Here is a 72089-nt window from a genome sequence, read left to right as displayed (position 1 = left end):
GCTCTACAAAGTAGCTGAAATGGAAGTTCAAAAGTGAGATTAAATTAACTATAGAAAATGAAGGAATTTATCCTTTTTGAATTCACCCCAGTTTGAGACAGTTACATTTCAACTTCTTCATAAATGTCGTTATGAACATGAACTTTCATGACATTTAATTTCATATCATCCATATTTTATGTATTATTATACAACTTCCATTTTTAGCAATGTTCCTATGAGTAGCCCCAGTGACCCTGTTTATCCTGTGGCATCTGGCCTCTGTGTTACCGTTGATTAGAATAGAGGTGAATATAATCCCAGCCTGTGACAGCCACTTTCTCTCCCCCAAGTCTGTGGAACTGAGATTTTGATATTCTAGTTAGTCTATATTAAATCCCTTAATTTGGAAGGCATGTTAACACAGGAGCTGTGGGGCAGCCACCTTCTCCCTTGCCCAAACACACAAATCAGTTAGTAGAAAGAGAGCAAACCAACAGTGAAACAGATGTTCAGAATGCAGCTAAAGTCGCTTCACTGAATAAATTATGCTGTCCTAGGAGGCAGAGCCCTAGATTAGATCAGTAATGATGAATAGATTTCAACAAAACAAATCTGACATTTCAACTTTTCTTTTTTTTTTTTTTTTTTTTTTGAGGCGGAGTCTCACTGTGTCTCCCAGGCTGGAGTGCAGTGGCGCGATCTCGGCTCACTGCAAGCTCCGCCCCCCGGGTTCACGCCATTCTCCCGCCTCAGCCTCCCAAGTAGCTGGGACTACAGGCGCCCGCTACCGCGCCCGGCTAGTTTTTTGTATTTTTAGTAGAGACGGGGTTTCACCATGTTAGCCAGGATAGTCTCGATCTCCTGACCTTGTGATCCACCCGCCTCGGCCTCCCAAAGTGCTGGGATTACAGGCTTGAGCCACCGCGCCCGGCCTTCAACTTTTCTTTGATACTGTTCTTGGTTTTTTTGTTTGTTTGTTTGTTTTGGAGATAGAGCCTTGCTCTATCCCACAGGTGGGAATGCAGTGACGCGATCTCAGCTCACTGCAACCTCCATCTCCTGGGTTCAAGTGATTCCCCTGCCTCAGCCTCCCAAGTAGCTGGGATTACAGGCATGCACCACTAAGCCTGGCTACTTTTTGTATTTTAGTAGAGATAGGGTTTCACCATGTTGGCTACGCTGGTCTTGATCTCCTGACCTCAGGTGATCCACCTGCCTCAGCCTCCCAAAGTGCTGGGATTACAGTTGTGAGCCACTGCGCCCGGTCAGTTGTTTTTTAATCTTTGGGAGAAACATTTAAATTTGAAGCTAAAAGATCTTTCTCCCTTTCTCTCTTGCTCTTCTCTCCCTTTCTCCCTTCTTTTTCTTATCTTTCCTCCCTCCCTCCTTCCTCTTTTTTCCCTTTTTGTTTTTCCTTTACTCCACATTTTTTTTTTTCGAGACAAGGTCTTGCTCTGTTGCCCGGGCTGTAGTACAGTGGCACAATCACAGCTCACTGCAGCTTCAAACTCCCAGCCTCAGGCCATCCTCCTGCCTCTGCCTCCTGAGTAGTGGGAACTATAGGCGCACAAAACCACACTCAGCTAATTTTTGTAGAGATGGGGTTTTGCCATGTTGCCCAGGCTGGTTTCAAACTCCTGAGCTCAAGCAATCTGCCTACCTAGGCCTCCCAAAGTGCTGGGATTACAGGCATGAGCCACTGCGCCTGGCCTTCTCCACATTTACTAACATCCTCTGGGCATTGTTCTGCCCTGGCTTCCTCACCAGGACAGAGGCAACTATAACAAGATTAGTTCCACTATCACACTGGAGGCAAAAACCTGACACCAGTTTTAAAAAGCAAACAAAGCCTACATTTTAGAGAAACAGAAGAACCCTCTAGCACACATATAAGCCCTTCTTTCTGTACATGAAGTTCAGTTATTCCAGCCTTCCCCTCAATACATAGGCATTTATTATTTTCTCAAAAGGAGGTAATCCAAAGTCCCTCCTAGCAGCAATGTCACAAGGTCATGAGACCACTATTTTTCCAGTTCAGTATCTCAAAAAAATTAACTCTCCCTTTACTTGGGTCTTAATCTGGTCCAACTTTGAGATCTCATGATACTGCAACCTTAGACCAAATAAGAAATGTAATTCCTATCAACCATCTGTTATATACCACAATGGAGAGCAAATACAACTACAATGAAAACTTCCATTTAGAACATGGAAAAGGGGGAAGAAACCACAGGACATGTACCATCTGTTGCTGGACAGAATTAATAAAGCAAAGCAGAGAACCACAGCATCTCATGGGCATCATTTGGTTGACATTGCAACAGTGAGAGCTCTATTGCCAACAAATCTAGCTTCTCTGATACTGCCTTCTGGGATTATTTCTATGGTCAAGGGAGCATCTGAAAGGACATTAGAGGAGACTACCTTGTTTGGGGGAGAGAGGATGGATATATCTCACTTACAATTCACTTTTTGTTAAAGGCACTGGAGTCCAAAAATGCCCTGAGGACCTTAGGGTCTCCAAAGAACTGGTTTTAATAAATCACAGGCCTGTTATACAAATTGTGTTTTCCCAGTGCTATAATTCTAATAAAAACTTAGTCACCTGACCATCGGTTTCATTTTAGGGGAAATTCCTAAAAATAAACACCAAAAATGTCAGGTCAGCAGGGCTGCTAAATTGAAGAGCCAAGGCTGGCCTACACCCATAGAGTTTCCATTTCTTAGCAGCAACTCTGGGGGCAATATATATCCCAGTACACTCTGTTTGACAAACTTTATATCAGGACAGCATGAAGACGACTAACTGGGCTGGCAGAGAGGTCTTCTCTATTCCCTAAAATATTGCCTGGTGATCTGAATTCACAGCATCCTGAATCTACGCTCCCAAGTTGCAGACCTCAAACTTGGCCCAAATAAACTCTCTACTTACATTTAAACAGACATATAATATAAATACAAATATAATATATATGATGTGTGTGCATGTATATATGTATGTGTGTTTGTGTGTGTGTATATATATGTACCAGTCCAATGTATTTTTACAGGTAGTGACATCCTATTTGATTTGCCAGGAGAGAAACCAGTGTGAGGTTTTGATTTCCTATTTGATTTGCCAGGAGGGAAGCCAGTGTAATGTACTGAATACCAGTCCAATGTATTCTGTACTGGTAGTGACATCCTATTTGATTTGCCAGGAGGGAAGCCAGTGTGAGGTCCTCTAATGTAGCTTAGGGAGCCAAGATTCCCCAAACCCTCCATTCCATTCATGCCTTCCCACTCCAGTTGCCAGGATCTCAAACTTTCCCACTCAGCATTTCACACTTACATACAGAAAAGGAAGTGAATCAAAGAACTTGACGTCTGTACCTCAGTCCATAAAATGATTACTTTCTTCATTCGGACCTCCACATTCTCAATTCCCAACTTCCTTTTTTCTACTCACATCCAGAAAAATCTCCATGGAAGAATGTAAATTTCTGGTTGTACCTTATTGAGAGTACTCAGGAAAAATCAACACAATCTGATTTATCAGTCTGGGTCTAATCATGAGATAGAAACCACACAATAATTTGAACAGAGAAAGTTTAATATTAAAAATTTTAAATTGTAATAGATCTTATAGGCTGAACTGTATCCTTTTCTCTCCCCAATTCCTATGTTTAAGTTCTAACCCCCAGTACCTTAGAATGTGACTATTTTTGGAGGTACAGCCTTTTAAAAAGTAATTAAGTTAAAATGGGGGTGATACTAACTATAACTGGCAACTCAATAAATACCTAAGAGATGGTACAACCACTGCAAATGGTGGGGGAAACAAGCAAACAATGTTCTGTGCTTTAAGCTTCATCCAAAGTTTGGAGAGAGACCAGTGGGTGAAAAAAATAGCAACAGAGAGTAAAGTTGTTGTCTCTATATTTAAATACTTTATTTTTGAAACCCTAAGAACTTTGACAGTAAGATGACATTTCTTCTTTCCTAAATTTCACTGACAATTATAATTTCCTAAACTGGGTATCATAGAACTATATATACGCCGTGGTATTTGCTTAAGATTTTTTGTTTGTTGTTTTTTTCTTTGTGTTTAAAAAACACAAAACATGACATTTACCATTCTGACCTTTTTTTTTTCAGATGGAGTTTCGCTGTGTCGCCTAGGATGGAGCCCAGTGGTGAGATCTTTGCTCACTGCACCCTCTGCCTCCTGGGTTCAAGCAATTCTCCTGCCTCAGCCTCCTGAGAAGCTGGGATTACAGACTTACAGGCCTGCGCCACCACGCCCGATTAATTATTGTATTTTTAGTAAAGACAGGGTTTCACCATGTTGGTCAGGCTGGTCTTGAACTCCTGATCTCGTGATCCGCTTACCTCAGCCTCCCAAAGTGCTGGGATTACAGGCGTAAGCCACCACGCCTGACCCTTATTTGTTTGTTTGTTTGTTTATTTATTTATTTATTTATTTTTGAGATGGAGTCTCGCATGGTCACCCAGGCTGGAGTACAGTGGCACCATCTTAGCTCACTGCAAGCTCCGCCTCCCGGGTTCATGCCATTCTCCTGCATCAGCCTCCTGAGTAGCTGGGACTATAGGCATCCACCACCACGCCCGGCTAATTTTTTGTATTTTTAGTAGAGACAGGGTTTCATGACCTTTTTTAACCTTTTTTACGTGTATAAGACAGTAGTGTTATCTATAGTCACCTTGTTGTTATGCAACAGATCTCTAAAACTTTTTATCTTGTGGAACTGAAACTCTGTACCCATAAACAACTCCTCTTTTCTACTTTCAACTACCATTCTGCTTTCTGTTTCTAAGAGTTTGATCACTTTATTAAGTTTTTTAAATTAGAAAGTTACTGTTCCTCTCTTTAAGGTAGTTTTAAAACCCGCATGCCTCAAGGCCAAAATTTCTGGAGGATACATCCTTGAAATCCTGTCAAAGGACAGTATGATTCTGTTATAAGACTTTGACCTTCTTGCATACATTACTAAGAGTGTTTCAAAGGCACAAAGTGAAACACCCTTAGAGGTATATCAAAACATAGTGGATAGGCCGGGCGTGGTGGCTCATACTTGTAATCCTCGCATTTTGAGAGGCCGAGATGGGCAGATCACCTGAGGTCAGGAGTTTGAGACCAGCCTGGTCAACATGGTGAAACTCTGTCTCTACTAAAAGTACAAAAATTAGCTGGGCGTGATGGTGCGTGCCTGTAATCCTAGCTACCCGGGAGTCAGAGGCAGGAGAATCGCTTTAACCCAGGAGGCAGAGGTTGTAGTGAGCCAAGATTGCACCACTGCACTCCAGCCTGGGCGACAGAGCGAGACTTCATCTCAAAACAAAACGAAAACAAAAACATAGTGGATATGAGAGCTAAATATTTTCTTCATTTTACCTGATTACCTAGGTTAGTCCATTTTATTTGGTTACCTAGGTTGACTCTGTAGCAGATTATTACACTGTATCATCTAGAGCCAATTAAACTCAGCAACTATAATATATAATATACAGTTGTACTTCAGAACTAGCACTGTAGCTTTAAAATGAACACAAAATAATACTGCTTCTCCTATAAGAGCTATATCACTGGACTAAATCTTTACTTTAGAACTCTGTCCAGGAGAGAAGTTGTCTGTAGTTGGGTTCACCTGATGGGCATATCTCTAAAGAGAAGGAATGCATCTGGCTTGAAGACATTATTCATGAAGAACATCTTGTGTAAGCTTATCAAACTACTTAGTCACTAATTTATTTATCAGATGTTTATGTAGTGCCTACAGAGATGCATGACACTGTGCTAACTTCCGGAAACAATAATGCACAAATTTAGACATACGGCTGCTTTCTTCATTATAATTTTGCTCCCCATGTAGGTTTTATTACTAAGAAAGTACACTGAAAAGCTAACATGAATATTTTCATCCATTTTTTAGCCATTCATTCATCTAGTCAATGAACATGTTGTTATGGACTGCATGTTTGTGTCTTCCAAAATTAATATGTTGAAGCCCTAACCCACCATTTGATAGTATTTGGAGATGGGGCATTTGGATGGTAATTAGGATTAGATGAGGTCTGGAGAGTGAGCCCTGAGAGGAGATTAATCCCCTTATAAGAGACTCCAGAGATCTCTCTTTCTCTCCCTCCCCACCATGTAAGGACGCAGTGAGAAGTCGGCTGTCCAAAAATCTGTTACTGAAGTCACCCAGTCTTTGGTATTCTTTTATTGTAGCCTGAACAGACTGACACATGAATTGAACTTCTAGTAAAGCCCTGTGATTACAAAGATAAATCTCAACCTTTGCCCTTAAGGAACTCCCCATATCGTGGATCTCAGATACATTTAATGTGATACCTATAGCAATCGATGTATGGTCAAGGGATACTGGTGATATAAAGGATGGTGTGACTGACTCTACTTGGGTGGGTCAAGGAAGTCTCTTTAGAAAAATAATGAAATTTATTTCAGGCTGAGGAAAAAGTGTGCAAAATCACAGAGGAATGAAACAACATGATGTGTTGGGGATGGAAGGACTAGGGCAACAATAAAATATTTCCTAAAACAGAAGCAGTGACAAGGATTGCTCTATGAGAATTAAATTAAAACTAACTAAAGCAAAGTTTAAATATAGTAATTTAAAGATACACATTTCTTCCCAAGCTAACTTGACAGTAAACTGAATGATGTATTTTTTTTCTTTTCTTTTTTTTTTTTTTTAGAGATTTGGTCTCAGTCTGTTGCCCAGGCTAGAGTGCAATGGCATGATCATAGCTCATTGCAGCCTTGAACTCCTGGGCTTATACAATCCTCATGCCTCAGCCTCCCAAGTAGCTGGGACTACTACAGGCACATGCCACCATGCCCAGCTATGAATGATGTATTCACCGATCTTTTTTATTATTATTATTACTATTTTTAAGCTATATCCTACAGGAAGTATATTCACTTATCTAATGGCAGTAACAATAAAAAAGTGCCACTATTTAACCGTTATTAGACTTTATTACGTACCACTCCTTTTTTTGTCGTTATGAATGGTGTTGCAATAAATTTCATCCTGCATATAGATACCATTTGGATTAGAGTGCCAGGAAATATTTCCAGATGTAGAATTACTGGGCCAAGAGGTAAGATATCACTACCAACTTGCTTTGAAATGTGTAAGTTATACCACTATCACCAGCACAATATGCCATATCATCCTTTCATGAGGGATTATTAATTGAGAAATTTTGCTAATAGACTGAATCAAAAAATATTTATTGAAGACTGGGCCTGGTAGCTCATGCCTGTAATCTCGGCACTTTGGGAGGCTGAGGTGGGTCACTTGAGCCCAGGAGTTTGCAACAGCTTAGGCAACATAGTAAGACCCTGTCTCTACAAAAAATTTTAAAAATTAGCTAGATGTGTGTGCCTACAGTCCCAGCTACTCAGGAGGCTGAGGCAGGAGGATCACTTGGGCTTGGGAGGTCAAGGCTGCAGTGAACCATGTCACACCACTGCACTCCAGCCTGGGTGAGAAGGTGAAACCATGTCTCAAAAAAAGAAAAAAATTCATTAGAGGTAACACTATGCCACACATTATGCTAAGAGAGAAAAATGGTACATGATTAGAGTGGTCAAGTTAATGTCTTTGATTACTGGTAATATTAGAATTTTTTTCTTCTTTCAAAAATGGGGTTTTATGGCGAGGTGGCTCACACCTGTAATCCTAGCAGTTTGGGAGGCCGAGGTGGGTGGATCGCTTGAGGTCAGGAGTTCGAGACCAGCCTGGCCAACACCACCTCTGCTAAAATACAAAAATTAGCTGGGCATGGTGGTACCTGCCTGTAATCCCAGCTACTCAGGAGGCTGAGGCAGGAGAATCGCTTGAACCCGGGAGGCAGAGGTTGAATTGAGCTGAGATCACACCACTGCACTCTAGCCTGGGTGACAGGGCATGACTCTGTCTTAAGTGCTGGGATTTCATGTCTCAAAAAAAAAAAAAAAAAAATGGGGGGAAGTGTTGCTATGTTGCCCAGGCTGGAGTACAGTGGCTATTCACAGGCACTATCATAGTGCACTATAGCCTCAAACTCCTGAACTCAAGCAATCCTCCTGCTTCATGTTGGATGTTTTATATATGTGTTATCATCACACACCAATGATGTATATGCGTATATATCATCAGTAGTTCTCAAGATAGATTAGACAGCTTAAATATTTACTAAGTACCTGACATGTGCCATTGTTTCAGATTTTGTAAACTTTAGTGGTGAATACTTGCAATCAAAAATGTATATTCTAGAGAGAGGAAATAAACAATAAAAATGAAAATAAATGCATAAGATAACTTCCCATTCTAGTGCAGTTATGGAGACATTACAATAAAACAATAGACAAATTTGGTGGAGGAGTGACTTTGACTGGAATTACAAGAGAATTCCTTTATGAGAAGATGACATTTGAGCTGAGAGTTGAATAATTTAGAAGGCAGTCATGTCAAACTCCCAGGGAAGAGCTTTTCAAACAGAAGGAATACAAAGTGCCAAGATACAGGACTCACCGTAAGTTTGGTGTGTTTAATAAACCTAACAATGTGGATGAAGTATAAGGATCAAGGGAGAGAGTGGAATGAGATGAAGTTAGAGAGGTAGGCAGGGACCAGGCTGTGAAGGGTTTGGAAGGGCATGGAAGGGCATAGAAGGGCATAGAAGGGCCTTTAGAATTTATTCTCATAATGATGGAGGCTGGGCATGTTGGCTCACACCTGTAATCTCAACACTTCGAGATGCCAAAGCAAGAGAATGTCTGGAGTCCAAGAGTTAGAGACCAACCTGGGCAACATAGTGAGAGTTTCTACAAAAATTTTAAAACTTAGCCCAGCATGGTAGTGCATGTCTGTGATCCCAGCTACTAGGGAGGGTGAGGTGGGAGGATGGCTCGAGCCCAAAAGGTCGAGGTTGCAATGAGCTGTAATCATACCACTGCACTCAACCTGGAAGACAGAGCGAGACCCTGTTTCAAAAAAACAAAAAACCTCTTTCCACCATCTTTCCACATCACCACAATGGTGCACATAAATGTCCTGGCTGATGCTCTCAAGAGAATCAACAATGCCAAACACCAGGTTCTTATTGGGCCATGCTCCAAAGTCATCATCCAGTTTCTAACTGTGATAATGAAGCATGGTTACATTGGTGAGTCTGAAATCATTGATGATCAGAGCTGGGAAAATTGTGAACCTCACAGGCAGGCTAAACAAGTGTGCAGTGATTAGCCCCAGATTTGATGTGCAACTCAAAGATCTAGAAAAATGGCAGAATAATCTGCTCCCATCCTGCCAGTTTGGTTTCATTGTACTGACAACCTCAGCTGGCATCATGGACCATGAAGAAGCAAGACGAAAACACACAGGCGGGAAAATCCTGGGATTCTTTTTCTAGAGATGTAATGTATATTTACAAAGAAACTGACTCGTGGACACACACACACACACAAACAACAACAAAGAAAACAATGGAGGCCCTGGAAGCATTTTAAGCAGTGAGAACGTGGCATGGCACAATCAGATTGACGCTTTTAAAGATCTCTCCAACTGCTGTATGAAAAATGGACTTTTTTTTTTGAGACAGAGTTTCGCTCTTGTTGCCCAGGCTGCAGTGCAGTGGCACAATTTCAGCTCACTGCAACCTCCGCCTCCCAGGTGCAAGCAATTTTCCTGCCTCAGACTCCCGAGTAGCTGGGATTACAGGCATGCACCACCATGCCCAGCTACTTTTGTATTTTTAGTACAGTCGGGATTTCTCCATGTTGGTCAGGCTGGTCTTGAACTCCTGACCTCAGGTGATCCACCCGTCTTGGCCTCCCAAAGTCCTGGGATTACAGGCGTGAGCCACTGTGCCTGGTCAATTTTTTGTAGTTTTAGTAGAGATGGGGTTTCATCATGTTGGCCAGGCTGGTCTCGAACTCCTGATTTTCGGTGATTCACCCACCTTGGCCCCCCGAAATGCAGGGATTACAGTCGTGAGCCACCATGACTGGCTGAGAAATGGACAATTTCTTACGTGTAGGCATGGAGTCCAATTACATAGCTCTAGGGATCCAGGCAAGAGATGCTGATGGATAGAATAGAATTGTAAAAATGGAGGTGATGAGAAATGGGCAGATTGGAATACATGTCAATGACTTCCTGATGAATCCATAATTTCAGATTCTGTACATCTGGAGAGGGCCCAGGAAAGTGCAGTTATATAACAAGTATCCCAAGTGGTTCTGATGACAGCACACAAGGAGTATACTGAGAAAATACTGTTATAAGGGACAGAGAACATATTTGGCATTTTTGTTAATAAATAAGAAAGAACGATTCAAAAAAAGAAATCACTATCTTATGTCTGAGAAACTGACAGGTCTTTCATTTGGTAAAATAATCCCAAACTTTAAGTAAAATTAACAAAAATATTACCATGGCAGGGCCAGGCATGGTGGCTCATGCCTGTAATCCCAGAACTTTGGGAGGCTGAGGCAGGCGGATCATCTGAGGTCAGGAGTTTGAGACCAGCCTGACCAATATGGTGAAACCCCGTCTCTACTAAAAATACAAAAATTAGCCGGGCATGGTGGTGCATGCCTGTAGTCCCAGCTACTCAGGAGACTGAGACAGGAGAACTGCTTGAACCTGGGAGGTAGAGGTTGCAGTGAACTGAGATCATGCCACTGCACTCCAGCCTGGGTAACAAACCAAGAGTCCATCTCAAACAAACAAAAAAAGAAAAATAAAATATTACCATGGCAAAAATGAATATCACTTCATGTTTTAGAAAGCTAGTCTCATTTTTACTTTTCACCCCTTCTTTCCACACATTTTTAATGTCTTTACCCTGTGTACTTCCTGTCTTCTTTATCGACTCTGCCTGGCTTGTACCTTCATGGTTGGTATTACTATTATGCCCCAGTATCCAGTTCTCTTCTACATGAGAAGACTGCACTTCCTCAATGCCTTGATATTACATATGGCCATGTGATTTGCATTGGCAAATAATGAACAGAAATTACCTGTGTAGCCAACACAGCAGCCTGTTGTGAGGGGTGATATAGGAACACACAGTGATATACAAATGCCATGAGATGAAAGTACCCTGGAATTCTGAAGCTGGAGAACAGCTTCCCTAGAGAATAGCCAGGAACCACTGTAGACTTTGGGTGAGCCCTGGGATTTGGGACTTGTAATTGTAGCATAATCCAATTCACCTAGATCAATACTACTCCCTGTGATTCTCCTTCATTGGGCTTCTTATATGGCTACTTTGGTGGCAATGATTAGCCTTAAGATCCATGCACTGTCTTCGCTGAAATATTTAGGATTAAGATATCACATGATTTTCTAGTAATAATACAAAAACATAACTATTAGCTTCAAGGATCTCAGACATGAGTATCCCTCTGTAATATTTTGTCTTACTTATTTCAATAAAGATAATCTAAATGATAAAGGTAAATCTTCTCAACTGATCCTGGGTTCCCTCAATCATCTAGAACATCACTCAGCAAACAGAGAAGCATCAGAGGTTTCGTCAGTAACACTTGTGTTCTGTCCTGTACATGTTCTTGCAAAAAATCAAAAAATTAATATGCTCATGACATATGGGTACACATGGCAGCTACGGCCATTTGAAACTTAGTATGGATTTAGCAGGGGGAAGAATCTATCTACATCTTACCTTTTAAATTTCAGTGAAGCCTCTTGCTAACAGAATGAATAATTCCACAGTGCTCAGTATTATGTTAGTCAAATCAGTTTCTAAGCCTTGGCACTATTGCCATTTTGAGCAGGATAATGCTTTGTTGCGAGGGGCTGTCTTGTGCACTGTAGAATGCTGAACAGCATCCCTGACCTCTATCTAGATCTCAGGCCACTAGTACACCTGAGCCCTGTTAGGACAACCCAAAATGTGTCTAGACATTGCCAAAGTCTGCTGGGAGACAAAATTATCCCCAGTTGCAAACTACTGGCCTAAATGAATGTATACCTTTCATTCATCATTGTTGCTCAATGATGAAGATTTAAAAAGCATTATTAGGTTTGAATAAAAAAGTAACCAAGATTAATGTTTAAGAATAGACACAGTAGATATTTTAATAAAAACAATGGTCCTGCCATTTTTTATTTATCATAGCAATATATACTTACAGAAGAAAAAGAATTGTACATTTTAAATTCCAATCATTACACTAATTTTTTTGTAGTTGAATAATAAAAGAATGAATCTCTTAGTGACTTTTTAATGTTTGAAAAACTTAATGTTTGAAAATACAAATTATGATATGATACACATTCAATAACTGGAGTGAGTTCACTTCCAAATGAAAGACCCTTGGCACCCAGTAACGGTAACGAAACGCAACATCACTGAAGACAGTAAGGAGGTCTGCCTGGAGGTCTCTAAGGAGGTCTGCCTGGGACCATATGTTTAGCGTAGATTCACAATCAATCCACTCTTTCAACCTACATTTTAAGAATTTAGCTTTAGAAGAATAACATGTGAATCAGTTTTTCTCTAACAAGCCTTGAAAAAGTTGTATCCGGAGGCACTATAAAGACACTGAAACTTTTTTGTTGGTAATCAATAGCTTCAAATATTGGTTTTTACCAACGAATTAGAAATACCTTTTTATAAAAGGCCAAAGGCACAGTGAAACAATGAGTATTTGCACTTTACCATTTTAGAACTCAAAATAATTCAGAACACAAAATAATTCAGGCGACCAGCACCTAATCTGTCCTGTAGGTGGCAAAATTATCATAAGAGGAATCCAGGCACAGGAGTCAGAATTGCTGCATTGAGGTTAATAGTGACAGATGACTTAAAGCTTTATCCAAAATACAATTTTTTTTTTTTTTTTTTTTGACACAGAGTCTCGCTCTGTCACCCAGGTTGGAGTGCAGTGACCGGATCTCAGCTCACTGCAAGCTCCGCCTCCCGGGTTTACGTCATTCTCCTGCCTCAGCCTCCCAAGTACCTGGGACTACAGGTGCCCACCACCTCGCCCGGCTAGTTTTTTGTATTTTTTAGTAGAGACGTGGTTTCACCACGTAGGCCAGGATGGCCTCAATCTCCTGACCTTGTGATCCGCCCGTCTCGGCCTCCCAAAGTGCTGGGATTACAGGCTTGAGCCACCGCGCCTGGCCTATCCAAAATACAATTTTTAACTTTTTTCAAGTTTTATAGATTCAAAGGTGCCTTTTGTACTGCTCTGAATTAACAGAAGTTTGTCTGCATGGTCAACACCAATGCTTAAAAATATGTTTTCATCTCTCAGGCGCTAGACTTTCAGTCTGATGATCATTTTTCTTTTTATGATTATTCCTGAAAAATTCCTCTCCTTTTTCTCTTGTTTCCCAACAGGTTTTGCTTGATTTTTATTTATATTTAATTATTTATGTTTTTGGAGACCAGGTCTTGCTCTGTTGCCCAGGCTGGAGTGCAGTAGCATGATCATAGCTCACTGCAGTGTTGACCTCCTGGGCTCAAGTGATCTTCCAACCTCAGCCTTCTTAGTAGCTGAAAATAACAGTGTGCATCATGCCCAGCTTTTTTTTTGTTTTTTTTTTTTTAAGAGGAGTCTCACTATATTGCCCAGGTTGGTCTTGGAACTCCTGGGCTCATGTGACCCTCCACCTCAGCCTCCCAAAGTGCTGGGATTATAGGTGTGAGCCACTGTAATCAGCCAGGTTTTGCTTTATTGTATGATCCATCCAAATTTAAGAAAGAGAGGTTGTGCAACTAAAAATTAGTTGTTACTTTTTAGCAGCTGTGAAAAGCAAACTTAAAACCAATATCTAAAAGGGAGGATATGAGGCTCACTAGATTTCACTCAGCTTTACATTTTCCCAGTTATTTGTACTGGACAGAAGAACTGTAGCAAGACCTTTAAGGAGTTACAATAACTTACAGAAAATTTTGGGTACCATGGTTATGACTATGCTTATATGTAAGGAACAAAGAAGTTTATAAATGATCACAATTAAAAAGCTAACTCTAGTCAAATAACATTTTATCCTCAGGAGTTGATATCACTCATTTTCATGGCTTCTTTGCTTCCTTTCAAGATAGAGATACTAATCTATGCCCTGGATTCATAATTAAAGAGTCAGATATGAGAAACAGTCAGAGCCATCAAATAAACACTGGGGGCAACTGCCTGGCGCAGTGGCACACGCCTGTAATCCCAGGACTTTAGGGGGCCAACACAGGTGGATCACTTAAGGTCAGGAGTTCAAAACCAGCCTGGCCAACATGACAAAACCCATCTCTACTAAAAATACAACAATTAGCTGGGCGTGGTGGTGCCCACCTGTAATCCCAGCTACTTGGGAGGCTGAGGCAGGAGAATTGCTTGAACCTGGGAGGCAGAGGTTGCAGTGAGCCAAGATCACACCACTGTACTCCAGCCTGGGCAACAGAGCAAGATTCCGCCTCAAAACAAAACAACAAAAACTGGGGTAAGTGTTAAATACACAGTTGAAGAACTAAGAATAAATGGGGGATAAAAGGAAGAAAGTACAGTATGCTATACCAGTATGTTCTGAAAATGTTGATATAGTATAACTATTTTAAAAATTGGGGTGCCGGGCGCAGTGGCTCACGCCTGTAATCCCAGCACTTTGGGATGCCAAGGTGGGCAGATCACCTGAGGTCGAGAGTTTGAGGCCAGCCTGACCAACATGGAGAAATCCCATCTCTACTAAAAACACAAAATTAGCAGGGTGTGGTGGCACATGCCTATAATCCCAACTACTCGGGAAGCTGAGGCAGAAGAATCACTTGAACCTGGGAGGCGGAGGTTGCAGTGAGCCGAGATTGCACCATTGCACTCCAGCCTGGGCAGCAAGAGCGAGACTCCATCTCAAAAAAAAATAAGAGGCCGGGCGCAGTGGCTCAAGCCTGTAATCCCAGCACTTTGGGAGGCCGAGACGGGCGAATCACAAGGTCAGGAGATCGAGACCATCCTGGCTAAAACGGTGAAACCCCATCTCAACTAAAAATACAAAAAATTATCTGGGCGAGGTGGCGGGCGCCTGTAGTCCCAGCTACTCGGGAGGCTGAGGCAGGAGAATGGCGTGAACCCGGGAGGCGGAGCTTGTAGTGAGCTGAGATCTGGCCACTGCACTCCAGCCTGGGCGACAGAGCGAGACTCCGTCTCAAAAAAAAAAAAAAAAAAAAAAAGAATAAAAATATAAAATAAAATAAAAAATTGGGAAAGAATGGGAAAAGCAAATGGAACACTTATTTCAATTGCCATATTGGTTGTGGTTGTATTCTGAGGCAATTGCAAGTGTAAGGTAAATAAAAGAAATGAGTAATTGTGGGATGTTCTAATTCTATCATGCTCTGTGTTCTTGAAAACCAGGACTCTCGGCCGGGCGCGGTGGCTCAAGCCTGTAATCCCAGCACTTTGGGAGGCCGAGACGGGCGGATCACGAGGTCAGGAGATCGAGACCATCCTGGTTAATACGGTGAAACCCCGTCTCTACTAAAAAGTACAAAAAACTAGCCGGGCGAGGTGGCGGGCGCCTGTAGTCCCAGCTACTTGGGAGGCTGAGGCAGGAGAATGGCATGAACCCGGGAGGCGGAGCTTGCAGTGAGCTGAGATCTGGCCACTGCACTCCAGCCTGGGCGACAGAGCGAGGCTCCGTCTCACACTAAAAAAATCAGAGAACTGAAAACCCGGGCCCTCGGGCCGGGCGCGGTGGCTCACGCCTGTAATCCCAGCACTTTGGGAGGCCGAGGCGGGCGGATCCCGAGGTCAGGAGATCGAGACCATCCTGGCTAACACGGTGAAACTCCGTCTCTACTAAAAATGCAAAAAATTAGCCTGGCGAGGCGGCGGGCGCCTGTAATCCCAGCTACTCGGGAGGCTGAGGCAGAAGAATGGCGTGAACCTGGGAGGCGGAGCTTGCAGTGAGCCGAGATCGCGCCACTGCACTCCAGCCTGGGCGACTAAGCGAGACTCTGTCTCAAAAAAAAAAAAAAAAAAAAGAAAACCAGGACTCTCAGTATAGAGGAAGAGTGGTATAGTTGTAACAGAAAGGTTAGATAAAAACCCTATAGGCCAGGCACAGTGGCTCAAGCCTGTAATCCCAGCACTTTGGGAGGCCAAGGTGGTCGGATCACAAGGTCAGGAGTTTGAAACCAGCCTGGTTACTATGGCGAAACCCCGTCTCTACTAAAAATACAAAACTTAGCCAGGCGCAGTGGCTAATGTCTGTAATCCCAGCACTTTGGGAGGCCAAGGCGGGTGGATCACTTGAGGCCAGGAGTTCAAGACCAGCCTAACCAGTATGGTAAAACCTCCTCTCTACTAAAAATACAAAAATTAGCCAGGCATTGTGGTAGTCCCAGCTACTTGGGAGGCTGAGACAGGAGAATTGCTTGAACCCGGGAGATGGAGGTTGCAGTGCCCACTCCAGCCTGGGCAACAGAGTGCAACTCTGTCAAAAAAAAGAAAGAAAGAAAGAAAAGAAAGGAAAGAAAGGAAAGGAAGGAAAGGAAGGAAAAGAAGGAAAGGAAGGAAAGGAAGGAAGGAAGACACCATGATTTACAGTCTTGCCAAAGGACTGAACCAAAGTCTTCTCAAATACAATGTGCCTGAACCTGCCCCATGTGCTAATATCTAGAGGACAGGGGAATGTGCTGAACTGTGCCATGAGTGTGCAATCAGCAAAATACAAAGTATGTGAAACTCTATAGGTCCTAGGATCAGGTTCTTCACCAGGTAAATTCTAAGGAACTCGAAAGAAGAGGGAACTTCTAGATTAAAAAAGAGATGTAAAATAAAAAATACATTTAATAATTTTAAATTGATAATATTAAAATATAGATACATGCATTTAGGTGTTGCAGCAGTAATCAAATGCAACAAAGTGATTACCATTTAAATCAGTCTAGTGGTTACTTTTGTGGGGTTGTAATTGTGATAGGATACAAAAAGGACACGGGTGGTGACTGGCTGAGTCCTAAAAGAGTATTTGCTTATAATAAAGCATTCAGCTATAAATTTTGTGTCTGGTTTTCAGTACTTTTATTTCATAATTTTTAAAATGTTACAATCAAAAAAGAAATCAAAACCCTTAGGGTTTTCTACTAAAAAGTTTGGATGTGAATACTTCTACTGTAAGTATCACCTGACGGTTTTTAAGAAATTGCCTATATTGTAGAAATATTTCAAAATAAACTACAAATATTTGAAAAATGTTGAATTCTTATGTATGCAGTTACAAAAAGTCAAAGAATTAAGTATACTTTTCTAACACAAAACTTATTTTGTTACAGTATTATGTAATGTAATTTGGTTAAATGGATTTTTTTTTTTTTTTTTTTTTTGAGATGGAGTCTAGCTCTGTCACCCAGGCTGGAGTGTACTGGTGTGATCTTGGCTCACTGTAACCTCTGCCTCCTGGGTTCTAGCGATTCTTCTGCCTCAGCCTCCCAAGTAGCTGAGATTATAGGCGCCCACCACCACACTCAGCTAATTTTTGTATTTTTAGTAGAGACGGGGTTTCACAGATACCAGTGTTGGCCAGGCTAGTCTCGAACTCCTGACCTCTTGATCCGCCCGCTTTAGCCTCCCAAAGTGCTGGGATTACAAGCGTGAGCCACTGCATCTGGCCTAAATGGACTTCCTTGACTTCCAAAATGTTCCTTTCCAACTCCCGTACAAGATTATTAATGTTAATCTATTAGAGATTAGAGCAAGGGCATTGGAGCAGATTTCTTATTTCTTTGAATGTCTACATTTTGTTTCACTCTCTATTTTCTTACATAGAACAAAGATTAGTTATCGTGCCTAACCATGATGGTAGTTATTAATATGTAGTATTATACACAGAGTGTTATCTAATTTGCAAACCGAGATCCTCCACCCACTTGCCTACCATGTGCCTTTTCCATATAATAACGACTGATATAGACAGTTTTTTTTTTGTTAGATGTGTAGGAATCTCAAGGATGTAAAACAGATTTAAATCATCAAAATTAAAGCAGTTTTTAAATGCACTATAACAATAAACATGGACAAACATATAACTGTGTTGTACATTTTTGCCCATCAAGCATTGACAACTTCCCTTCAATTTGTTCAAGCAGCATCTTAAATGGTGCAATTCAGTGGTCCCTTTTCCCTTCGTTTTAATAAAATTATGTGGCGTTCGACTGATTCACATATTCAAGAAGTGACCGGTCTAAGACTCTTCGGATAAGAGCTTCCTCAATTATATTAAAATCCTATAATAAAGAAAAATAATTAGAAATATTCAGAGTCAATAGTATTTCAGAAACTGGAGGATGAGGGTCAATCCAACACCCTCATTTTGCAGGGAACTAAAGTTAGGAGACTTGTTCAAAGTTCCACAAAGCTTGTCATAGAACCCAGGACTTTTGCTTTGGGGCTAATGAATTTTCTCCTTCACTTTGCTGCCTATCAATTAACTAGTTACTGTCATAATAAAAAGTCTTGATTCAAAATTTGAAGTTTTTATCTGATATAATGAGAAGTTTTTAGTCATCATTACAAATCCTGCTCAGAGTGCTATGTTCCACACAAACCTGTAAAATGGAGCAAAGTTCAGGCACCCCCACAGGCTTCACCAATGCCAGCAGTACCACTGAATAGCTATTTCCGAAGAAAATGTTAAAAACAAAACTTTCTCTTTACCTCCCTATGTGTCAAAGTGGAATTCAAAATTCTATGTCAGCACATTCTATAAGTAAAACAAAAACCATTAAGAACCCTATCCTCTGCAATCCCTCTCCTCTTCCACAATAACAAAAGATGAAATCTCTATTCAAAGTCCATTCTGCAACATAAAAACAAAAAACAAAAAAAACTCCACAAAATCCAAAGGAAAGCCATAAAGCACAGCAGAGCACAAGGTTTGGTCTTGATACTGGCTTGTTCTTAGGTAATTTAGTTAACCTTTGAGCTTCAGATATTTCAGTTAAATGAAGATAAAAATACAGTATTCACTTCACGGAAGTTGCTACAACTTATGTACATATCACAATTTATTGTGATATATACATAGAGTGCTTAGCTTAGTATATAGTAGTTCAGGAAGCAAAAAATCAAAACAAAGAACACTACTTCAAGCTCACTTCCATACCCAAGAAGATGGCTGTGAGTGGCTGCAAAGTATTCTTATCAAAGTGGCTTCATCCTGCCTAGCTCTGGATCATGCTTTGTCTGAAAGATCTTGAGAACAGACTGAACATGATTAGCCAGAAGAGCCATAGAATCGACCTGGCTTTAGAACATCTCATAGAGCTAAGGTAAAGAGAAACCTCTTGAGATGGAGTCTCCCTCTGTCGCCCAGGCTGGAGTGCAGTGGTGTGATCTCGACTCACAGCAAGCTCCCCCTCCCCGGTTCACGCCATTCTCCTGCCTCAGCCTCCTGAGTAGCTGGAACCACAGGCGTCTGCCACCACGCCCGGCTCATTTCTTTGTATTTTTAGTAGAGATGGGGTTTCACCGTGTTAGCCAGGATGGTCACGATCTCCTGACCACGTGATCTGCCCATCTTGGCCTTCCAAAGTGCTGGGATTACAGGCGTGAGCCACCGCACTGGGCCAAGAGAAACCTCTTTGTTTTACCAGAGAGAACACACAGAGCAGAACCAAGTTCTGCTGAGGCCTGTGTGCCGTATGGGCCACAAAAGACACATGCTTAGAGATATGGAGCTGAGGATTTAAAGCCTCTGTCATGTTCCTTATTCAGTTCCTCAAGTGGTCCTAACAATTCTACTCCTATCCCATCTCCAGTTTGCCAAACATCTGTGCCTAAACTGTGCAAATCACTTTATATACATTATCTCATTTAATCCTAAGAAGAGTTTTGAGAGTAGGTGCTTTTAATCTCTTCCTTTAACCAATGGACAAACTGAGTTTCAGAGGTTAAATGCCTTCTGCAAGGTCGCACATATGTGACAGAGCTGTTGCTTAAAACTAGTTTAGAACCTGAGCTCCTTATGTTCAACCTGGATAATAATAATTGGCAGATAGAAAGCATGGAGAAAATTCTCAAATGACGATCTTGAATCGTTATTAAATTTTATCTTGAAATTGCTTTTTTTTTTTTTTTTTTTGGAGACAAGAGTCTCACTCAGGTGCCCAGACTGGAGTGGAGTGGCGCGATCTCAGCTCACTGAAACCTCCGCCTCCTGGGTTCAAGCGATTCTCCTGCCTCAGCCTACGGAGTAGCTGGGACTGCAGGCGTATGCCACCACGCCTGGTTAATTTTTTTATTTTTAGTATTTTTAGTAGAGATAGGATTTCACCATGTTGCCCAGGCTGGTCTTGAACTCCTGACCTCAAGTGATTTGCCCACCTCGGCCTCCTGAAGTGTTGGGATTACAGGCATGAGCCACTGTGCCAGGCCAAAACATTCTATTTTCTTGATTTCTTACATAATGCTAATACTCAACACTATAGCTATATATACATTTTTTCCTCTATAATTTTATTCACTTGGATCAGAAAAGTAAGCTTAACAAAGACAGTATAAAAACATAATGTAAAAATAAGAAAATATACTTACTATGAAATCATCATAAAACAAAGTGTGACTAACTTGAAGATGTCTTATTAAACTGCCACTGAAGCTGCTTGGATTCTCATCAGGTATTAAACGGCAAAGTGGACAGAACTGGAAACAAACAATATCAGGGGTTCAAGAAAGAATTTAAAACAGTTATTAGTGCCAGAATTAAAAACAACGGCCGGGTGCAGTGGTTTATGCCTGTAATCCCAGTACTTTGGGAGGCTGAGGCGGCCGGGTCACAAGGTCAAGCGATGGAGACCATTCTAGCCAACATGGTGACACTCCGTCTCTACTAAAATACAAAATTTAGTCAGATGTGGTGGTGCACACCTGTTATCCCACCTACTTGGCAGGCTGAGGCAGGAGAATTGCTTGAAAAAAGATTTCACCAGGTTTTGCCTGTACTCGTATCCTTCAGTATATGTGTGTGATATCGTTTGGAAACTTGTCCCCACCCAAATCTCATGTTGAAATGTAATCCCCGGGCACAGTGGCTTGGGCCTGTCATCCCAGCACTTTGGGAGGTGGATCACTTGAGGTAGGAGCTCATGACCAGCCTGGCCAACATGGCAAAACCCGTCTCTACTAAGAAGACAAAAAAATTAGCCAGGCGTGGTGGTGCACACCTGTAGTCCCAGCTACTCCAGAGGCTGAGGCAGGAGAATGGCTTGAACCCGGGAGGCAGAGGTTGCAGTAAGCCGAGATTGCGCCACTGCACTCTAGCCTGGATGACAGAGTCAGACTCTGTCTCAAAAAAAAAAAAAAAAAAAAGATACAGACCATTCTGTCACTACAAAGGAATGTCAGTGCATTGCTATCCTTTATTTCCTTCTCTCTCCCTAACCTCTGCTCTGTTCCCCATATTGTTATTATTACTATTTTGAGAAACTTGTATAAATAGAACTATAGAGTATTTAACCTTTCGAGATTGGCTTTTCCCATTGAGCATGACTTTGAGATTCATCTAAGTTGCTGGGTGTATCCATAGCTCCCTCCTTATTACTGAGTAGTATTTCATGGTATGGATGTCCCACAGTCTGCTTATCCATTTATTTTGTAAAGGGCATTTGGGTTGTTTCCAGTTTTTGGTTGTTACAAATAAACCTGTAAGAAATATTTGTGTACAAATGTTTGCATAAACATAAGTTTTCATTTATCTAGGACAAATTTTCAAGAGTGTGACTGCCTGGTTATATGATAGGTATATGTTTAACTTTGTAAAAAACTGCCAAACTGTTTTCCAGAGTGGCTGCACTATTTTACATTCCCACCAGCAATGTATGAATTATTCAGTTTTTCCTTATTTTCCCCAACATCTGGTAATGTCCAAATTTTTTTATTTTAGCCACTTTGTTAAATGTATACTGGTATCTCACCATGGTTTTAATTTGCACTTTCAACATTTTGGCCAGGCTGGTCATGAACTCCTGACCTCAGGTGATACACCCACCTCAGCCTCCCAAAGTGCTGGGATTATAAGCATGAGCCACCCCACCCAGCCCATGCATTCATTTTTTAAAGTATGAGACGCAGACTCATTACTGAGTGCCAAGTATGTGTTGTTAGGTGGTAAATTAGGTGGTATTCTCATTTGATCCTCACAACAACTCAGTGAATTCATTGCTATCCTTATTTTGTTGATGAGCCCAATTTCAGAGAAAAAAAAATAGCTTGAATTTCCTCAGCTGTAAGTATCAGATCTGGAATCAACTTCAGTTGTCCAATGTATCAACTTGGGTGATAACGTTTTTCTTTATTTAAATGAGGTTTTTATATACTTCTTTCTTATTGTTTTATGAGGATCTCAGTTTCAATATGCTCAATTTCTATAATTAAAGGTCTGAATTTTGCTCCACTTCACTAATTTTTACATCTTATTTTTAGTAAAATTACATCCTTTTAATTATTATTGAATTTATAATCATTTACAATTTCCTAATGTTCTTGGTTAATTGGCACCACTGGTCATTCCAAGACAGCATTTAATTTTCCCTGATGCCACTACGTGTCATGAGAACAGAGCTGAGACCGAGAAATATTTCAACAGAAGAGCACTAGTAATACTTGTAGTGTGGGAGAAGGAACCTGCTTACAGAAATTTGTTCATCCAACACTCTTTATTATGCCCCTACTACGTGCTCAGCACTTAGAATATGGAGATCAGTAGGATACTTTGAAGTTAGATACTTTGGGTTCAAATCCTTGCACCAGCAGTGTGATCTTGAGCATGTAAGTTTCCCTTTCTGTGAAATGGGGATAATATCACCTGCCTTGTAGAGTAGCTGTAATATTTACAGATAATGTCTTCAGTGTGCCAGGTAAACATCAAACATTCAATAAATGCCACACATTTACTACTATTTGACCCCTGTCCTTGAAGAGTTGGAGCTCCCCGGGGGAAGAGAATACCATGTGTCTAGTTGATCCCTACATTCTTAGTACCCAGAAAATAGTTTCCAATTTCATCTCAGCCTCTTGCTGATTTTCTGTGTCTCAGAGCTGTTAGATTTAAAATCATACACCATTTAATATTATAAAGCTCAGTCACATTAACTCAGTCTTTAGCACATGTAATAAACAGCTGCCATTATTATCACTTAAGCAGATACTTTCAAGAGTGTATCATGCACCATATTCAAGATGTGAACAGACAACTGTTCAAGACCTGTAAAAGGAACTACTAATTTTGCCCAAGGGTTCAGAAAGGCTTCAGCAGAGTTGCTGGTAACTGAAGTGGGTCTTGAGGAATGAGCCAGCCACGCCAGCAGGGAGGAGCATCACAGCAGAGGAATCAATGTGGGAAAAGGCAGTAAATCCCAAAAGAAAAAGGCCTGCTTAGGGCAATGGAAAAAGCTCAGTGTAACTGAAGGTAGGGCAAGTTGGGGAAGTGGCGGGGGATGAGTTTGGAATGATAAGTTGGAACTAGCTCTGCTCCGTGTTTATTCAAGCACCTGACATGGTTTTGGTAGACTTGATGCAAAAAGTCAGAGGTACAGAGATGTCTATTACCTTGATCCCTACCATTAAGGAGTTGATTAGAGTCTAGTGGAGAAGACAAAAACAGAAAACCTGGAATTTTAGGCCGGGCGCAGTGGCTCACGCCTGTAATCCCAGCACTTTGGGAGGCTGAGGCGGGCAGATCACGAGGTCAGGAGATCAAGACCATCCTGGCTAACACGGTGAAACCCCGTCCCGGCCGGGCGCGGTGGCTCAAGCCTGTAATCCCAGCACTTTGGGAGGCCGAGACGGGTGGATCACGAGGTCAGGAGATCGAGACCATCCTGGCTAACACGGTGAAACCCCGTCTCTACTAAAAAAAATACAAAAAACTAGCCGGGCGATGTGGCGGACGCCTGTAGTCCCAGCTACTCGGGAGGCTGAGGCAGGAGAATGGCATGAACCCGGCAGGCGGAGCTTGCAGTGAGCTGAGATCCGGCCACTGCACTCCAGCCTGGGCGACAGAGCGAGACTCCGTCTCAAAAAAAAAAAAAAGAAACCCCGTCTCTACTAAAAATACAAAAAATTAGCCGGACGTAGTGGCGGGCGCCTGTAGTCCCAGCTACTTGGGAGGCTGAGGCAGGAGAATGGTGTGAACCCGGGAGGCGGAGCTTGCAGCGAGTCGAAATCGTGCTACCGTACTCCAGCCTGGGCGACAGAACAAGACTCTGTCTCAAAAAAATAAAAATAATTTTTAAAAAAACTGGAATTTTAAGCAAAGAAGTTTTTGTTTTGTTTTTGAGACGGGATCTTACTTTGTTGACCAGGCGGGTCTTGAATTCTCAGATTCCAGCGATTCTCCCGCCTCAGCCTCCTGAGTAGCTAGGATTATAGGTACAAGCCATTGTTAATCTGACGTTGATAGGGAACTATTGGAGTCTTCAGTCTCTGGTGTACATAAAATTTAATTGTGTGACTAAAGACACATCTGTCAAAACAACATTGCAAACAATGGGCTGAAGTCAGTACTAGTGGAAAAACTTCTTTTGTTTCTTAAATTGGGAGATTAGACCTGAGGGAAGAGAGGGTAAGAATAGGAAGGAGAAAGAAATGGTAGATAAGAGACAGACTGAAGGTTACCTAAGTATTGACTTACACTCAATGTTGTCCATTTCCTAATATCAGCTCATCCTTTCTTGCTTGTCTCTACTCAATTACTTATATTAAGAGCCAACAACTGTACCGTGTACATTCAAAATATGTTGGCTTCATCTCTGTATGGATTTTTTCTGATGGTGAATGCAATGGGTGAATAATAGCTACCATATTAGAAGCTACTACCAACTTCAGATAATTGAAAACTGTTTCTAAGATTAGCCTCCCAGTTATTATGATAATATCATAATAGTGATATTATCATGTCCTTATGCTCCCACCAACCTGCCCCAAACAATGACAGGTCTGTAGTGGATAAGCTTACAGCCCATTCACTGTGCAGGCCAGTGTGTCAGGGACCGGACATCTGCCTGTCCTGATTTGTGACCTGGCAGCTTAGAAGAGCTTCACCTCATCCTACTGATGCCTTCAGTTGATCCCCTTAGCCCTGCGGTTTCTATTTTCTGGCCTTGAGCATGTTGACTCCAAATAGGCCCTTTCTGTGCAGTGAATCTTCATTTATTGTTCTTTCTTTTCAAGAAATTATAAAGCCAAAAATAACCAAAATCATTCAGTAGCTTTTCTCTACCTTTGTTTTACAAATGACCAAATTAAGGACCAAAGAAACCCTCTTGCTAGGAAAAGGGAAAAGATCTCCTGACCAAGCCTGCTTTAATAGGATTAAAACAAAACAACACTTGATGTGGATGGAAATCAGATGAGGAAGATTCTTTTGAAAGGATATTTATTCCTCCAAAACCTTAGGATATAGATTATTCAATGCTGGTCAAAATATAATCAAATTTTTAAAATAGTCCAAATCAAAATGGATTAAAGATTTGAATCTAAGACCTCAAACTATGAAACTACTAAAAGAAAACATTGGGGAAACTCTCCAGGACATTGATCTGGCCAAAGATTTCTGGAGTAATACCCCACAAATACAGGCAACCAAAGGAAAAATGGACAAATGGAATCACATCCAAAAGCTTCAGCACAGCAAATGAAACAATCAATAAAGTGAAGAGACAACCCACAGAATGGGAGAAAATATTTGCAAACTCCTCATCTGACAAGGGACTAATAACCAGAACATATAAAGAGTGCAAACAAGTCTACAGGAAAAGAAATTAGCAATCCAATTTAAAAACGGGCAAAAGATTTAAACAGACATTTCTCAAAAGAAGACATATAAATGGCAAATAGGCATATGAGAAAGTGCTCAGCATCATTGATCATCAGAGAAATGCAAATCAAAACTACAATGAGGTACCATCTCACTGCAGGTAAATAGTTTTTATCCAAAAGTCACACAATAACAGATGCTGGCGAGGATGTGGAGAAAAGGGAAACTTCATACACGGGTGGTGGGCATGTAAATTAGTACAACCACTACGGAGAAGAATTTAGAGGTTCCTCAAAAAACTGAAAATCAAAGTATCATATGATCCAGCAATCCTACTCCCAGGTATATTCCCTAAAGAAAGGAAATCAGTATATTCAAGAAATATCTGCACTCCCATCTTTATTGCAGTACTATTCAGAATAGTCAAGATTTGGAAGCAACCTAAGTGTCCAGCAACAGACAAGTGGGTAAAGAGAACAAAGTACATACACACAATGGAGTACCATTCAGTCATAGAAACGAACGAGATTTTGTCACTTGCAACAACACGGATGGAACTGGAGGACATTATGTTAAGTGAAAGAAGCCTAGCACAGAAAGACAAACTTCACATGTCCTCATTATTTGTGGGAGCTAAAAATTAAACCAATTGAACTCATAGAGATAGAGGGTAGAATGATGGTTACCAGGGGCTGGGAAAGGTAGTGGGGATTGGGGGAAGTGGGCATGGTTAATGGGTACACAAATATAGTCACACAGAATGTGTAAGATTTAGCATGTCATAGCACAACAGGGTGATTACAGTCAACAATCATGTATTGTACATTTAAGAGTACAGGCCAGGCACAGTGGCTCACGCCTGTAATCCCAGCACTTTGGGAGGCCAAGGTGGGTGGATCACCTGAGGTCAGGAGTTTGAGACCAGCCTAACTAACATGGTGAAACCCTGTCTCTACTAAAAATACAAAAACTAGCTGGGCGTGGTCATGTGAGCCTGTAGTCCCAGCTACTTGGGAGGCTGAGGCAGGAGAATCCTTGAACCTGAGAGGCAGAGGTCGCAGTGAGCCAAGATCGCACCACTGCACTCTAGCCTGGGTGACAGAGCAAGACTCCATCTCAAAAAAAAAAAAAAGAGTATAATTGGTTGTTTGTAACACAAAGAAAGGATAAATGCTTAAGGTGATGGATATGCCATTTACCCTGATGTGATTATTACACACTGCATGCCTGTATCAAAGTATTTCATGTGCCGCATAAATATATACACCTACTGTGCATCCACAAAAATTGAAAGTACCTATATGGTCATACTTCTCACTTGCCTTCTCTTTAATTTTTTTTTTTAGAGATGGGGTTTCACTCTGTCACGCAGACTGGAGTGCAATGGTATGATCATGGCTCACTGTAACCACAAATTCCTGGCTTTAAGTGATCCTCCCACTTTGGCCTCATAAAATGCTGGGACTACTGGCATAAGCCACGGTGCCTGGCCACTTCAGCGCTTTAAAGGAAGCAATGGTTCTCAGCGTGGGGTCCTCAGACCAGCAGCATTGCCACCATCTGGTAACTTGTTAGAAATGCAAATTTTCAGGCCCTAGCTCAGACCTATTTTATCAGACACTCTAGGGGCAGAAGCCAGCAATCTATGTTTAAACAGGTCTTCTAGGTGATTCTCAAGCATGATAAAGTTTAAGAACCACTGCCTTAAAGACAATGTAATTTCTTTCAGAGAGACAAGAGAAAATAGTAGGTGAACAAATGAGAAATTCTAAATCTAATACCTAGGCTGTAATAGAGAACACCTTTCTTAACTCCAGTACCTATAAAAAAAACAGTCATTTGGACCGGGCACAGTGGCTCACGCCTATAATCCCAGCACTTTGGGAGGCCGAGGCAGGTGGATCACCTGAGGTCAGGAGTTTGAGACCAGCCTGACCAACATGGAGAAACCCCGTCTCTACTAAAAATATAAAAATTAGCCGGATGTGGTGGCATGCCCCTATAATCCCAGCTACTTAGGAGGCTGAGGCAGGAGAATTGCTTGAACCCGGGAGGCAGAGGTTGCAGCGAGCCGAGATCGCGGCACTACACTTCAGCCTGGGCAACAACGGTCTCAGAGAAAAAAAAAAAAAAAAAAGTCATTTGGGGTTCTGTTTTACTAAGAATCATTATTAGGCCAGAAATAGGACTTAATCATAAAAAAGCTAGTGCAGTGCTAAATAATGAACTGTATGGATAATATTCAATTATCTAGAATAATGGTTGTTTCCTCTGTTCTGCATCCACTGACCATACTTGGAGTGCTGTGTTCTATTTTAAGTGCCGGGTAAGGAAAACATCAATAAACTGCAATAGACACAGAAGGGAAATGAAGATGTTCAAAGGTCTAGAAGCAAAATCCTTGTAATAACTGGGTTGCCATTCTGGAAAACTGCAAGCACTCACACAGTAAGTTACTTATCACCTTGAGAAAGAGTCTACATTAGATCACCTCTGAGGACCCTTTTCTCTACGACTGTGTAAAAACCTTTATTAGCTCAATACTGTAAACAGTCCAAGTATATTGTAGAAATAGAAATGCCGCTGTATGTCTATTATGTAGAAGCTTGAGAAAGAGAGGAAGAAGGTTTGTAATTTTTTGCCATGTAAAAAAAATCATTGTTGGCATAAAGCCAAGGGCATTGAGTTTCTTTGTACCTGTGCTCATTCTTCTACTGTAATCCACGAGAATTAGAAAAACTTCCCACTCCTTTTGCTCTTTTTTTAAAAAAAAATTTTTTTGAGATGGAGTTTCGCTCTTATCTTTTTTATTTTTTAATGTTATTATCTTTTTTTCTAAAATCGTCTCTTTTTTTTTTCCTGAGACAGAGTTTTGCTCTTTTTGCCCTTTTTGCCCAGGCTGGAGTGCAATGGCGCGATCTCGGCTCACTGCAATGCAACCTCTACCTCCTGGGTTCAAGCGATTCTCCTGCCTCAGCCTCCTGAGTAGCTGGGATTACAGGCATGGGCCACCATGCCCGGCTAATTTTGTATTTTTAGTAGACACAGGGGGTGGTTTCTCCATGTTGGTCAGGCTGGTCTCGAACTCCCGACCTCAGGTGATCTGCCCGCCTCAGCCTCCCAAAGTGCTGGGATTACAGTTGGGAGCCACCGCACCGGGCCAGTCCTTTTCCTCTTTATTTATGTGAGTCATTTTCTCAGCACTTTGTAGGGCAATTTTAGAACAGTCTAGATTTATGAGGAGTCAGTACCTAAAGTCTGTTCACTTTACAGAAAGTCTACGAAATCTCTCCTTCTTCCTACATGATCTACTTACTTTCGTTTTCAGAAATACTGAAGAGAGTAAGAGTCCTTGCAAATTCCAGGAAAAAAAGTCCTATATGATGTTTAAAAAAAAAAAAAAGTGCCTTTTATAAAGGCAGCCAGAAATAATAATGGATTTCTTAAGTTTCTTAAAATTAGGATTTAAATCTTTTTTAATTTTTAAATGTATTTTTTGTTTTGTTTTGTTTTTAAGATGGAGTTTCACTCTTGTTACCCAGGCTGGAGTGCAATAGCGTGATCTCGATTCACTGCAACCTCCGCATCCCCCAGGTTCAAGCGACTCTCCTGCCTCAGACTCCCAAGTAGCTGGGATTACAGGCATGCACCACTACAGCCGGCTAATTTTGTATTTTTAGTAGAGATGGAGTTCTCCATGTTGGTCAGGCTGGTCTTGAACTCCTGACCTCAGGTGATCCGCCCACCTTGGCCTCCCAAAGTGCCAGGATTATAGGCGTGAGCCACCGCACCTGGCCTAAATGTACTCTTAATAATCCCCACAATCCCCAAGGGTCCAGGGAGAGACCAGGTGTAGGTAATCGAATCACGGGGCAGTTTCCCCAATGTTGTTCTCATAATAATGAGTTCTCACAAGATCTGATGGTTTATAAGTGTGTGGTAGTTCCTCCTGCGTTCATTTTCTCTCCTGCTTGTGAAAAAGGTGCCTTGCTTTCCATTTGCCTTCTGCCATAATTCCTGAGGCCACCCCAGCCATGTGCAACTGTGAGTCAATTAAGCCTCCTCCTTTCTTTCTAAATTACCCAGTCTTGGGCAGTTCTTTACAGCAGTGTGAGAATGAACTAATACAGGGAGCAAGATGTTGGAACAGGAAAAACTAAATCAGAATAACTTGTTCTAATTTTTTTTTTTTTTTTAAGGGACATGGTCTTCTTTTGTTGCCCAGGCTGGACTGCAGTGGTGCCATCATAGTTCACTGCAGCCTCAAACTCCTGGGCTCAAGGGATCCTCCCCCCTCAGCCTCCCTAGTAACTGGGATTACAGGTGTGCACCACCAGGTCCAGCTAATTTTGTCGTTGTTGTTGTTGCAGAGACAGAGTCTTGCTCTGTTGCCCAGGCTGGCCTTGAACTCATGGGGTCAAACAATCCTCCCACGTCGGCCTCCCAGAGTGCTGGGATTACAGGTGTAAGCCACTGCACCTGGCCTAAATTCTTGCTATGTTAGCTTGCATAGGATTTGGCACATAATAGAAGCTCAAATTCAATTTTTCATATCTAAAGTAGGAATAAAATATATACTTTGCAGATTCGATAATATATATTTTATTCAAATTTTCTTCTTCCTTAGAATAAAGGATCCTAGGGCAAGAACAAATCATATTTACCTTATTTCCTTACGCCTAGACCTAACATAACTTGACACACAGTAGACACCTCATGAATAAAGAATTGCTTTTTAGGATGAAGATTTCTAGTACTTTTCTTTCTCTTCTGATGGATTTTTGCTAGGTTTTAGGTTTTTGTTTGTTTGTTTTTTCCAAATGTCTTCTACTTCACATCAGTTCCTATAACAGAGCACTTGGGCAGGTCAGAAATGGGAGAAGAATGCTTGATACACAGAATCAGATGGGAGTTCTTTTTCAGTGACATACCCTTCCTTCCCTAAATTCTGATACAACCACATTTTCTCCCCAGAGGAGTTCTCACCACTCTTATGCGTCACTATTACTTATGGGAAAATAAGAATGATTTCATTCAGCATTATATTTTTTAGGTGTGATAGGACAGGGAAAAGATTAGGAATCACCAATGTAAGGGCTTCTGAGAATACATAAAATGTACAGGCCAGGTGTGGTGGCTCTTGCCTGTAATCGCAGCACTTTGGGAGGCCACAGCAGGAGGATTACCTCAGGTCAGTAGTTCGAGACCAGCTTGGTCAACATGGTGAAACCATGTTTCTACTAAAAATACAAAAACTAGCCGGCGTGGTGGCGCATGCCTGTAATCCCAGCTACTTCAGAGGCTGAGGCAGGAAAACTGCTTGAAGGTTTCTCAAGGAGGTGGAGGTTGCTCTGAGCCGAGACTGCGCCATTGCACTCCAGCCTGGGCAACAAGAGCGAAACTCTGTCTCAAAAAAAAAAAGTACAAACATCTTCACAGGATCATATGAGCTTTGATCATCAGGATCATAGGTGAGAGCATCTAACATGGGTCCATTAGGATACATTTCCTAAAGTTTCTCACACCAAACACCAAAGACACAGAAATGGATTTGATACTGCTTCATGGATACATGAAGTCAAATATCCTGTCTCCCCCCTAGTCTTTTTGAACTGGTCCTTACTAGGGTTTTCAATAAGACACCCCTCCCTTATCCCATTAAGAATAAAGGCAATATTACGGACAGATCATAACCAACAGGGTAGTCGGCTTTCCAGTTCTCCTATTTTTCTTTTTTTTAAAGATAGTGTTTTACTCCCATCAACCAGGCTGGAGTGCAATGACGGGATCTCAGCTCACTGCAGCCTCTACCTGCTGCGCTCAAGCAATCCTTCTGCCTCCTACAGGTGCACTCCAATGTAACCGGCTAGCTTTTTAAATTTTTTTCTGCAGATGGGATTTCACCACATTGGCCAGTCTGGTCTCGAACTCCTGACCTCCTGACCACAAGTGATCTGCCTGCCTTGGCCTCCCAAAGTGCTGGGATTACAGGTGTGAGCCGCCATGTCTGGAGAGTTCGCCCAATCTTGACAGTGTTTCCCCATTTTGGATTGTTATAGGGAATCCCTAAAAGTATACCATACTCAGTGCAGGTCTGACAGCCCTCACTGTGAATGATAAGTATTTTCTTTCTTTTTTTTTTTTTTGTTTGAGACAGAGTTTCACTCTTGTCGCGCAGGCTGCAGTGCAATAGCATGATCTCGGCTCACTACAACCTCCACCTCCCAGGTTCAAGCGATTCTCCTGCCTCAGCCTCCCGAGTAGCTAGGATTACAGGTATGCACCACTATGCCCGGCTAATTTTGTATTTTCAGTAGAGACGGGGTTTCCCCATGTTGGTCAGGCTGGTCTCGAACTCCCGACCTCAGGTGATCCGCCTGCCTCCGCCTCCCAAAGGGCTGGGATTACAGGCATGAGCCACCACGCCCAGCCAATGATATATATTTTCTACTATAAAACTTGAATTCCATTTCTAAAGTCTGTACATGACTGATTTAATATTTAATAGAAAATAGGTGTGTCAGAACTTAATTTTTTGCTGGTACCCTTTTCTTAGGTTCTAATAGCATAGAGGCATGAACACCATATTTTACCTTTGAGGGCTTTCAGTTGCCAAGTACTATGTATGCAATCTACTATCAATGATCCTTAGTGAACAGCATGTTCTATCAAGTTCTCCTGAAACCAGAAGATGAATTCTAGGAGTACAAGTGTAAAAGAGCTGGAAGACAGTGCACTCATGTTACAGCCATCCCAAGATGCAAAGGATTCGATCCTTCGCAATATATATGATAATGGGCCGGGCGCGGTGGCTCAAGCCTGTAATCCCAGCACTTTGGGAGGCCGAGGCGGGCGGATCACGAGGTCAGGAGATCAAGACCATCCTGGCGAACACGGTGAAACCCCGTCTCTACTAAAAATACAAAAAAAGTTAGCCGGGCGAGGTGGCGGGTGCCTGTAGTCCCAGCTTCTAGGGAGGCTGAGGCAGGAGAATGGCGTGAACCCAGGAGGCGGGGGAACTTGCAGTGAGCCGGGATCGCGCCACTGCACTCCAGCCTGGGCGACAGAGCAAGACTCCGTCTCAAAAAAAAAAAAAAAAAAAAAAAATATATATATATATATATATATATATATGATAATGGACACTCTGCTCTATCTGTGGCTTAGATTAACCTCCACAGCAACTCAGCTGATTATAGAACACTTTCCATGTGATGACAAGTGCCATTTGAGGAGGTAATTAGAGGTTACTCAATTCAATACCCAAAGAAGAAAAAAGGAACATGCACTGAAAATATTCACAGGCAACTATGTAATTAAAATCAAGGTACAAGGCTGCATACCTAATTTTTTTTCTTTTTTTTTGAGACGGAGTCTCGCTCTGTCACCCAGGCTGGAGTGCAGTGGCACAATCTCGACTCACTGCAACCTCCACCTCCTGGGTTCAAGCGATTCTCCTGCCTCAGCCTACTGAGTAGCTGGGACTACAGGCACGTACCACCACGCCCGGCTAATTTTTGTATATTTAGTAGAGACAGGGTTTCACCCTATTGGCCAGGCTGGTCTTGAACTCCTGACCTTGTGATCCGCCCACCTCAGCCTCCCAAAGTCCTGGGATTACAGGCATGAGCCACCACACCCAGCCACTGAAAGCAAATCTATTGGAAATTTTTTTTTCCTTTCAGAATTATTACCACATAGATCTCCACTGTCGCATCAAGTCACAGATATTCTAAGTACTCAGGGAAATTAACTGCTATGGGGAGGGGTAGCCCAGTATGTAGTCACCACAGTTTACACTTCAAACCAAAAGTCCTGTCCCTTCCTTAAGGAATAAGCCCCCAGGGTAAGGCAGAAAATATAGAACTCAGGCTGGGCGCGGTGGCTCACACCTGTAATCCCAGCACTTTGGGAGGCTGAGGCGGGCGGATCACGAGGTTGGGAGATAGAGACCATCCTGACCAACATGGTGAAACCCCATCTCTACTAAAAATGCAAAAATTAGCTGAGTGCGGTGGCACATGCCTGTAATTCCAGCTACTCAGGAGGCTGAGGCAGGAGAATTGTTTGAACCAGGGTGTCGGAGGTTGTAGTGACATCGTGCCACCACACTCCAGCCTGGCGACAGAGCAAGACTCCGTCTCAAAAAAAAAAAAAAGAAAAGAAAATATAGAACTCACTGGAACCTTTGAATCAGGGTGAATGGAATCATGTCTTTTTTTTTTTTTTTTTTTTTTAAGACAGAGTCTTGCTGTTGTTGCCCAGGCTGGAGTGCAATGGCGTGATTTCGGTTCACTGCAACCTCTGCTTCCTGGGTTCAAGCAATTCTCCTTCCTCAGCCTCCTGAGTAGCTGAGATTACAGGTTCCTGCCAACATGCCCAGCTTATTTTTGCATTTTTAGTAGAGACGGGGTTTCACCATGTTGGCCAGGCTAGTCTCGAACTCCTGACCTCAGGTGATCCACCTGCCTTGGCCTCCCAAAGTGCTGGGATTACAGGTGTGAGCCACCGCACCCAGCCTGTCTTTCTTTACTACCTTTTTTCCACATCAGTACATCTTGCTATGTTCTAGGCACTCTGCCAAGAACTGGGCATGCAGTGTTGAACGAAGGACTTAGGTCCCATAACTCCACAAGCCTAATAAATTAGAGGGAGAGACAGGCATGAAATGAATATGTAATTATAAGTTGTGGTAAATACTGAAAAGGGGAGAAAAGCAAAAGCTGAAATTAATTTGAGTGTCAGGGAGGGCTTCCTGGAGGAAGTAAAATTTAAGCTAAGTTCCAAAGCATGAGTAAGAGCCAGCCAGTGAAAGAAAGAGCACCTAGAGGCCTGGCGCCATGGCTCATGCCTATAATCCCAGCACTTTGGGGGGCCGAGGCAGGGGGATTGCCTGATGTCACAAGTTCGAGACTCAGCCTGGGCAACATGATGGTGAAACTCTGTCTCTTCAAAAAAAAAAGAAAAAAGCACTCTGGACAGAGAGACTAGCTGGAGAGCATGGTTCTTGCTAAAACATCTTCCCTTTACAGAATAAAATACATTTCTCTCAAAAGTAGTCTCATTAATGTTATCTACATTTAAGGAAAAAGAAAAAAAGTGGTCTCGTAATACAGTCTAAAGCATGCTGTTTGTGTCATCTGCTTCCTTTGAATCTAATATTCCAGAGATAGAATTATTAAAAAAAAAAAAAAAAAATGACCGAGCTTAGTGGCTCATGCCTGCAACCTCAATGCTTTCAGAAGCCAAGGTGGGAGGATAGATTGAAGCCAAGAATTTGAGACCAGCCTGGGCAACATAGCAAGATCTCATCTTTACCAAAAAAAAAAAAAAAAAAAAAAAAAAAAAAAGAATTATCTAGTTGTGGTGGTGCACACCTGTAGTCCCAGCTACCCAGGAGGCTGAGGTAAGGATCACTTGAGCCCAGCAGTTTAAGGTTACAGTGAGCTACTACTGCACCACTGCAGTTCAACCTGGGTGATAGAGAAAGACCCTGTCTCCAATTTTTAAAAAATGGCAGAATATAACAATATAATTACTGCTTGACAAAAAGGAGCTATTGGCTCTTAAGGCTGCATATAAGAAAAGTCAAAATCCCCTGATGTTTTTTACATACATTTTATCATTCTTGAACAGCTCAGAAAGAAAAGATTGCTTATCTTGTGGTTTGATCTCTGAGTTACCTAATTATTTTTGGAAGTCAGAAGAATCATTTACCCAGGAAATCTCCAACTGCCAGGAAACCTCTTATGTGAGGTAGGTCAGATAATGTCACTGATCTTATCTGCTTGCAAAACGTGTAATCCAGTCCTTTAAAGCAATAATTCCTGGTTAACTTCCACACCCATCCAGAATCAGCATGGGACCCAGCCCTCCTTGCCCAGGACTTCCCTCAGGGTGTTTTCACCCACATGTCCCCATTGGGATTCCTAAGCATGTGAACCCCAGCTATACCACATATCTGTCCCCTGCCTTTTCCTAACTATGGGGTAAATCATGACTTCTAGTGGCTCTAGATCCTTCAGAGTGACATGCTCTTGAGCTTCTGCTCAAGAGTGAAACACTAACACAGGACACCTGAAGGTCTTGTGTTCCAATTACCACCTCTAGACAGCCCTAGGGTATTACAAAACCTTGGATTTCTGAACAGTCTGCTCCTGCTTCAATGCCATGACAGCATCCTGGTCTTTGTGGTGAGATTTTACCACTTCACTTCCCCATCCTCCTCCTCCCCGCCACCCCCCAACTCACACCATCACCCCATGTGGGTTCTCTAACTGTGAGAGGACATCACTTCCTCTAAGAAATCTTCTCTAGGCCCAATTTTATAGAATTGAAAAGCATGGTGAACCTCCACTATCACCACCACCCTCTTCTATTAATGGAGTGATCGCCAGGTGACAGTGCTTACTTTATTATATGCCTGATTGATGTACTACCTGTGAAAAAGGTATGAATGTCATCACCATCTCCATTTTACAAATGACGAAACAGTGCAGAGAGAATTTAATAGACTTCCTGGGATTAGAACCAAGCCTATCCCCTTTAAAGCCTAGGATTTAACTACAAAATCCCATAGGCAATCTGATCCCACCATTCCTAGTTTGTTTCCCTGCTTAGGTTAGCTATCTTCAATGACCCTGAAGACCTGTAAAATCAGGGAGGACCTAGTTTCATGGGCCACCTTCAATTGGGGCCAAACTGAGCAGCACGTGGACTGGATTTCTGCTGGAGCAGGGACACAGTACCACAGAACTGACCAATCTGTGGCCAATCTGTGGCCTGCCCCAGATTGCTGCTTAGATGCAGCCTAGGACCACAGTCCAGACGGCCTGGCATTCTTCCAGCCAAAGCAGCACCCTGGGTACTAACGGTCAGGGTTCAACCTTCTTCATCGAGTTGCTAGGAGACAAGAAAGTACTTAGAACTCAGTAAACTCCATGATAGTAGTCACTATCATTCCATCCTTATGCTTTCTTCTAACTTCCTCTAGCTCCCCAGGGACCTATTGTGAAACAACTCCCTAGCCCAGTTCCTCCTACAGAGCAACTTCAGCAGGAAAAGCCCATGACCATCTCCTCTGCTCCCTCCACATCTAACAAGTTCCTACCTAGCCATTCCAATTGTCAACTCCCTAGGCCATTAAGATCAATAACAAATATCCCTGCATGCTTTTCTCTTAAACTTGCTATAGACCACAGGGGTTTCCCACGCAGCCCTGGAGCTAGATTACTGTATTCAAATTCTGTCTTTGTTACTTACCAGCTGTGTGACCTTGTATGATTGACTTAACCTCTCTGAGCCTCAGTTTATCATTTTTAAAATGGGGATAGTCATCAAGCCTATCTCACAGGATTGCTGTGAGGATTTTCTCTGTCTCTATTTTTCTTTTGAGACAGGTTTTGTTTTTTTTTTTTCTTTTTGAGACAGAGTTTCACTTTTGTTGCCCAGGCTGGAGTGCAATGGCGTGATCTCAGCTCACTGCAGCCTCTGCCTCCCAGGTTCAAGTGATTCTCCTCAGTCTCCCAAGAAGCTGGGATTATAGGTGCCACCCACCACACCCAGCTAATTTTTTAAAACATATTTTTAATAGAGACAGGGTTTCACCATGTTGGTCAGGCTGGTGTCAAACTCCTGACCTCAGGTGATCCACCCGCCTCAGCCTCCCAAAGTGCTGGGATTACAGGCATGAGCCACTGCGCCTGGCCTCAGATAGGTTCTTGTTTTGTCACCCAGGCTGGAGTGCAGTGGCACGATTTCAGTTCACTGCAACCTCCGTCTCCCTGGGCTCAAGCAATCCTCCCACCTCAGCCTCCCGAATAGCTGGGACTGAAGGTGCATGCCACCATGCCTTGCTAATTTTTGTATTTTTAGTAGTAGAGATGGGGTTTCACCAAGTTAGCCAAGTGGTCTTGAACTCCTGGTCTCAAGTAATCTGCCCACATTGGCCTCCCAAAGTGCTGGATTACAGATGTGAGCCACTGTGCCCGGCTGTATGTATCTCTCTCTTTATTCTCTATTATCTTCCTATCTATTATCTATCTACCTACCTAATATACTTATGTTTCAATCTCATCCACTTTCTGAAAGTATTTTATGGAAAAAACCCTAAAACTGAAAAACCTCTAAAAAGTTATATAAGAAAACAACACACACCCATTTGTGTATATATTACATAAAAATACATACTACATAAAATAATCTTCAAAGTATCATTTTATATTTGTTGAGCCAGGGTAAATTAAAAATAAATGTTCCTAATTATAGCCCATTAAGGTCAAAGTGGTTTACTCATAGATTGCTGACACAAATATAAATTGACTCAGACTTTTTGGAAAGCACTTTAAAAGTACATTTCAAGGGCTTTTAAAAAGTCTGCATTATTAATTGCAGAAACAATAACGTAAAGAATTTCCTCTTAGAAAAATTCCAATATAAGGAAAAGTTTAAATGTACAAGAATAGGAACTCAAATTCTAAAAATTGGTAACAATCCAGGCCAGGAGTGGTGGCTCATGCCTGTAATCCCAGCACTTTGGGAGGCCGAGGTGGACGGATCACGAGGTTAGAAGATTGAGACCTCAGCCTCTCTAGTAGCTGGGATTACACGTGCCTGCCAATGCACCCAGCTAATTTTTGTATTTTTACTAGAGATGGGGTTTCACCATATTGGCCTAGCTGGTAAACTTAGATCTTTTTTTGTTTGTTTGTTTTTTATTTTTTGTTTTTTTTGTTTTTTTGTTTTGAGACAGAGTCTCGCTCTGTCGCCCAGGCTGGAGTGCAGTGGCCGGATCTCAGCTCACTGCAAGCTCCGCCTCCTGGGTTCACGCCATTCTCCTGCCTCAGCCTCCGGAGTAGCTGGGACTACAGGCGCCCGCCACCTCGCCCGGCTAGTTTTTTGTATTTTTTAGTGGAGACGGGGTTTCACCATGTTAGCCAGGATGGTCTCGATCTCCTGACCTCGTGATCCGCCCATCTCGGCCTCCCAAAGTGCTGGGATTACAGGCTTGAGCCACCGCACCTGGCCCGCTAAACTTAGATCTTAATTGTGCATTTTGGATCATTTTAGTTGATTATGCCCATGATTACCTGTTAGAGATAATGTATAATTTCATAAATGAGTGATCACACATTAGTCATTCTTATCAGTTTCAACGCAACACTTTCACATATCATGAATAGTCACAGAGTTACCATAACCTTAACATAAATCATCATCCTTTATAATATATCTATAAGTAGAAATCTATTAAATGGCTTTTCTAATGTGTCCTAAATTCAGACACTGCTGTAATACGTATAACAAAAATCCTTACCACAGGCCTCCTTTCTGATCTATGATGAGTAATACAGTGATCCAGCAAGCTGTCTTCATCTAGTTCCCTTTGACAAAAGGGACATACACACCTGGAAATAACACAGAATACAAATATTACTAAAATGGTTGGCAACTAGATAGTAGTCACTTTTTTTTCTTTTTTTTTGAGACAAGAGTCTTGCTCTGTGGCCCAGGTTGTAGTGCAGTGGCATGATCTCAGCTCAATGCAACCTCCCCACCTCCTAGGTTCAAGGGGTCCTCCTGCCTCAGCCTCCCAAGTAGCAGGGATTACAGGCCCCCACCACCACACCAAGCTAATCTTTGTATTTTTAGTAGAGATGGGGTTTCACCATGTTGGCCAGGCTGGTCTCAAACTCCTGACTTAAGGTGATTCACCCGCCTCGGCCTCCCAAAGTGCTGGGTGGATTACAGGTGTGAGCCACCACACCTGGCCACATATCTGAATTTGGACTAGCCACATTTCAAGTGCCCAGTGGACACATCTTGGACAGCACAGATAAGGGACAATATTCCTAAGTGTACATAAGGATTTAACAAGGTAGCTGCAGGTCACTTTTCTTTTTCTTTCTTTCTTTTTTTTTTTTCTTTTTGAGAGGGAGTCTCACTGTGTCACCCAGGCTGGAGTGCAGTGGTGCAATCTCGGCTCACCTGTAACTTCCACTTCCTGGGCTCAAATGATCCTTCTGTCTCAGCCTCCCAAGTAGCTCAGACCACAGGAACGTGCCACTATGCTAATTTTTTGTATTTTCAATAGAGGTGGGAGTTTCACCATGTTGCCCAAGCTGGTCTCAAACTCCTGAGCTCCAGCAATCCACCCTCCTTGACCTCCCAAAGTGCTGAGATTATAGGTGTGAGCCACCTCGCCCAGACTGCAGGCCATTTTTCATTCTTCACTGGAAACTAACAACATAGGCTGACGCGTGTAGTTATATGCTAGTGAAGGTGGAAAACAAATAACACCCCATCTAAATGTTATGTGAATTCGGAAAGGGAGGAAGAAAAAGGTAATTCAAGGACAACTGGGTGCTGCAATCCTCAATTTCTCAGTTAATGCATGCTCAGATTGCACTTATCTTCCAAAGAGAAGTGCAGTGAACCGGGATCGCACCATTGCACTCCAGCCTGGGCAACAAGCGTGAAACTCTATCTCAAAAAAAAAAAAAAAAATTCAGATTTGCTGGATGTATAAGATACACACTGAATTTTGACGGCTTAATGTAAAAAGAAAAAAGAATGTGAAATATCTTGATAATTTTTGTACTGATTACATGTTCAAATGATATTTTGGCAACATTAGGTTAGATAAAATATATTGAAAGGTAATTTAAACTTTATCTTCTTATTTGTTTAAATGTTGCAACTAGAAAATTTTGAATTACATGTGATTAACATTATATTTCTAGGCTGGGAGCGGTGGCTCACAGCTGTAATCCCAGCACTTTGGGAGGCCGAGACAGATGGATCACGAGGTCAGGAGTTCAAGACCAGCCTGGCCAAGATGCTGAAACACCGTCTCTACTAAAAACACAAAAATTAGCCGGGCGTGGTAGCACATGCCTGTGATCCCAGCTACTCGGGAGGCTGAGGCAGGAGAATCGCTTGAACTCGGGCGGCAGAGGTTGCAGTGAGCTGAGATCGCGCTTCTGCACTCCAGCCTGGGAAACAGAGCAAGAGTCCATCTCAAAAAAAAAAAAAAAGAGAAGAAAAAGAAAAAAAAAAATCATTATATTTCTATTGGATAATACTGCCTTAAGTTCTTAGGGACAATATGGAGTCTTGGAGTTGTTGGCTCACTTTCTGTTACAGACGTAACTTCCTGTGCCCCAAAACTTGTACTCTAGACAAACTCTATGTGTAAGAATTTTTACAATTTGAATTATGTGGTAAATTCTTCTGTAAAGCAAAGATTTTTTATCATAAATCCAAATATTAATTTATCTTGTAAAATAATCAACCACCCTCCCCATTTTCTATTATTTTAATTCTTTACTATTTAATTCTAACCAGTAAAATAATTGGGATTCAAATTAGCTTTCATATATTTTTAAATTTTCATAAAAGCCGTCAACCTTGCAATCAAACCCACACTTTCTCAACCTGTTTGTAATGCTTCCTTCCTATTGGTCATTGTGGTCAATCTAACAGGATCCATACTCTGTTTATAGCTAAAATACTCATTTGAAATTTATAATGTCAGGGTATAAAGCTAATCCTATAATAACAGGTGCTTTTGCAAGGCAATCTCTAGTAAAACAAAAGGAATGAAGTGATTGTTTAGACTTTTAATTTTGAAATGTAAGCTCTATTGAGTATATTTTCTAAAAATGAGCAGAACTAACATTTTTCTCTGGGAGAGAGAAACTATACAGAATACCAATATTGGATACATGAATCCATAGACAGATTAATGTCTGGAAAGCCATCAGCCTTTGCTAGAGAGCACAAATCACTTTATTTGGTTAGTAGGAGCAGATTATAAACTTTATAATTACTTTGATGCAGCTAAATTTCCTTTCTCATCAGGAAAATAATAACCTAGATGTGTTTCTTTCTTTCTTTCTTTCTTTCTTTCTTTCTTTTTTTAACAGAGTCTTGCTCTGTCACCCAGGCTGGAGTGCAGTGGCCAGATCTCAGCTCACTGCAACCTCTGCCTCCCAGGTTCAAGTGATTCTTGTACCTAAGCCTCCAGAATAGCTGGGATTATAGGTGTGCACCACCATGCCCAGCTAATTTTTGTGTTTTACTAGAGACGGGGTTTTGCCATGTTGCCCAGGCTGGTCTCGAACTCCTGACCTCAAGTGATCTGCCCGTCTCACCCTCCCAAAGTGCTGGGATTGCAGGTGTGAGCCACTACACCCCATGAATGTTTCTTTCTCTCTTTTTTTTTAAAGAATAAAATATTATCAATATCCTCCATTACATCTACCAGCTACCTCCCTCCTCCCCCTATCCCCATACCAGATTACCCATCAAAAAGGCAAAGGATTCAGGATGCCTGCCCAGCCTGTTCTCTTGTATACTGAGACGCTGCTGTCTATATTCTAAAGAGAAACAAGCAAAATGATAAGGAACGAGCTGGTGAAATGAGCAGTGGTGACAGAAGATGGATAATCCCAACCACGATCTACTTCAGGAATCATCTATTGGAAAACAAAGCCTAGCAGAAATGTAACAGTTCTGCATTCTATTTTTGGATCTGCGTTAACACAAACTTGTTTGAGGAAGTTGCCCCAATCTCTCCAGTCTGTGGTTGGTTGCCCCTGGAAATTTTTAAAGTAGAGAGAGCAAAATTCTTTAACAATGATTGCTGTCAACAAATGATTACCAGTACCAGGTATTATAGTTGAGAACGTAAACATAAATACATAAATATTTTCATAAGAATGTTAAAGTTTCCAGCCCATTAAATTCTTTATAAACGTTATCAATTATAGCATTAAACTATATTGTATGGAACAAACCTCGCTGCTGTCTCCTCAAGTTCTTGTAGTGGTCCATACTTATCTATGTACTTCTGACAAGTCCGAATATGTGCCCTCATTTCACTGAGGCAAACCTACATAAAAACAAATTCAAAATGAACTCACTGTTAAAAAAGGGCTCAATGAAAGCTTATGCGATCCAGCCTTTTAACTTTCAAATAAGGTCATACTGTGGGATCAATTGACTAAATAGATGCATTCATAACACCAGTACCACCAAAAATTAAGGCATTATCAGGAATACTACTATTTTTCAAATTCTCCAACACTTAGAAGACCCAACTATTAAGTTCTTGAATTTGGTTCTTCTAAAAAGCATATACATTTTTTAGAGTAGATAGATGTGTAGCAACTCAAATTTACTTCTTTTGCATGCCATTACATAAACAGGTTTTAGAAAGAAGGAAGGGGGAAAAAAGGGTGAAGAAAAAGAGCACGAGAGAGAGAGAAAAGAAAAACAATCTAAGATAGAAAAAGAGACAGAAAAAAGAAATGGAGAGATAAGAAGAATAAATGGATAAATTTTAGAGGTGCCCATAGTAAGCTAAATGAAACACTGTGCCTTAGGGAAAGATATCAATACCATGGTTTTATAACACCCCCAACAGTATTACATGAATTCACAATACACCGTATACTTAACGGTCCCATTAAGAGCAAACATGAAAGACAGCTCTTGCAGTTCATTTTTATCAATGCAGAATAAAGAGCCCTTGTTCTTTCACATATACATTCAGAGATCCTAACCATGAGGGATCTGTTGCTAACATAACACACCCTATTAAATGTTTCATTAGAAACTCTGATAAGATCTTGTGCTAAAGGAAGCTCTGTACAGCTGTGGTAAGGTGGCCGACCCACTCTGCTTCATTTTGCCCAAGCTACGGAAGTTAAACCTCAAACATGAAATTGCCATATCAAGGAAACAGTTATAATTGTTTAACAAAGGGCAAAAATAAAAGCCAGTGGAAAAGTAAGAACAAAACCCTGGCTTTACAAATATCCACCTAAAAGAGATAAAAACTAGGATTGATCTGCATAAGCTGTCTTAAACAGATGTATTTTACAATCTGTAACATCCAACTTTGCACACTAGCACTCTGTCATGTCTTCATGACTGTTGCTAGTAAAAATTTCTATTTGTATTCTTTGTTCAACAAAGATATGCATTAGTCATGAAAATTAACAAGCTGTGGACTACTGACAAATGAATTGATCAATTCATAGTCTAGACACAAAATTATCTGAGACGTTATAAAAAATGGCAGAAGAAATGTAATTCATTGTGCCTATTCTAATGGTGCTTATAATCTAATAGAGGAAAAAGGATGTGTAGACAAGTAGATAAGAAATTGTCTGATATAGGTGCTGGGCATGGTGGATCACGCCTGCAATCCCAGCACTTTGGGAGGCTGAAGTGGGTGGATTATCTGAGGTCAGGAGTTTGAGACCAGCCTGATGGAAGCCCCTCTCTGTTAAATTAGCTGGGTGGGGTGGTATGCACCGGTAGTCCCAGCTACTTGGGAAGCTGAGACAGGAGAATTGCCTGAATCTGGGAGGTGGAGGTTGCAGTGAGCTGAGATGGTGCCACTGCACTACAACCTGGACGACAGAGCAAGACTCTGTCTCAAAAAAAAAAAAAAAAAAAGAAATTGTTTTATATAGGGAACTGGAATACTAAGGCCAGGTCTCAAGCAATGGAAATCTGGTCAGGACTCTGAAGAACACAGAGAGTGCAAAATGGGAGAGGGCAAAATGTGCGTAGAAGGAATGGGGAGCATTCCTAAAAAGAGGGATAACACAGAAAGGAAAAGACAGAATATAAGAAGTATCTCAAGGCTGGGCGCAGTGGCTCATGCTTGTAATCCTAGCACTTTGGGGGGCTGAGGTGGACAGATCACCTGTGGTCAGAAGTTCAAGACCGGCCTGGCCAACACGGTGAAACTCCATCTCTACTAAAATACAAAAATTAGCCGGGCGTGGTGTCGGGTCCCCATAATCCCAGCTATTCGGGAGGCTGAGGCACGAGAGTCGCTTGAACCCAGGAGGCGGAGGTTGCAGTGAGCTGAGATCGCACCACTGCATGCCAGCCTGGGCAACAGAGTAAGACTCTGTCTCAAATAAAAATAAAAATAAAGATATAAGCCCAATCTTGGCACTCCAAAATTTGCTCTCTTTCTCTGGCTTACTATTGCATTTAAGATAAAAATCTAGAATCTTCTACATAACCTTCAAGACCTCACATGATCTGGAGAGGCTGATATAGTACCCAAGCTGAAAACTGCCACAGGCAAGGTGTGCTTGATAGAGACAAATACGGCAAAGTTCAGATTAATACAGGTGGAAATATGTCACTGGGTTTGATAATAAAGCTATTCATTGATGGCCTGCAATAGAGTAGTAGAACTGAAGGACACATCATAGAGGATCACTGGAGTAATGGAAAGAAGGGAAAATGGAGGTGGTCAATGAAAGCATTTGTTTGACAAATTAGGGGTGATGGCAGGAGTTCAGGGTTTTTTGCAGATGATATATATATATATATATATAAAATTGGAGGCTAGGTGAGATGGCTCACGCCTGTAATTCCAGCACTTTGGAGGCCGAGGTGGGCAGCTCACTTGAAGCCAGGAGTTTGAGACCAGCCTGGCCAACATAGCAAAACCCTGTCTCTACTAAAAAGACAAAAAATTAGCCGGGCATTGTGGCACATGCCTGTGGTCCCAGCTACTCCAGACGCTGAGGCATGAGAAACACTTGAACCTGGGAGGTGGAGCTTGCAGTGAGCCGAGATTGCGCCACTGCACTCCAGCCTGGGTAACAAGGCAAGACTCCGTCTCAAAAAAAAAAAAAAAAAAAAGACATGGACCCAGAGTGAGCGGTAGCAAGGTTTCTTGTGAAGAGCAAAAGGACAAAGTTCCCACAGCCTGGAAGGGGACCTGAGCGGGATGCCACTGCTAGCTGGGGTGGCCGGCTTTATTCTCTTATTGTCCCCTTTTTTCAATCCAACCTGCGATTGGCTACTTTTAGAATCCTGCTGATTGGTGCGTTTTACAGAGTGCTGACTGGTGCATTTCATAGAGCAGTAATCGGTGCGTTTCATAGAGCAGTGATTGGTGCGTTTTATGGAGCGCTAATTGTTTGACAATCCTCTTGTAAGACAGGAAAGTTCCCCAAGTCCTCATGTGACCCAGGAAGTCCAGCTGGCCTCACAGCTCACCAGCACTTTGGGAGGCCGAGGCAGGCGGATCACGAGGTCAGGAGATCGAGACCATCCTGGCTAACATCGTGAAACTGTCTCTCTACTAAAAATACAAAAAATTAGCCAGGTGTGGTGGCACGTGCCTGCAGTCCCAGCTACTCCAGAGGCTAAGGCAGGAGAATCGCTTGAACCCGAGAGGCGGAGGTTGCAGTAAGCCGAGATCGCACCACTGCACTCTAGCCTGGGTGAAAGAGCAATACCCCGTCTCAAGAAAAGAAAAGGTGAGTACCATGGGGTCAGAAGCAGAGGTGAAATAACTTTCACAGGGACTTAAGCTGGTAACCATGAACATAGGTGGGGTCACATACCAGGGTGTTACACTCAGCGCAGTTCTTATACTCTGATTTCATTCTTTTGGCTACATCAGTTGCTGGAACTCCTTCTGAAGGAAGATATGCCCGGCAATAAGGACAGGTCCATTTGTTGTTCTTTAGACTGGTAGCAATACAGGAACGGCAGAATCTATCCCAAACAAACCAAAACTACATCACTTTCCTTGAAAGCTGTAAGGAGCCACCACCATGTATTCATTTGTGTAAACTGTAATTTAATGACACCTTGTACCCCATGAGCCATACTACCAAATTACAGGTCCACTTGCACCCTACACATCCCGAGAATTGCTTAACTTCCCAGCAAGACTTCTTCGAAATCACACATTCTTACCATATGCACTTTCACGCATTTCAAGAAAAGTAAGAATTCAAAGTGGGTGAAATAGCTTTCCTATAGGCTAAGTTTAAACGATAATTTAAAGAATGTCTACATTAGATTTTACCTCAAATTTCTTGAGAAAATATGTCTTTCTTCTGTGGGGTTTTCTGTGTCACATAAGAAAATAGCAGGAAGTCAAGGAAGTAAAAATACCAGACACATTATAATTCCCTATAAAACCATTTTTTCCTTCCCTCCCTCCCTCCATTCCTCCCTCCCTTCCTTCCTTCTCTCTCTTTCTCTCCCTCTCTCTCTGCCCACCTCTCTTTTTCCCTCTTTCGAGAGCCAGGGTCTCGCTAGGTTTCTTAGGCTGGATTCAAACTCTTGGGCTCAAGAGATCTTCCCCGCTTAACCTCCCCAATGGCTGGGACTACAGATGCAAGCACCACACCCAGCATAAAATAATTTTAAAGACATCCCCAGATATAGAAAATTCGCTAATTAAGATGACCACTATTAGGAATGTCTTCCAAGTCAAGAAATACGTTCTCTGGTTTATTTAAAGGTGCTCATTATGAAATCTTAACATAATCAACATTTCCAGAAAATTCTCACCTATTTATAGGAGTTGTTGAAGGCTCCATGAACACAGAAATAAAAATGAGCATTTAGGTATTTATACACATCAGCATGAACCTCATACTTCTTAAACTACTCAGCGCATAATATCTATTTGGGAGTATTAATACATGTCAAAAGGTAGGCTTTTTTAATTTAAAGTATACTATACATACTGGAAAGTTCTTATATCATAAGCATATAGTTGAATGAAATTTCAAAATTGAACACATCTATATAACCAGTACCTATAACAAAAACAGCATGGCCAGCCCCTAAAATTTCCCCTCTTGTTTCCTTCTCTTTTTTTTTTGAGACGGAGTCTTGCTCTTGTCACCCAGGCTGGAGTGCAATGGTGCGATCTCAGCTCACTGCAACCTCCACCTCCCAGGTTCAAGCAATTCTCCTGCCTCAGCCTCCTGAGTAGCTGGGATTACAGACACCCACCACCATGACTGGCCAATTTTTTGTATTTTTAGTAGAGACAGGGTTTCACCATGTTGGTCAGGCCGGTCTCGAACTCCTGACCTCAGGTGATCCACCTGCCTCAGGCTCCCAAAGTGCTGGGATTACAGGTGTGAGCCACTGTGCTCGGCCTCCAGACACAATTCTAACCCCTCCAAAGTAATCATTGACTTTTTAAAATGTATTTTAACATATAAAAATTATACTTATCAAACATTGTACCAGCCTATAGACCACAGCTTTCTCACCCCTGCTTACTGTCTTTGGTGGTGGTAATCACTGACTTCTAATAACAAAGATCAGTTTTGCCTGTTTCTGTACTTCCTGTAAATGGAACCCTCTGGTATGTATTCTTGGTCGTCTTTAGCTCAATATTATGGTCAAAAGATTCACCCATATTGTTGTACATAGTTGAGACTGTCCATTCTGATTTTGTGAAGTCTATGGTATGAATACACCCAAATTTATTTACCATTCTGTTGTTAATGGGCATCTGAATAGTATTTAAATACTTGCAGATGATAAACTTCAGTGATGAGCAGGCACAGCTATTTTCCAAACCATTCTTCTTCTTTTTTTCCTCTTTAACTCCTAATTATATTAGTCATTACTTATTTTTTCCCTCTTTATTTTTTTCCTTCTTACTATGTTTCAATTTGGCTTGGATCATGACTGATTCATAACAATATTCTCTTCTGCATCTGTTTTCAAATTACTACAAGCACACAGAGGATGCTCAGTCGTGCGGTGATTGAGACATCTACTTGTTTATACCTGTCCAGCATCCATTCCTCCTTTTTCTTGCAATAGCATCCTGCTCTTGCTCTGCAGGAACAATACCTCTTATATTACATATAGACTCAGTGGGACCTCAGTCAAGGTGCCTGCCAACTCCTGCTGACGGTGCGAGCACCTGGCAAGCCAAATCATGTACAGACCATGTCTCTGGAAGTTGAACACTGCACACAGTGACATAATGACTGATTCAGTAGCAACTAGATGGAATTTTTCTCCGTTTACGTAGAACTCCGTATCTGCCTTGGTTCCTACCCTTTCCTTCTAGCTATTTTTGTTATTTTTTGGTAATTTTTTTTTTTTTTGAGACGGAGTTTCACTCTGTTGCCCAGGTGCATTCTCAGCTCACTGCAATCTCCATCTCCCAGGTTCAACCAATTCTCCTGCCTCAGCCTCCCGAGTAGCTGGGATTGCATGTGTGCACCACCATGCCTAGATAATTTTTTTTTTTTACTTCCAGTAGAGACGGGGTTTTGCCATGTTGGCCAGGCTGGTCTCGAACTCCTGACCTCAAATGATCTGTCCCCCCGCCTCGGCCTCCCAAAATGCCGGGATTACAGGCGTGAGTCACTGTGCCCGGCCAGTAATTTTTTATGTCTGATTTCAAGCTTGATACACTGGCTCTCTACAAAACTTTGTGAAAACACTTCCATATACCTTAATTCACTTAACCTTAATAAACTCCCAAGAAAGATCATTATTTCCACTTATAGATAAGGAAACCGAGGCACATATAGGGTAAGTTGCTTCTGCAAGATCACCTAAAAGAGCAGTGTGAAGAAGAAGCAAGAACCACCTTCAGACCAACCCATATGCTGTTGCATCCCTTACCCAGGGTTTATGTCCCACTGCAGCTGCCGCCCTGCTCAAGAGAAAGACTGAGCAGGATGCTAAGGAGATAACGCCAAGGTGAAGGACGAACCAGAGAAGACCCACAAGGTTGTCTGTTAAACCTGCTTCTCCAAAGCCAAGTCTAAGGAGGCCCTTGCAAAGAAGGGAGAGAAAGTACCCAGAGATAAAGGGAAGAACTGATGCTGGCAAGGAGGGGAATAACCCTGCAGAGAATGCAGATGCCTAAACAGACCAGGCACAGGAAGCCAAGGTGCTGAAGGTGCCAGGTGAAGTCTGTGCATTCGTGATAACTATGTACTTGTGATGACTGTACAGTTTGAAATACTATTTTTATCAAGTTTTACAAAAATGCAGAATTTGGTTTTCTTTTTTCTTTCTTTCTTTATTTTAAGGTACGTTGTTAGCACACAGTGCACTTCATTTTTGTTTTCTGGGGACGGGATATCTGTCAGTGTCACTAATAGAACGTCTTGAAGCTGGATTGATGTGGGGAAAACACTTTTCCCTTCTAGTTTTTTGTTTGTTTTGTTTGTTTGTTTGTTTGAGACAGAATTTCACTCTTGTTGCCCAGGCTGGAGTGCAATGGCAAGATCTCTGCTCACTGCAACCTCCACCTCCCAGGTTCAAACGATTCTCCTGCTTCAGCCTCTTGAGTAGCTGGGATTACAGGCATGCGCCACCACCCCCAGTTAATTTTGTATTTTTAGTAGAGACGGGTTTTCTCCATGTTGGTCAGGCTGGTCTTGAACTCCCGACCTCAGCTGATCTGCACACCTCACCTGAGTGCGGCCTCCCAAAGTGCTGGGATTACAGGCATGAGCCACTGCACCCAGACCTTTTTTTTTTTGGGGGGGGGGGTTGGAGTCTTGCTTTGTTGCCCAGGCTGGAGTGCAATGGCATGATCTCGGCTCACTGCAACCTCCACCTCCCGAGTTCAAACAATTCTCCTGCCTCAGCCTCCCAAGTAGCTGGGATTACAGGTGTGCACCACCATGCTTGGCAAATTTTTGTATTTTTAGTAGTAGAGGAGGGGTTTCACCATGTTGGCCAGGCTGGTGTTCCCTTCTAATTTTGAGAGGCTTCCTCTTGGCTCCCAGGAGGAGGGATTCCCTGACTTTGACAAACATAGACAGCTTGGCACAAGAGCCTTGTGGTACGGAAAAACGAATTTGTTTTTATGTCCTCTTCTCCCTTTCCATCTTCAGCATAAACTTAACTCCGTTAAACCCAGACACCTGTTGGGGCCTGAACCCCAGTCATTGGTTAGCAGCGTGTCAGGCAATCTGGACTTTCCAGTGATAGCCCTGAGATGGGGCTCCTCAAAAGAGCAGTGGTTCCATCTCTATACTGTGTATCTTCAGACAAATTCTGCCATTCTCATTTCACTCCCTGAAGGTCAGGCTCGGCTCATGTTGAACAACATGCTAAATGTGAAATGTCACTCCTCGCCCTAAACTTTCTTGTTCAGAGCATGAAATGAATACTCCATTGGGTTTTTTGTTTGTTTGTTTGTTTGTTTTGTCAGATGTCTTGCTCTGTCACCTAGGCTGCAATGGCGCAATCTCGGCTCACTGCAACTTCTGCCTCCCAGGTTCCAGTGATTGTCCTGCCTCAGCCTCCCAAGTAGCTGGGATTATACAGGCGTGAGCCACCAAGCCCGGCCCTCCACTGCGTTTTAAAGAGGCTTTATGTTTTTTGGTAGTCCACTGAAAAAGGGAGTTTGAAAGCTGTTGTATACTGTTAAGGACTGTCTGCCCATGTTCTGCCGGAAATACTGTGACTGTTTATGGAAAGTATCTTTAACAAAGCTGGATAAAGTTTGGCTTGGGGGGAAAAAAATCACAAAAATAGAAAGTGCTTGAGCTTGGCTGGGCATGGTGGCTCACGCCTGTAATCCCAGCACTTTGGGAGGTGGATGGATCACCTGGGGTTCGAGACCAGCCTGGCCAACAGAGTGAAACCCTGTCTCTACTGAAAAAAAAAAAAAAAAAATGCAGCCAGGCACAGTGGCTTCAGCCTGTAAACCCAACACTTTGGGAGGCTGAGGCGGGTGGATCGCTTGGGGTCAGGAGTTTGAGATCAGCCTGGCCAACATGGTGAGACTCCATCTCTACTAAAAATACAAAAAATTAGCCAGGTGTGGCGGCACATGCCTGTAATTCCAGCTACTCGGGAGACTGAGGTGGGAGAACCACTTGAACCCAGGAGGCGGAGGTTGGAGTGAGCCGAGATCGTGCCACTGCACTCCAACCTGGGTGACAGAGGAAGACTCCATCTCAAAAAAATACAAAACAAAACAAAATACAAAATTTAGCTGGGTGTGGTGGTGCATGCCTGTAGTCCCAGCTACTTGGGAAGTTGAGGCAGGAGAATCACTAGAACCCGGGAGGCAGAGGTTGCAGTGAGCCGAGATCGCGCCACTGCACTCCAGCCTGGGCAACAGCAAGACTCTATCTCTCAAAAAAAAGAAAAGAAAGAAAAGAAAGAAAGAAGGAAAGAAGGAAAGAAGGAAAGGAAGAAAGGAAGAAAGGAAGAGGAAGGAAAAGGAAGGAAAAGGAAGGAAAAGGAAGGAAAAGGAAGGAAAAGAAAAGAAAGTGCCTGAACTTGGTTGGTCTTAGGCTGGGGTTTTCTGATCCAAATTTTGGTAATCTTTTATTCCACCACCATAGCTACCCCAGTTGGAAAGAGCAATATTTTAAGATCAAGAAATCTAAGTCCTCTGCAATACATATTTTACTTCTTTCTATCTCAGCTGATTATAAGTTCTAAGGTACAATCTGACCTTGCATGTCTCTGAGTCTCTAAGAATTGGTTCTCAAAGTGTAGTCTATGAATGAAATTTATGACAAATGGCTCAAATGCTCAACTCATAGTTAACATTTCTAATACAACACCTATGGTTCTGACATGAAGTATCTGCTTACATTATTTAGAGGCAAGCAGATAACATTGTTTTTTGTCAACTAGCATTTTCCCTTTTTCTTTTCTCCCCCACACCCCCCACAATTTGAGTTGTATGCCAGTGCAAGTAGAATGCAAATACTGGTGCCGAGCCTTATGGGGGACACTTGTATACATTATCCCCTATTATTATAGGCTCCTACGATAATTCATAAAATGCTGCTGTGCTAAGCTGGGCGCGGTGGCTCACGCCTGTAATCCCAGCACTTTGGGAGGCCGAGGCGGGTGGATCACGAGGTCAGGAGATCGAGACCATCCTGGCTAACACAGTGAAACCCTGTCTCTACTAAAAATACAAAAAATTAACTGGGCGTGCTGGCGGATGCCTGTAATCCCAGCTCCTAGGGAGGCTGAGGCAGGAAAATGGCATGAACCCGGGAGGCGGAGGTTGCAGTAAGCCAAAATCACGCCATTGCACTCCAACCTGGGCAACAAAGAGAGACTCTGTCTCAAAAAAAAAAAAAAATGCTGCTGTACTTTCTCCTCATTTTATTAATGGCAAACTAAGGTTCAGAGTAGTGTAGCAATGTGCCCAGTTTATGCAGCCACAAACAGTAGTGCTCTGATCCTTAAACAGTTTGGGTAGGGCCTCAAATTTTGTAGTCTTTTCAAGAAACCTCAGTTCTTCCCAGTGACAAGCGGAAGCCACAAATATAAGACCATGAATGTGCCTATATAACCAGGAGTCTTGATATAATGAATGTGTGCCCCCAAAGTTCAGGCATGAAAACTTGGTTCCTGTTTTGGTGGTATTGAGAGGTGGAGCCTTCAGGAGACATTTAGGTCATAGGGGCTCCACTATGATGAATGGATGAATGCCATTATCACAGGAGTGGGCTAGTTCTTGCAGAAGTGGCTTTGCTATAAAAGTAAACTCTCTGAGGCAGGAGGATCGCTTGAGCCCAGGAGTTTGAGTCCAGTCTGGACAACATAGTGAGACCCCCATCTCTAAAAATTAAAATAATAAAATAATAAGCGAGCTCGCTCACGTGCATTTTCCCACTCTTCCAACTTCTTTCTACCTTTCCACCAGGGGATGACCCTAGCCAGGTCCCAGCACCACGCTCTTGGACTTCCTAGCCTCCAGAACTGTGAGCTGAAAAAATTATTTTCTTTATCCATTACCCAGTCTGTAGTATTTGATAAATACCCATTCCCATCATGGCCTGAACTAGTGTTTCTGGTTTACTTTAGAATGCCCTTGGCAGAGCAGAAAGGTCCATTCAGTTGGTTGGGGGCCTTAGAATTTTATTTTTGGTTTACACTGGGATTGCACATGTCCTGTAAGAATGAAAGCATTCATGCATACTTCTGGATCAATTTTAAACTCAACAGGAAGACTCTCAGACTCTACTTAGGAAACCACCAATTTAGTGTAGGCTTTACTGCTCATACTTGACCACAAATTGAACGTTTCAATCCATTTACCTGAAAGTACTTCAGAATTATCCTAAACAGAGTTTCATTTTCTAAAAATTAGGTACATTCACTGCTGGGTGGGGTGGCTCCCGCCTGTAATCCCAGGACTTTGGGAGGCAGAGGCAGGCCGATAACCTAAGGTCTGGAGTTTGAGATCAGCCTGGTCAACATGGTGAAACCCTGTCTCTACTAAAAATACAAAATTAGGTGGGCATGGTGGCATGCGCCAGTAGTCCCAGCTACTCAGGAGGCTGAGGCAGGAGAATCTTTTGAACCCAGGAGGCGGAGGTTGCAGTGAGCCAAGATCGCGCCACTGCACTCCAGCCTGGGTGACAGAGCAAGACTCTGGCTCAAAAAATAAAATAAAATAAAATAATACAAAATAAAAATAAAAATTAGGTACATTCTATGACTTAGAGCAGTTGTATCTGAGGTCAATGGAGACTTGGCTCTATCTTATAGTGTGCTCCAGTTCATTGAGCTCTCTTCGGCCCATTCTCAACCTCTAGACGCTTTTTAGATAACTCAGTCTCCAGCCCTGATCTCTTTCCCCCAGTCTATTCCTCCAGAGCCTTTGGCTATTTCCATTTGGATATCTGCCTATCAGACCGCTGTACATTCAGCAGGCCCATTTATGAGTGCACTCACTTCCTCCTGGGCCAGTCTCTCTGACCCTGTTTATCCACCTGCCTTAAAGCCCAGCAGTTGGCTTTTATATCTTTCTCCCTTGCATCTACTATTTTCAATCTGAAAACAAATGTCTTTGAATATTTCCTTTAAATGTAAATCTGTTTTTTGTTTTTGTTTTTGTTTTCTTTTGAGGCAGGGTCTTGTTCTGTCACCCAAACTGAAGTGCAGTGGTGCAATCACTGCTCATAGCAGCCTCCCGAGCTCAAGTGATCCTACCACCTCAGCCTCCCAAGCAGCTGGGGCTACAGGCATGCACCACCATGCCCAGCTATTATTTTTTTTTTTTCTGTAGCAACAAGGTCTCACTATGTTGCCCAGGCTGGTCTCAAACTCCTGGGTTCAAGCAGTTCCACCTCAGCCTCCCAAAGTGCTGAGATTACAGGCATGAACCACCACACCCAGCCTTAAGTTCCATTTATACAGCTCCAAGTTATCTACTGGCTCTCACCACAGCTCTCTAACAGAAGATAAGGCAGAAGTGAGAAGACTTTTCCCTCAAATCTATTTTTTACAACTGATACAGCAACATGAATAAAGTCCATTTAAAATTATAAAACATTAAAGTGAAACTTCTTAAAGTCCAACAAACAAAAAAGAACCAAGCTAAAAGTGAGGCTATCTGAGACATCTTGGAAATGTCATAGATCAACCTTTCGTGGCACAGTGTTCTTCCAAAAGAAATACAGAGATAAGAAATAATACCTGTTCCTGTGGGTTTCGCTTATGGAATGACTGAAGAAAACAGAAACCATGTTTTGAGCCTTTACTATGGGATATCTTTACATTTTAAATATTCATAAAAATAGTACTACTCACCCCGTTTTACAAATGAAGAAACTTGAGATTCAAAGACATTAAGCAACTTAGTAGTAAAGAAAATCGGCTGGGCAGGTGGCTTAACCTGTAATCCCAGCATTTTGGGAGGCTGAGGTGGGCAGATCACTTGAGGCCAGGAGTTTGAGACCATCCAGGCCAACATAGCGAAACCCCATCTCTACTAAAAAATACAAAAATTAGCCGGGCATGGTGGCACACGTCTGTAGTCCCAGCTACTCAGGAGGCAGAGGTTGCAGTGAGCTGAGATTACGCCACAGCACCCCAGCCTGAACAAGAGAGCGAGACTCCATCTCAAAAAAAAAAAAAAGGAAACAAAATATTTTACCCCAAAAAATAATTATTTGACATACTTCGAGATGGCTATTGAGATGGCCTGCAGAAAGGAAAGCCCTGAAAAGCTGCATGTTGTTGGGGAGAGCCGCATTGGTAAAGTCTACATTGGTGAAAGGCTTTCTCTGAGGTCTCCTTTGTCCCATCTAGGATGATTAACCAAGAGTCTGAAACGTTTGAAGGTCTAACAAAGAAACTTACCATGGACTACTACCTATTCTTTTTTTTCTTTTTAAGATGGAGTCTCGCTCTGTCGCCCAGGCTGGAGTGCAGTGGTGCGATCTCGGCTCCCTGCACGCTCAGTCTCCCGGGTTCACACCATTCTCCTGCCTCAGCCTACCAAGTAGCTGGGACTACAGGCGCCCGCCACCTCGCCCAGATAATTTTTTGTATTTTTAGTTGAGACGGGGTTTCACCATTTTAGCCAGGATGGTCTCGATCTCCTGACCTCGTGATCCGCCGGCCTCGGCCTCCCAAAGTGCTGGGATTACAGGCGTGAGCCACCATGCCCGGCTGACTAGCACCTGTTCTTTCTGAGAGCTGCTACCTGTCTAACTTTCTTCTGTATAACAAGATCACCTTTGCCCCTTACTGTTTTTTTCCCTCTTATAACCTCTCGTGCCATCTTGCAATCCCCCATTCTTCTGTAACCTCAGGTATAAAAACATCAAGCATCTGCCGGGTGCGGTGGCTCATACCTGTAATCCCAGCACTTTGGGAGGCCGAGGCGGGTGGATCACAAGGTCAGCAGATCGAGACCATCCTGGCTAACACAGTGAAACCCCGTCTCTACTAAAAATACAAAAAAATTAGCCAGGCATGCGCCTGTAGTCCCAGCTACTCGAGAGGCTGAGGCAGGAGAATGGCGTGAAGCCGGGAGACTCAGCGTGCAGTGAGCTGAGATCACGCCACTGCACTCCAGCCTGGGCTACAGAGCGAGACTCCGTCTCAAAAAAGAGAAAAAAAGAAAAAAAAAAAATCAAGCATCTGGTCCTTTCTTTCACTTTTCATATTTTTGATGACTCCCATGCCCATATGCACATTAATAAATGCGTATGCTTTTATCCCATTAATCTGCTATCTGCCTGTTTTATAGACTCAAAGTATCAAATCTTTAGGGGAAAAATTTAAGCTTCACTAAATTTTTGGTATTGTGATCCGGATATAAGTCATTTTGTTCATTCTAGAGCCAATGAATGGGATCTTGGAACAACGGATGAAAAGCCAGCAAAGAAAGGTAAACTCTTTTTTTTAACCAAGTCAGTTCTCCTCTCTTATCTCTGCCTATAGTGCCTGGTCAAATGTGGATGGGATGAGTCTCTGTGTTTTACCTTTTCTAAATTTGGATCAACAGGGAAAAACATATAAATTAGTTCTTGTATTGGTTTGAATCACTTTTAAAATAAATTAATGGCTGTATTTAAAAGAAAACTTTTTAGAGCTCACATCTTAAATAGCTACCTTATTGGTACCTATGAAAAGATAGAAAAGGAATACAGGTTTAGTAACTCCCTCGGCAAGATTGTTGAAAAGTAGAAATCAGGCCGGGCGCGGTGGCTCAAGCCTGTAATCCCAGCACTTTGGGAGGCCGAGACGGGTGGATCACGAGGTCAGGAGATCGAGACTATCCTGGCTAACATGGTGAAACCCCGTCTCTACTAAAAATACAAAAAACTAGCCGGGCGTGGTGGCGGGCGCCTGTAGTCTCAGCTACTTGGGAGGCTGAGGCGGGAGAATGGCGTGAACCCGGGAGGCGGAGCTTGCAGTGAGCCGAGATCACGCCACTGCACTCCAGCCTGGGAGCACAGCGAGACTCCGTCTCAAAACAGTATAAAAAAAAAAAAAAAAAAAAAAGTAGAAATCAGATATAAAACAAAGTTAAAATTCTTTGTACTCAAACTGCATGCTTTAGATTCCTTATGAAATTTGTTAAAAAAAAAAAAAAAAAAAAAAAAGACTCCATCCTGTAGTCTAGTGGTAAGGATTCTGCAGTTTCACCTCTGCAGCCTGGATTCAATTCCCTTTCAGGGAACAAGTCCCTAGGAGACATAAATCCTTTAACTCAGGAAGGAAAAATAAAAGAAACACTTGGAAAAAATTGGTTTGAATTGTTTTGAATTTATATTTGTATAACTTCTTAACCTTTGGGGTACCCGTTCCTATTGTAAGCCTCTCATCCAGCTGTTGTTTTCCTCTGTCTTAAACAGTAGAGAATATGGCCAGACAAAAATGTGGGTTGTACCCCATTCGCGGCTGGCAAAACTTTCCTTTCTTTAAGCTGTTGTAGGCAATGATCTGGATTTGAAAGGGTTGCAACTTTTGCTCCCTCTTAGGAAACCTTGGTTAAAGCCATCAAGAGCTTCTTGGTTTCAGTCTCAAATGTTCTTATTTGTTTTGATTTTGAGTTATTTCCTTTGGTTAAAACGCTGGTTTATACATAAGAGTGTGATAGTAACTTTTTCCCCATTAATCTGCTTCCTCTATAGAGAGACATACTTCCTGCTACGGCTGGGAACCAAACAGATGAGGAGAGGTGGGTACCCCTCAGACAGGGGGTGCTGGGAGGGTCTGGGGAGAAAGAGGCACGAATGCCACAGCTACCATTCTCTCTGCTCCCACAAAAGACTGGGTGCTCAGGCTGGAGACAGTGGTTCACACCTGTAATCCCAGCACTTTGGGAGGCCGAAGCAGGCAGATCACCTGAGGTCAGGAGTTTGAGAGCAGCCTCATCAACATGGTGAAACCCCGTCTCTACTAAAAATACAAAAATTAGGTGGGCGTGGTGGCACACCCCTGTAGTCCCAGCTACTTGGGATGCTGAGACAGGAACATTGCTTGAACCCGGGAGGCAGAGGTTGCAGTGAGCCCAGATTGGGCCACTGCACTCTAGCCTGGGTGACAGAGCAAGACTACGTCTCAAAAAACGACTGGGTGCTCAGAGGACAAAATGTTTGCTGCTTGCATATTTAAAAGGATTTTTAGGCTGAGGCATGAGAATCGCTTAAACCCAGGAAGCAGAGGTCGCAGTGAGCCGGGATTGCGCCGTTGTACTCCAGCGTGCGCAACAGAGCAAGACTAAAAAACAAAAAAAAAAAATTTAAGAAAAATGGCTCTGTGGTCAAAAGCCAGCTTAATTAATAGCTGATATTCTCTATTCTCTTTCAAATCCTGTTTCTCCCATGGGAACTTCTTAGTCAACTAGACCTTTGTTTGTTCCTCAGACTCCTACTAAAACTGTATTGGCCTTTTGAAAGCTTAAAATCTCCCCAAATTGGCTCCTCTAAGACTTGTTCTTCCATTTCCTTCCCCTTCTGCCCCTCCTCCTTTTTGCCATTTTTGATACCACATGAAGAGGCCTAGAGGGGACCTCTATCAACTGTGAGACTCCTTGAGGAACGCACACACATGCATACACAAACACAAAAGCCACCATTGCCCCTCTTTAGGGGTCCCCTGTCTTCTTCTTCTTCTTCTTTTTTCTTTTTTTTTTTTTGACAGAATTTCACTTTTGTCACCCAGGCTGGAGTGCAATGGCGTGATCTCAGCTATTGCAACCTCCGTCTCCTGGGTTCAAGTGATTCTCCTGCCTCAGCCTCCCGAGTTGCTGGGATTACAGGTGCCCGCCACACCCCTGGCTAATTTTTTTGTATTTTTAGTAGAGATGGGGTTTCGCCATGTTGGGCAGGCTGGTCTCGAACTCCTGACCTCAGGTGATCCACCCGCCTCAGCCTTCCAAAGTGCTGGGATTACAGGCGTGAGCCACCGCGCCTGGCTGTTAGGGGTCCTCTGTCTCTCACTGAGCCACAGAAGCCATGGGCAGGGTCCATCCTCTCATGTCTAAAGTTCTGCTCTCATGCATTAAACATCCTAATCTCTTTGGCTTTTGGATACTGGGGTGTGCATGTGATATATGTTGTGTCTACATGTATATATATGTTTACACGTGTGTTTGTACAGTCTGTGTGATACCAAACTGACTTCTAAATAAATGAGTACTCACAAATTAACTATCCCAAATGTTTTTCAAAGTTCATATGACTTTAGTAATCTTTGGTAAATCAAGCTAGGATTTTTGTTTGTTTGTTTTTGTTTTTTGAGAATGACTCTCACTCTGTCACCCAGGCTGGAGTGCAGTGGTGCGATCTCAGCTCACTGCAACCTCTGCCTCCTAGGTTCAAGTGATTCTTCCACCTCAGCCTCCACGTGCACCACCATGCCCGGCTAATTTTTTTAGTATTTTCAGGAGGGACAAGGTTTCGCCATGTTGACCAGGCTGGTTTCCAACTCCTGGGCTCAAGTGATCCGCCTGCCTCGGCCTCCCAAAGTGTTGGGATTATAGGTGTGAGCCACTGTGCCCAGCAATAAAGCTAGTTTTAAATTGTTGGTTGGCTGGGGTAGTGGCTTATGCCTATAATCCCAGCAGTTTGGGAGTGCTCATGCCTGTAATCCCAGCTCTTTGCGAGGCTAAGGCAGGAGGATCACTTGAGCCTAGGAATTCAAGACTGGCCTGGGCAACATAGGGAGACCCTGTCTCTATAAAAAAATAAAATTTTGGCCGGGCGCGGTGGCTCAAGCCTGTAATCCCAGCACTTTGGGAGGCCGAGGCGGGTGGATCACGAGGTCAGGAGATCGAGACCATCCTGGCTAACATGGTGAAACCCCGTCTCTACTAAAAATACAAAAAACTAGCCGGGCGAGGTGGTGGGCGCCTGTAGTCCCAGCTACTCCGAGGCTGAGGCGGGAGAATGGCGTGAACCCGGGAGGCGGAGCTTGCAGTGAGACGAGATCGCGCCACCGCACTCCAGCCTGGGCGACACAGCGAGACTCCGTCTCAAAAAAAAAAAAGAAAGAAAAAAAAATAAAATAAAATAAAATAAAATAAAATTTTAGCAGGGTGTGGTGGGGCATGCTTGTCGTTCCAGCTACTAAGGAGGTTGAGGTATGAGGATTGCTTGAGCCCAGGAATTTGAGGTTGCAGTCGGCTATGATCACATCACTGAGTAGTTTATTCTTAGATCATGTCTCTAAAAACAAACAAAATTACTGGAAATAAGAGAAACAATTCTTCAGGCAGAATATACAAAAAAAGCAAGATATGTTTTTGGAAATAAAGGTTATAAGAATGGCATGAGGCTGGGTGTGATGGTACACGCCTGTAATCCCAGCAACTCGGGAGGCTGAGGCAGGAGAATCGCTTGAACGCAGGAGGCGGAAGTTGCAATTAGCCAAGATCATGCCACTGCACTCCAGCCTAGGTGACACAGTACGACTCCGTCTTAAAAAAAAAAAAAAGAATGGCATGAAGTGTGATTTTTTTGTTAATGGAAAATTAATTTTGTCCAGAAGTTATTTAAAGATTGTTTCAAATTGAAAGAATAAAAAAAGATATAGATAAAACTAAATGAATATAGAAAGTTGGAAATAGAAGAAAAATTCTAAGAGGTTATAAAAGATATGTAAATCTTATCTTGTGTGGTCAAAGCTGACTGAAATTAGATGGACTTGTTTATTAGGCTTTATTTAAATTAGCTTTATTATTGATATATTGATTCAAAAGTAAAATACGGTTTTCTCTTTTGAACAAGACTTTTGTGTATTAGAGATGGGGTCTCGCTATGTTGCCCAGGCTGGTCACAAACTGCTGGTCTCAAGTCATCCTCCTGCATCGGTCTTCCAAACTGCTGGGATTATAGGCATGAGCCACGCACCTGGGCAAGTATACTTTTGTGAGCAAAATAATTTACCTTTTTCTCTTTGGACTGACAAACTGTTTTTTGAGTATTCTTATTTCATGGCAATATAGTTACATGCATAAGTTCAGTAACAGTCTGAACAGGACATAATTGGAGACAGTGGTTATTTTACCAAGGCTTTAACTGGAATGTCATACTTAGATACATGATCAAACTGCTTTGAGGGACTGAGATTGACATTAAAAAGCCAATGGACTTAGAAAAAGATTGGCCTGGTACCCTGTGTATATGGTTCCCTTACAAAATTCCTGACCTTGCGGTATGTAAAGAATTGTCACTTTCTTGGCTGGGTGCAGTGGCTCACTCCTGTAATTCCAGCACTTTGGGAGGCCGAGGCAGGCAAATCACCTGAGCTCAGGGGTTCAAGACCATCCTGGGCAAAATGACGAAACCCTGCCTCTACAAAAAATACAAAAACTAGCTGGGCATGGTGGTGCGTGTCTTTAATCCCAGCTACGAGAGTGGCTGAGGCAGGAGAGTCACTTGAACCCGGGAGGCGGAGGTTGCAGTGAGCTGAGATCACGTCACTGCCCTCCAGCCTAGGCAATAGAGTGAGACTCCATCTCAAAATAAATAAATAAGTAAAAAATAGCCAGGCATGGTGGCAGGCACTTGTAGTCCCAGCTACGCGAGAGGCTGAGGCAGGAGGATTGCTGAGCCCAGGAGGTAGAGGCTGCAGTGAGCCATGATTGTACCACTACACTGCAACCTGGGTGACAGAGTGAGATCCCACCTCTAAAAATAAAGTAAAAAATAATAAAAGGAAATAAAGGAAATGTTAAAATGGGGGACTCAAGGAAACTGAAAATATTTCACCCCAAAATGTACTTCTTTGATATATTCCCGCATACAGGAATAACCCTAAAAAGCTGCCTTTTGTGGGGGAGACTTGTATCTGTAGAGAAAATCTACACTGGTGAAATAAACAACCAGGCTTTCTTGGAGCCACCCCCTTATCCGTACCTAGGAAATTATTAACTGAAGGTCTGACACCTAGGAAGGTCTGACAGAGCAACTTAACACAGGCTCATGCCTATTCTTTCTAGGAGCTGCTATCTATGAAGTTTTATCTGCATAACTAGACCATCTTTGCCCCAGTCCCTTCTTTCTGTTGCCCTCCCATAACCATGTTCCAAGCCCCTATTCTGGTGTAACCTCAAGATGGTTTAAAAGCATCAAGCATCTGGCCCTTTCAGTTTTCATAGTTTGATGACTCCCATGCCCATATGCACATTAATACATTTGTAGGCCTTTCCTCCCCTGTTAATCTATTAGCAGTTTGTTTCATAGACTCAAGTGATCAAACCTTTAGGGGAAAAAAATCAAATTCAAATTTCCCTACAGTGGTCACACAGCTGGCTAGTGGCAGAGGGGAATTTCAAATCCAGCTTTCTATAAGGGCCAGTTACTACTGCATCACAATACAACTTATAAAGTGCTCTGTACATATTCAGTCAAGGTACTGCTGTTACTATTAAACTTGTTTGACTTGAAAATCAGCATAAACCACCTAGTTCAATATGTCTGAAACTGTAGCTTCAATATGGGATAATAAAATACAGAAGGTTCATTTGCATTTATTCATTTTCCAACTTAATTTCAATGGAAAAGAGTAATTCATTTAGAATGTACAAATGGCATTAACAACGCTCATAATCTCTACAGCAGAAAGGACTCTGGTTAACATTTATAAAGTGGAAGGGGCCCAAGTAAGTTTGCCAAAAGGAGGAATATGGAAATTCTGCCCACAGCTAGAACAATGGACATAGATTTGTCAAAACAAAGAACAGTAAAGAGAGGAAAGGCAATTTGTTCAGCCCTTGTAATGCTATTTTATGGTTATTTTTCCAGTTGCTAGTTTCCTATTCACTTTAACAAAGAAAAAGATTAAACAAAAAATTTAACATTTTGCAAATTTATATTATCCTTTAGTAGAAGGAAAAATATTGTAAATGGTAAGTTATACTATTCAAAGTCCAAAACAGGAAAACAATCTCCAGTCAGATAATTGAATTAGCAGCAAAGCGGTCTATTCCAAAAAGAATCTTCAAAATGCCCACTGTTTATGTTTTGCACAACTTCAAAGTTTTAATGCTAATAGTGATTCAATTTACATGGAGGTATCTTTAGGCTGTTATTGCCCTAAAATAATCAATATATTTTAGGACTCACACAGCCCATCTTGGCTTCCAGATTGGCCTGTGGATATTACGTTAATGAGCTACATCTGGACAGCTGAGCAACAACATTAGTAATCAGAAAGGAGGGTAAATTTAAGCCTCGAGTTTTAAGAACAAAGCTGAAACAACAGGCCTCGAAAATACAGCTACGAAATAATGCCCAAAGCACTCTTTATTTATACATTGTGCAGGCTGCACACTTTTCTCCCTGGCTCACAGGTGGGCAGTGGTGAAAACTGCTTTTCAGATACAAGGCTATAGGTATTAAGGATCACCTAAGGATTCCAGGTGTGAGCCACCATGCCCGGCCTCAAAACTTCTGAATGCAAGTGCACATGTTTTTAAGGACTACCTAAATCCTTTCAAAAGTGATCCTCAGAAGCAATAATGCTATTTCTTTCTTCCTGCTAAGCCAAATACAAGTACATGCCACTGTGGTATCACACAGGGCTTCATCATACTATAGTCACCCTTCAAAGGACATTAAGTAGGCTTCCGCTTCTGATCCGTGCAGACACACACACACACATCCACGAACAAAATTCAAACCAAAGAGAGAAGGCTGGGTGCAGTGTCTCACACCTTTAATCCCAGCACTTTGAGAGGCCGAGGTGGGTGGATCAATTGAGGTCAGGAGTTCAAGACCAGCCTGGCCAACATGCTGAAACCCCATCTCTACTCAAAATTCAAAAACTAGTAGGGTGTGGTCGTGGGCGCCTGTAATCCCAGCAACTCGGGAGGCTGAGGCAGGAGGATCACTTGAGCCGGGGAGACAGAGGTTGCAGTGGGTGGAGGTTGCAGTAAGCCGAGATCCTGCCACCGCCACCGCACTCCAGCCTGGGCGACAGAGTCAGACTATCTCTCTCTCTCTCTCTCTCATACACACACACACACACACACACACACACAAAGTAAACAGCACAAATTCACAGATCCAACTCCACCAGTTACTCAAGCACACATTAAGCATGTGCCAATTTTATATAGGAACTTTGTTTTTAAACTCTTCTTAGAAACGACCACGGCTTTGCACCAACTGTGAGTTTTAGCTAAGTACTATGCCGTTTTGAGAAAGTTACTTTACTCTGTAATTTCTGCCGGTTTGGAGAGACGGTGTGTAAAGCAGGTAGTCTGCCACCTCCTGTCACGTTGTGGCTGGGTTTTGGAGGAGTACATTCAGGGGCTTGCGGCTAACGTCCAAGCCCCACCCTAGCAGGTTGTTAAACTCTAACGACTTGTGGAAAGTCACTCGGAAGCTCCAGTTTGACTTGCTCTTTGAGGGGATGGGTGTCTGTGTTGGGAAAGGGTAGCAGGGGTGGGGGTGGAAAAACACTTTGCACAGATCCTTGTTTGCTTAAGACGAGCCTCTGTGGGCATTCTGGGAACACGTGCACAGCTCCAGCAAAACAAAACGGACCCGGGTTTCTGGGGCAGAGGGAAGCGCAGCCTGTTCCACCGTGTTCAGCGGGGTACCTGCGCTTTGAGGGAGCCCCTGCCTTGCAGTTGGAGCTCGTTTCTTTTTCGTGCCCGGGCGAGCGCTCGTTCTCCAGCCAAGAGCACCCTCCCCTGTTGGCGAGCCCTGGCTCTGGGCGGGACCCGTGCCTGGATCCCCTTCTCTGGAGCTCCGCACCTGGACTTCGGGAGGAGGCAGCGCAAGGGGGCTGCAGGGCCCGATTGTTTCTTTTTTCTCCTCCCGAAATCCTGTGTCACCTTCCGACCGGCGTTTTCCCCGTGGCCCCGCACCCGACGGGTCCAGGTTTCTCTCTGCAGCAGTTTCCTAAGGCGCTGTCTTCGTCCCCCTCCTTCCCCACACCATGCCCTCAGCTTCCCGACATCGCCCTCCTTAGGGATGGGCCCAAACCGAGCTCCCCTGGCACTTACACGTGGCCACAGCGGGTCCGGACAGGCTGGTGTAACACCTCAAGGCACACGGCGCAGTCGAAGGACGTGACGGGCAACTCCGGGTCCCCCCTGCGCTGCAGGGCCCGCGGGGTGGCAGAGGGGGGAGCCGATTTGCCGCTGTCGCTGCTCAGCACGGACCCCATCGCTGTGCCTCTCGCCCAGACAGCTGCCAAGCACTCAGTGCCTGCTGCAGGGTTGTTTTGTTGTCGTGCGGTGGAGGAAGGAAGTCCCGGCCCAGCTGCGATCGCCGCCTCCCAGCGCGCGCAGCTCGCGCAGCCAAGAAGCAACCTCCGCCGCTGCGCCCAACCCTGGTCTAGGGCAGGGCGAGTGCTCGGCCGCGGGGCTGAAATCTTCGGCAAGCCGCCTAGGTTAAGGCGCGGAGGCGGAGGCGGCAGCCGCCAGGTGCTCTGTCTTGTGGTATTGGGAGGATTGAAACCTGAAACCTCAACTGCAGAGAAGAGGACTTGAGGCAAGCTGTCACACACAGCCTCTTTCCCCACTGTCAGAAGTTAAGTGCGGGCGTGGCCATGCTTAATGGTAATCAGAGAACAGCCGCTTGTACGGACCATCCTCCACTGTTGTAATCACAATAAGCTGCAAAGATTGAACTATGACCTATGATTGGACGTCTCCTAAGACGGTGCTATCATTACTCTGTCGTCCAATCAATAGTCCATTAATGGAGAGAGAGCCTGGGTAGTGGAAAGAGTTCTGGAGATTCAGATTCCAATCCTACCTCTCTTACAGATACTCTAGTGCTAAACCCTGCCGTCTCCAGTTTCCTCTGCGGCTCAGGATTTCCTCTGTTGTTTGTACTCTCCCCATCCCGCCCTTTAAATGTGATCAGCCGGGCGCGGTGGCTCACGCCTGTAATTCCAACACTTTGGGTAGGCCGAGGCAGGTGGATCGCTTGAGGTCAGGAGTTCGAGACCAGCCTGGCCAACATGATGAAACCCCGTCTCTGCTAACAATGCAAAAATTAGCCGGGCGTTAATTCACACTTTTTTCGAAGACTTATTTCGTGCCCACTGCACGCCAGACTCAGTTCTGGTGATGGAGACACAACTGTCAACAAGCAAACAAAATCCCAGTTCTCACAGAACTTACTTTAAAAAACAAAAACAGGCCGGGCGCGGTGGCTCAAGCCTGTAATCCCAGCAATTTGGGAGGCCGAGACGGGCGGATCACGAGGTCAGGAGATCGAGACCATCCTGGCTAACGCGGTGAAACCCCGTCTCTACTAAAAAAATACAAAAAATGGCCGGGCGCGGTGGCTCAAGCCTGTAATCCTAGCACTTTGGGAGGCCGAGACGGGCGGATCACGAGGTCAGAAGATCGAGACCATCCTGGCTAACACGGTGAAACCCCGTCTCTACTAAAAAATACAAAATACTAGCCGGGCAAGGTGGCGGGCGCCTGTAGTCCCAGCTACTCGGGAGGCTGAGGCAGGAGAATGGCGTAAACCCGGGAGGCGGAGCTTGCAGTGAGCTGAGATCCGGCCACTGCACTCCAGCCTGGGCGACAGAGCGAGACTCCGTCTCAAAAAAAAAAAAAAACAAAAAAAAAAACACAAAAACAAAACTTTACTTTGAGGTAATTATAGATTTGCATACAGTTGTAAGAATAGTACATAGTATATAATACACATGTACAATGATATATAATGTAACACATGGGATATAATAACGCATATAATACATGTATGTATTTAACAGGCCGTAAACTTCATCCAGTTTACCCCAGGCTTTACTTTTAATTAGGAGATATAGGCCGGGTACCGTGGCTCACGCCTGTAATTTCAGCTCTTTGGGAGGCTGAGGTGGGAGGATCACTTGAGCACAGGAGCCAAGATCATGCTACTGCACTCTATCCTGTGCGACGGAGCGAGACCCTGTCTGAAAAAACAAACCAAGCCCGGGCAGTGGCTCATGCCTGTAATCCCAGCACTTTGGGAGGCCAAGGAGGACAGATCACCTGAGGTCAGGAGTTCGAGACCAGCCTGGCCAACATGGTGAAACCCTGTCTCTACTAAAAATACAAAGCTGGGTGTGAGCTACTTGGAAGGCTGAGGCACAAGAATTGCTTGAACCCGAAAGGTGGAGGCTGCAGTGAGCCGAGATCATGCCACTGTACTCCAGCCTGGGCAACAGACGGAGATCCTGTCTCAAAAAACCAAAACAGGCTGGGCGCAGTGGCTCACGCCAAAGTGCTGTAATCCCAGCACTTTGGGAGGCTGAGGCAGGTGGATCACGAAGTCAGGAGTTCAAGACCAGCCTGGCTAACATAGTGAAACCCCGTCTCTACTAAAAATACAACATTTCTTTAGTAAAAATTTTTGTACTTAAAATACAAAAATTGGCCAGGTGTGGTGGCACATGCCTGTAGTCCCAGCTATTCGGGAGGCTGAGGCAGGAGAACCGCCTGAACCCAGGAGGTGGAGGTTGCAGTGAGCCAAGACCACTCCACTACACTCCAGCCTGGGTGACAGAGGGAGACTCGGTCTCAAAAACAAACAAACAACAAACAAACAAAAGGAAGATATGTATAATCAATCAACAAACAAATAAAATCATTTCAGATAATCAGAGCCATGAAGAAGATAAGACAGTAACTGACAATGAGGAGAAGAATAAACTCAGAATAATTTTTGGATGAAGTGACATTTGAGCAGAGCCATGAATAATGAAAAGAAGTGAGCCGTTCAAAGATTTAGGAAAAAGTGTGGTAAGTACTGGGAACAGTGAGTGAGACAGGACCAAAGAAAGGAAAGACCTATGGAGCTGGAGCATTGGGTGGTGGGGGGCAGGCGGTGGGGGGAAATAAGATGAAAAGATAGTTATTCCTATCTTCAAAAGGAAAACAAAAACCTCCCTTTCATCCCACTTATGCCTCAACTCCTGCCCCGTATCCCCTTCAAGGCCAAATCTCTTGATCTGATCCTCTACATTATGTCATCATTTCTTATTTATTCACTTCTTATTCAGTCCATTCTGGGTTCTGAACCAACCTCTGCACCTCCATCTGTCCAAAAACTGCTTTATTATCAGTGTCACTGGTGACGTTCATGTAACTAATTCCAATAGATTCTTTTCAGCTATTTTTGTGCTTGACCCCTCGACTATTTTTGTCAGTGCTGACCATCCCCTCCTGGAAGCACTCTGACTTTCCTTCTTTCTTTCTGGCTGTTGTTTCTCTCCTTTGCCAGAGTCTCCTTCTCCACTGGCTCTGGGCTAGAGATCCTAGGATTCTGTCTTTTTTTTTTTTTTTTTTTTTTTGAGACGGAGTCTCGCTCTGTAGCCCAGGCTGGAGTGCAGTGGCCGGATCTCAGCTCACTGCAAGCTCCGCCTCCCGGGTTCACACCATTCTCCAGCCTCAGCCTCCCGAGTAGCTGGGACTACAGGCGCCTACCACCTCGCCCGGCTATTTTTTGTATTTCTTAGTAGAGACGGGGTTTCACCGTGTTAGCCAGGATGGTCTCGATCTCCTGACCTCGTGATCCGCCCATCTCGGCCTCCCAAAGTGCTGGGATTACAGGCTTGAGCCACCGCGCCCGGCCAGGATTCTGTCTTAGCACCTTTTCCCTTCTCCTCTCTGTCTCCCTCTCTCTTTCTCTCTCTGTCAAAAATCACACAGGTTCTGTCACCATTTTGGTTCCAAAGACTTTCACATCTTTATCTCCACCCCAGGCCATTCAAATGCCCAATAGCCCAATAGCTTACATGACTGACCATTTGACATAGACACCCTCAGCCCAATGTCTCCAATAATGAACTCGTTATAGCAGCCACCACCTCACCTTCTCCAGTGGTTGATCTCTCTGTTAGCAAATGGCACTGTGATCCACTTTATAGCTCAGTCTAGACACCTGGATGTCATCCTTGATTTCCTCCTCTTATTCACATTGAATCAATCATAATCACAATCCTGCCTCCAATATGTATCTCAATAGTTATTTTTTTTCTGAGATGAAGTCTGTCTCTGTCACCCAGGCTGGAGGAGTGCAATGGCAGGATCTCAGCTCACTGCAACCTTTGCCTCCTGGGTTCAAGTGATTCTCCTGCCTCAGCCTCCCGAGTAGCTGGGATTGCAGGCACATGCCACCACGCCCACCTAATTTTTTTGTATTTTTAGTGGAAACGGAGTTTCACCATGTTGGCCAGGCTAGTCTTGAACTCCTGACCTCAAGATCCGGCTGCCTTGGCCTCCCAAAGTGCTGGGATTACAGGTGTGAGCCACCATGCTCATTTTCTTCTATTTCCATAGCCACCGCTTATTTTAAATCACTGCATTCTCTTGCGCGACTTATGGCAATAGTTCCTAGCTGCCCTACCTGCATCCATCATTGCCTCTCTCCAGTTTATTATCCACATGGCCACTAAAGTGATCTTTCAAAAAGCAAACATCTTGTGTCACCCCATGCACAAAATCCTTTAATAGGTCTCCTAATCCTTAGGATTAAATTCCAAATCCTTAATATTATCTAAAAAGTCCTGCAAGAGGCCGGGCGCAGTGGCTCATCTCACTGCTGCAGTCTCAACCTCATGGGCTCAAACAGTCCTCCCACTTCAGCCTCCTGAGTAGCTGGGAGCACAGTCATGTGTCACCACACTCAGCTAACTTTTGTATTTTTTGTAGAGACAGTGTCCCAATATGCTGCCCAAGCTGGTCATGAACTCCTGGGCTCAAGCAATCCTCCTGCCTCGGTCTCTCAAAGTACTGGGATTATAGGCATGAGCCACCATGCCTGGCCTTGGAAACCTTTCCACATCACATTCATCTCATACTATCCTCTTAGTCTTCCATAGCCTGCTATATTTGCCTTCCTATTTATCCTGATAGTGGCTACTCTGAGGGCTAGAGGACCTGGCATGTGAGAGGTGACAAATATATTCATATTTATACATGTCTTTCAATAATTATCTCACAAGGTCAATATTATTATTCCCATTTTATATGCTCAGATTATTTAACTTAGCAAAAGTCACATAGGAAATAAGTTGTAGAACCAGATTTTAATTCTAGATTGTCTTTTATTTTTAAAAATCTATGCATTTTTTCACTAAGTCTCTGCTGTAGAGATGAGAAGCATAAAAATTCTTAGAAAATAATAAAACAGTATTCAACAAAATGAGGCAGGCAAATAGATACGGGAGGATAAAAGCATCTGATGTAATAAGACTCTTTTGTAGAAACGGGGTCTTGCTGGGTGCCGTGGCTCATGCCTGTAATCCCAACACTTTGAAAGGCCAGGGTGGGCAGACCACCTGAGGTCAGGAGTTCGAGACCAGCATGGCCAACATGGTGAAAACCTGTCTCTACTAATAATACAAAAAAATTAGCCAGGCATGGTGGTGCATGCCTATAATCCCAGCTACTCAGGAGGCTAAGGCAGGAGAATCACTTGAACCCGGGAGGCAGAGGTTGCAGTGAGCCGAGATCATGCCACTGCACTGCAGCCTGGGTGATAGAATGAGATTCCGTCTCAAATAAAAGAAAAAAAGAAACAGGGTCTTGCCATGTTGCCCAGGCTAGTCTTGAACTCCTGGAGGCAAGCAATCCTCTCTCCTCAGCCTTTCAAAGTGCTGGGATTATAGGCATGAGCCACCACACCAGACCAATAAGACTCCTAATAAATCAATCAATCTTTCTTTCTTTCTTTCTTTCTTTCTTTCTTTCTTTCTTTCTTTCTTTCTTTCTCTTTCTTTCTTTCTTTCTTTTTCTTTCTTTTTTTTCTTTCTTTTTTTGGAGACAGGGTCTTTCTCTGTGATTCAGGCTGGAGTGCAGTGGCGCGATCTTGGCTCGCTGCAATCTCCACTTCCCAGGCTCAAGTGATCCTCCCATCTCAGCCTCCCAGGTAGCTGGAACTACAGGCGTACGCCAACATGCCCAGCTGATTTTTTGTATTTTTTGAAGAGATGGGGTTTCACCATGTTGCCCAGGCTTGTCAGTCTTTAAACTTGTAGATGACAAGGGTGATGATGATAACAGTGGTGGTGATGGTGTCAGCCTGAAAATAAATTCACAATTCCGTTTCTAATCCCTGAAATATATCAAAAGTATACATTAGTACAAAGAAAATTTGAAAGGCCTATAGTCAACATCCTGTCACCAAGAAGACTAATGTATCTCTCAACCAACCCAAAAAAAACAAAGCTACAGCTCTTTAAAACATCTAGGAAAATACGTACTTCACTTATTTATTTCCATGGAAGGGATGAAAAGAAATTAGTTCATAATTTCAAGCAGTGTTGAAGAAATGAGAAAAACATTCCTGTATTCTTTGAAGTTTATTTATCAACAAAACTATTAGAAAACCTGAATGTTCATCACAGAGAAATGTTTTTCTAAAGTATGATAAATTCACTCAACAAATAGATAAAACAATGTTAAAAATGTTTGGCCCACCATTTTTAGGTCCATTAGAAAGTATTTCATAAAATAAAAAAAAGTACATAGACAAGATAATATATGGATATTTACTGTAGTGTTGTTTGTTATAGCAAAATATTAGAAACACTTTATTTTTGAGATATTTTATTTATTTATTCATTTCTGTGTTTATTTTATTTTGAGACAGTGTCTAGTTCTGTCACCCAGTCTGGAAAGCAGTGGCTCACACATCACTGCAGCCTTGGCTTCCTGGGCTAAAACAATCCTCCTACTTCAGCCTCTTGAGTAGCTGGGACAACGGGCACATACCACCATGCTCAGGTAATTTAAAAATGAGTTTTTTGTAGAGACAGAGTCTTGCTATGTTGCACAAGCTGGTTTTG

General features: G+C 42.9%; 1 protein-coding gene across 2 annotated transcripts; it reads right to left on the bottom strand.

Moving 5' to 3' along the window:
* Positions 1–17050: 17050 nt before the first annotated feature.
* Positions 17051–65915, bottom strand: RNF125 (ring finger protein 125). 2 transcript variants are annotated; one of them, XM_003914281.4, is made up of 6 exons: positions 65296–65915; positions 46169–46322; positions 42578–42672; positions 39094–39184; positions 20558–20665; positions 17051–18249 (listed from the first exon to the last, which is right to left on the bottom strand). In XM_003914281.4, exons 1-6 carry the CDS (start codon positions 65457–65459, stop codon positions 18163–18165), a joined length of 699 nt encoding a protein of 232 aa, XP_003914330.1. In that variant the 5' UTR covers positions 65460–65915; the 3' UTR covers positions 17051–18162. The 2 variants fall into 2 exon arrangements, with proteins under 2 accessions (XP_003914330.1, XP_009190836.1); XM_009192572.3 differs by lacking the exon at positions 20558–20665 and having other exon boundaries at positions 17902–18249.
* Between the last annotated feature and the right edge of the window lie 6174 nt (positions 65916–72089).

The sequence above is a fragment of the Papio anubis genome, chromosome 19 (genome assembly GCF_008728515.1).
Source record: "Papio anubis isolate 15944 chromosome 19, Panubis1.0, whole genome shotgun sequence".
Classification (NCBI taxonomy): Eukaryota; Metazoa; Chordata; class Mammalia; order Primates; family Cercopithecidae; genus Papio; species Papio anubis.
Note: the sequence above shows the minus strand (reverse complement) of the source record. Positions and strands in the feature narration are given on the sequence as shown.

Bases quoted from the DNA above. Each gene is read 5' to 3' on its own strand.
- RNF125 (XM_003914281.4), bottom strand. From the start codon at position 65,459: ATGGGGTCCGTGCTGAGCAGCGACAGCGGCAAATCGGCTCCCCCCTCT. The intron at 42,673-46,168 runs GTATGTGACCCC...GTTTTTATGTAG, and splicing joins GCGCTGAGTGTAACACCCTG to GTTTGCCTCAGTGAAATGAG. The intron at 20,666-39,093 runs GTAAGGATTTTT...GTTTGTTTCCAG, and splicing joins GATCAGAAAGGAGGCCTGTG to TTCTGTCCACTTTGCCGTTT.